Source organism: Rosa rugosa, chromosome 1, assembly GCF_958449725.1.
Source record: "Rosa rugosa chromosome 1, drRosRugo1.1, whole genome shotgun sequence".
NCBI classification, from domain to species: Eukaryota; Viridiplantae; Streptophyta; class Magnoliopsida; order Rosales; family Rosaceae; genus Rosa; species Rosa rugosa.
Window position 1 is genome coordinate 59,023,964 of NC_084820.1, and position 70,214 is coordinate 59,094,177.

The 70,214-nt window shown below is 39.5% G+C and overlaps 4 protein-coding genes and 3 long non-coding RNA genes across 15 annotated transcripts; 2 read left to right on the forward strand and 5 right to left on the reverse strand.

Annotated features, from left to right (window-relative positions):
• Positions 1-428: 428 nt before the first annotated feature.
• Positions 429-4,554, reverse strand: LOC133725749 (wall-associated receptor kinase-like 10). Of its 2 annotated transcripts, none has more exons than XM_062153119.1 (4): positions 4,278-4,554; positions 2,611-3,532; positions 2,167-2,289; positions 429-2,002 (listed from the first exon to the last, which is right to left on the reverse strand). In XM_062153119.1, exons 2-4 carry the CDS (start codon positions 3,488-3,490, stop codon positions 795-797), a joined length of 2,211 nt encoding a protein of 736 aa, XP_062009103.1. In that variant the 5' UTR covers positions 3,491-3,532; positions 4,278-4,554; the 3' UTR covers positions 429-794. The 2 variants fall into 2 exon arrangements, with proteins under 2 accessions (XP_062009103.1, XP_062009104.1); XM_062153120.1 differs by having other exon boundaries at positions 430-2,002; positions 2,611-3,210.
• A 1,717-nt stretch (positions 4,555-6,271) lies between these two features.
• LOC133725750 (uncharacterized) lies at positions 6,272-8,126 on the forward strand. The gene is made up of 4 exons (XR_009854539.1): positions 6,272-6,522; positions 6,604-6,838; positions 7,331-7,403; positions 7,899-8,126. It is a non-coding gene; the product is annotated as an uncharacterized LOC133725750 (long non-coding RNA).
• Positions 8,127-8,860: 734 nt separating this feature from the next.
• LOC133725748 (wall-associated receptor kinase-like 8) lies at positions 8,861-22,500 on the reverse strand. Of its 3 annotated transcripts, none has more exons than XM_062153117.1 (4): positions 22,365-22,500; positions 21,305-22,251; positions 20,618-20,734; positions 8,861-10,374 (listed from the first exon to the last, which is right to left on the reverse strand). In XM_062153117.1, exons 2-4 carry the CDS (start codon positions 22,200-22,202, stop codon positions 9,155-9,157), a joined length of 2,235 nt encoding a protein of 744 aa, XP_062009101.1. In that variant the 5' UTR covers positions 22,203-22,251; positions 22,365-22,500; the 3' UTR covers positions 8,861-9,154. The 3 variants fall into 3 exon arrangements, with proteins under 3 accessions (XP_062009101.1, XP_062009102.1, XP_062009100.1); XM_062153118.1 differs by having other exon boundaries at positions 21,305-22,230; positions 22,365-22,489; XM_062153116.1 differs by lacking the exon at positions 22,365-22,500 and having other exon boundaries at positions 21,305-22,308.
• On the forward strand, positions 10,369-16,949 carry LOC133725751 (uncharacterized). 2 transcript variants are annotated; one of them, XR_009854541.1, is made up of 6 exons: positions 10,369-13,329; positions 14,278-14,323; positions 14,931-15,020; positions 15,106-15,181; positions 15,365-15,435; positions 16,678-16,947. It is a non-coding gene; the product is annotated as an uncharacterized LOC133725751 (long non-coding RNA). The 2 variants fall into 2 exon arrangements; XR_009854540.1 differs by lacking the exon at positions 10,369-13,329 and having other exon boundaries at positions 13,341-14,323; positions 16,678-16,949.
• Positions 22,501-47,016: 24,516 nt separating the features above from the next.
• Positions 47,017-50,309, reverse strand: LOC133725746 (uncharacterized). 4 transcript variants are annotated; one of them, XR_009854537.1, is made up of 4 exons: positions 49,566-50,309; positions 49,145-49,356; positions 47,599-48,608; positions 47,017-47,352 (listed from the first exon to the last, which is right to left on the reverse strand). It is a non-coding gene; the product is annotated as an uncharacterized LOC133725746 (long non-coding RNA). The 4 variants fall into 4 exon arrangements; XR_009854536.1 differs by having other exon boundaries at positions 47,599-49,221; positions 49,300-49,356; positions 49,566-50,308; XR_009854535.1 differs by having other exon boundaries at positions 47,599-49,229; positions 49,300-49,356; positions 49,566-50,308.
• Positions 50,310-50,846: 537 nt separating this feature from the next.
• Positions 50,847-58,783, reverse strand: LOC133725747 (wall-associated receptor kinase-like 8). 2 transcript variants are annotated; one of them, XM_062153115.1, is made up of 5 exons: positions 58,398-58,766; positions 57,049-57,185; positions 55,599-56,398; positions 54,968-55,075; positions 50,847-52,358 (listed from the first exon to the last, which is right to left on the reverse strand). In XM_062153115.1, exons 1-5 carry the CDS (start codon positions 58,446-58,448, stop codon positions 51,124-51,126), a joined length of 2,331 nt encoding a protein of 776 aa, XP_062009099.1. In that variant the 5' UTR covers positions 58,449-58,766; the 3' UTR covers positions 50,847-51,123. The 2 variants fall into 2 exon arrangements, 1 of the variants encoding a protein (XP_062009099.1); XR_009854538.1 differs by lacking the exons at positions 50,847-52,358; positions 54,968-55,075 and having other exon boundaries at positions 56,259-56,398; positions 56,612-57,185; positions 58,355-58,783.
• Positions 58,784-59,110: 327 nt separating this feature from the next.
• On the reverse strand, positions 59,111-61,919 carry LOC133725752 (wall-associated receptor kinase-like 1). The gene is made up of 3 exons (XM_062153121.1): positions 60,874-61,919; positions 60,545-60,661; positions 59,111-60,401 (listed from the first exon to the last, which is right to left on the reverse strand). Exons 1-3 carry the CDS (start codon positions 61,754-61,756, stop codon positions 59,179-59,181), a joined length of 2,223 nt encoding a protein of 740 aa, XP_062009105.1. The 5' UTR covers positions 61,757-61,919; the 3' UTR covers positions 59,111-59,178.
• Between the last annotated feature and the right edge of the window lie 8,295 nt (positions 61,920-70,214).

Consider the following 70,214-nt stretch of genomic DNA (forward strand, 5'->3'; position numbering starts at 1 on the left):
TTTGTTCAGTTTGTCCACACAAAAAAAGAAAAGAAAGAGACTTGATATTTGTTCAGTGGAACTTGAAAGGCAAAGGTGGGTTGTGCATCTATAATGAGGAAGAAGCTTATCCCACTAGATTTTCCAAATTACAAGATCGTCTTGATGTTGATGTTAATATAAGAAGGGAACCACAATTAGGCAGGTTTAATTTGTAGAAACTCAAAAGATTCTAATTTGTGTAGAATTTCAAAATATTATAGCTAAGCTGCAAGCAGAGTTGGAAACCTTCCAGTACTGTTTTGAAATGACAGAGTTAATGGGCAATAGACTTGCCTATTCCCAGTCAGTGGACAGGGATAAAACAAGTGGTTACACAATTGGAAGGGGAGGAGAACAACTTTATTTATTTATTTTTTTGGATTCAAGGAGAACAACATATATTTCCCACTGTATTTAGGAATAAGGAGAGATTCTTCCGTGGAACACCCGCACCACGTGATTTAGGGCTGACCAATGAGGGACTTAGCAGGGGGTATTTTAGATATTTTACTTTAAAAAGCAGGGACAATTTTGAAAAAAGAATAAAAAATTTTAATTTTTGATTGGTCAGTCCTAAAGCCACGTGGTGTGGCTGCCCCTTATGCAAGAATTTCTCTAGGAATAAGAGTTGGTTCACATATATAGTTTGTGAAAATATTGCAAGTAATATTCTACCATCTGGCTACAACTAAAAATCCTTAATCTATATCGAATTTCATCTATTTGACTCCACCAGAAATATGAATGTATGAAAAAAAAAAATTCACTCATACTTAAAAGGACAGCAGAGGTTGTGCATCTAATGAAGAACCTGTAGTACCATCCATACATGATAACCCTGTTGATGTAGAACGAACATCCCAAGCCTCGGTCATTCCATTAGTTCGATCATACCCAATCTCTGAGAAGTTTTGTTGAGCATCAGAATGAGCTTTAACCGACAATTGGATTCCCTCCAACTCCACAGCAACTTCTTTCATAGTAGGTCGTTTTCTCCCGTTCAAATTTAAGCATCTCTTTGCAAGGTTAGCAACTGCCACAATTTCTTCTTCCCGACCATCACTTCTAACTCGAGTATCGAGAATATCGAACAGGCAATTTCCTTCCATTGAAAGAATGAAATGGTTTGCTAGGCTTCTCCATTCATCTGAGGTTGTCGGAGAAATTGGTTTTTGTCCTGTCAAGAGCTCAGCAAGGACCACTCCAAAGCTATAAACATCACTCTTGTCAGTAAATTGACTGGATTGGAAATATTCTGGGTCTAGATAACCAAATGTTCCTTGTACTCGTGTAGTAAGGTGTGTCTTATCAATGGCAATAGATCTTGATGTTCCAAAGTCTGCTACTTTGGCTCTATACTTATCATCCAATAGAATGTTAGAAGACTTGATGTCTCTGTGGTATATAGGCATGGAAGCAGATGAATGTAAGTACGAAATAGCTCCTGCAATTTCCTTCGACACCCGTAAGCGCATTTCCCAAGTGAGAGGAAACTCCTCATTATGGTGATGAATATACTGAGAAAGTGTTCCATTAAGTATGAATTCATAAACCAAAAGAGGAACTTCCGTCTCTAAACAGCACCCCAATAACTTGACCACATTCCTATGGTTAATTTGTGAAAGAATGACAATTTCATTAATGAAATTTCCAACTTCACCTCCAACAAGTTTTTTAGACTGCTTTACAGCAACAATTCTTCCATCTTCCAGCATTCCTTTGTAAACCGTACCTTGGCCTCCTTGGCCAAGAATTCTGTCCACATTAAAGTGGTCAGTAGCTTTGTCTAACTCCTTCGAATTGAACAACTTAATTTTGTCGACATTTACTTCACCAGATAATAGTTGTTGCTCCAACAATAAACCACCATTTTGTTTAAAAAACTTCTCCTTCTGCTTTATGTTCTTCCTTTTCTTTATGGCTTTGTGCAACCACCAAGCAACACCGAGTAGAAACAGTAGTCCAAGAACGCTACCGATAACTGAGTAGCACAGATAAGGATAATTTGGTCAGTGAGAAGCTGTCCTTGTGATTTTGTAAAGAATACGAGCTACCACCAATTTTACAATTATGTAAAAACAATTTTTTTTTTTTTTTTAGAAAGATAAGTTATTGATCCAAGTAAAGAAAAAGCTTTAGCCATACCTATAAAGGCCAGTTTAACTGCGGACTTTCTCTTTGGATAGTAGCATTCGGCATATCCAGGATGATTCTTACAAGCATAGTCCACAGGACACTGCCGGTTTGGAGCCAAGCATTCATTTATATCTGGGTATATATTGATATTCGCCGCACAAAACAGGGAAGAAAAAAAGTAAAATAAAGATGGTATAGTTTCTTGATCATAAAATAAATAAATTAACAAGTTTATTGCAGGCTAGAATAAAATCAAATCCTCATATCACAAATGAAAACTCAGCAGTTTGTTTCTTAGAATTACAAATGATCTATGCCACTCACATAAAGGAGTATATACATTGTTCATGAATTTTCTTTTCTTCTCATCTCATCCATTCAGAATCAGAGGATAATGTGCAGTTCTCATGTTATATCTTATTTTAAGCATGCATTATGGTAGTAGAGGTTTACCTTGACATCCTTCAATGAGATAGGGGTTTCCTTCAAATCCCGTTGCACAGAAACATTCCAGCCTTGAGGAACTATTTGTTGAAGAGGTGTCATTGTATTCCAGGCAGTTAACAGATCTATCAGAAGCGATTGAAGAGGTTCCAAATACATCGAGGATCGAATGATATAAGCCCCATTCCAACACGGCAGGCACATAATCCATATCACTAATTCTGGCAGAGATATTAGTTAAATTGTTGGTAAACGACTGAAACCAGTCCTGGTCTGCCAAGAATGCATAATTGCATGGATTTGTTGTAGATATGAAACTGGTATCGAAGGTAGAGAGAAAGGAAGGGATAGAGACCTGGCTGCAATCCAAACCACCATTGCAGGTAGTGCTTGCATTGGAGGCAATTTCACACTGGGACAAGCACGTAGCTGAGATAGTCAAGCCATCTGAGCTAGAATTCAGCCCAGCCATAACACCACAACCAACTACTGTGAATCTGTTCTTTTGTGAGAACACAAAAGGGCTTCCCCACAAGTAGGCTGCTTGCCGAATTGGCTTATCACTGCAATTATTAGAGACCGTAATCGGGTTTCTGACTTTTAGTGTTCCTGCAATAGAAATTTCCAGTACCTCAAGATTCAGAGTGGTGCGGTTCAAGAAAGGTTTGGGTGGGCTGACTGACTCATTACACAGTATTTCGAACCAGTTATCTGCGTAACAACCTGGTCCAATTCCAAAAGGATATGGGATTGAAATGTTTCCACAATGTGATGGACAATTAGGCTTTGCTATTAAGATTTGTTGTGGTGCTGCTGCTACTGTAGCAGTATTAATACTGACACACCACAAGAACAGAGTAATATGAAGTAAAAGCTGCACAACATCCATTCTTCTACCTCTTCCTCCTCCTCTCTTCTAATTACCTATCTTCTGTCAAGTTCAAGGGTTGGAACTAGCTACGCAATTGATTCTTAAAGTATCAATCTAAACCCTATATAAGAGAAATGTAAAGTGGGGAATTGTGCTTACTATATATATATACAGTGTTGAAGGATAGTTCCTTGCACGACTTTCCCACTGCTTATCCTTTTTTTTAAGTTCTAAACAAATCAAGCCATAAAAAGTGAAAGAAAGAGTCAATCAAGATGAGCACCGTGTGTGACTGTGTGGTGCTTTTTGCTGATGAACATTCTAGCAGCCATACTTGACAGACTCTACATGCAAGAATGGAGGATTCACCATGTTAGAGTCAACATGGTAAAAAGACGCGATTTCTTGCTCTGTAGCCGCATATATTTTAAATAAACAAAACAATCTAGCTGGACTATTCAACCACTTAGGCATGATAGTCTAACAAGTACAGATTAATACAAAAGAAAACAATCATATATATGTTTACTGTGACTTGATCAAAGACCAAGAGTAGTTGACTGGCAAAACATTCATGTAACTGAGAAGCTCAACTAGTACCCATCAAGAATCTGGTTTTTACCTGACCCATAAGACTTGAAACCTACTGGTGTATCCAGAAATCTGGGACTGACCGCATTTGTACGTAATTTCATTTATTTGTTTGGAAAAGGTAATTAATTAACATAGCTCAGTATCCTCCGGACTTGATCAACATGAGATTAAGCAAAATTAATCAACTTCAAACCAGCAAGCAAACACGCACCTGAAGAAATAGCCTTCACAGCATGTGATTGAGGTCCACTCGATGCCCCACGAAGCACAGCACAAATGTACAATCATCCAAAGCAACCCTCTTTCTGAAGCTCAGGCCCTTCTGAGTCTGATCCAAAACAAGCCCCAACATCGTGGAGCTCCATTTTCATTTCGACGGCGAGGTCTTGGTTGGGGTGAGCCCTAATTGCTTCCATTTTTGAACCAAAGATTGGTAGTAAAAACCAATTTAGGGATTTTGATAAAACCTAAATTGACGCGCAATGGCGGGTCGCATGAGAAAGACGGCAGCATTTGAGCGATTTAAATTACTTATTTAGCCTGCAAAACGGGGAACTGCCACGTGTAGTCGTGTATGAAGGGATTCAGAAAAGCGTAAATTGCACTTTACACCCCTAAGATAGGGAGATTCTACGAATTGGCCAAACTATCAACCGTAAGGTAGTGAAACAACTGAGCACCGAGAAAACAGGAGAGAAACCTAGGTTCTCGAAAGAGAGAATGAGAGTTTGCTGCTCGTCCGGCGGCGCCTCCGCGTCGACCGTGGCTTCCCCCCTCAGCGACGAGTGGCAGGTGTTGCCGGATTGGAGATGGGGGTCTTAGGACTCTAGGTTTTGTCTTCATTTCGTTGGTCTGGGTTGTGCACGTTTCTTCTCTACTCTCAGGTAGAGGTCCAGGTGTGGATGGGGAAATCGGCGGCGGCGCAGGCTTGGTGCAAGGGGCCAGAGGCCAGATTATGGTTGCGCAATGCCATGGATCGTATGGCGCTAGTCTCTGTTCGGAGGTGGGTCGCTCGGCGATGGTTGCAGAGGTGGGTTCGGGCTCCTAGGCGGATGGACACAGATGGGTGGACCTATTTCATTCCGAGGTGGAAGGGCACGGTGATTCCCTTCCTGCTTCTCGATGGTTTGGATTGGAATGGATCTGTTACTAGGTCTGGATCCGGCCGACAACAGGCAGGTGAATCAGTGTGGCTTGTGGTATTGGTTGGGTATCTCCGGGGAGATGAGCTCAAAGGGAAAGATTTGCGGCGGTGGTCTGCTGGCGGGGACATTGGGGAGAGGGAAGATGACTGTAATGGCTTTGTTTTGGCCTTGTTTAGAGTTTTATTTTGGGTTAGGCTTTTGGTTAGTTTCTTCTGGTCATTAGTATGTCCCTACTCTTTTGAGATAGGGTTGGGTCAAATTGAGGTGCCATGGATTTGGTGTCATTCCTGGGGACGAGTTGGTTTAGTTTCGGTTTTATCTTATGGTCAATGTGTTGACAAATGATCCTTGCACGTGGTCTGGTATCATTGGGACACGGTGTGGAAGAGAGCTTTGGTTTTTACGGCGGTTGTCTATGAAGTTGTATAGAGATTCTCGGGATTCTCTGTAGCCCGAGAGGTTGGGCGATATAGGTAATTAGGGGTTGGGCCCTTTCGGCTCAAGGAGGTCATTCTGGATGACGGACCCGTAACTGGTTTAGGCTTTAGGGAGGAGAGTGGGGTGTTCTTGTCCACCACCGGTTATTCCCATGTTATGTAATTTGGTTATCATCAATAAAGGTTTCTTATTCTCAAAAAAAAAAAAAAAAACCGTAAGGTAGAATAACGTTTCTAGGATTCACTTGTGTGAGACCCGGAAAAATGTATCGAGCTTAGTTGATAGTGCGAGGAATTGTTTAATGATCTCGATAATCATCTAAGTGCTCGAGAAATATTTTCAGAAATTTTCATAAAGTGAAATCCTCGATTTAAGAGTTGGACGATAAAGTACACGACACGACGAGTTTGTGGAAATTTTCGGGGAATTTTCCGGGTACCTGAGCTATTTATAGCTATTTACCGAAGTTGTAGAATTTTAGAAATTAAATCAACAAATAGAAAATAGGTGGAGCAATCCCAGCCATCCATCATTCCATCGATTGATCACAACCGTTGGATATTAAGAAGAGGAGGCTTATATAGCTGCTGGACCAGATTAGGTGATCTAGAAAACACGAGAGAGAGAGAGAGAGAGAGCTGGGAGCTCTGACCCGGAAGCCACCGCGACCCGAGAAGGAAACCCGACCAGAGGGACGCCGTCTGGCCACCCCACGACGGAGCGTGGCTACCAACAGCTTCGTCTCGTCTTCGCCGTCACGCCTGTGGCCTTTGATCGCCCATGCACCGGACGAGGAGGGAGACTCGACTGTGAGAAGCAGCGACTGCGCCGGCGAGTTTCTGCAATTTTCGGCCACCGCTTGGGCCGCATTCGGTATGGAAGTTCCTTCTCTCGCCTTCCCCTACACGTTTATGTAACTAGTTTTTAAATTGGATCACGTTTTGACGATTTTAGATTTTGGGTGATTTCGGCTCCGCCGTGTTCTTCGACTCCGGCGACGTTTCCGGCACTTCTGCGCTTGGCTTCTGGCTTGAATGCTTCTGTAGGCGAGGGCTGACCTTGGTTTGGGAGTAAAGTCTGGAAATTTTTGGGTGGTGATCGAACTGGGAAGTTTGGGCTTGCTGTGTTCGTGGTCGGACGCAGACCTGCAAAATTTGGAGTTCTGATCTTGATCAAGTTTGATTACATGGTGAGTTGAAATCTATTTGAAAATTCTGGGATTTGCCTTGTATAGTTAACTTTTGGAATGGGTTGCCATGCTTGTATACGTACTGTGAATTCAAGTTGATGCTTAATGTAAATTGTGTTATGAGAATGAGGAATTGGACTTGGTTTCATTCTTGAATGATAGTTATAAAATGCAGAATTGAGAAACTGATTTGTTGTTATGACTTTGAGAAGCACAGGTAAGGGAATGTTGTACTGATTGGAATAAAACCAACTAAATTGGTATTGAAAAGGGAAAGAAAAGTAGAGAAGAAGGTTATTGGGTGCCCGTAGTAAATTTCGGTGCACTTTGATATAATTAGTTGATATCTTAATTTCAAGTAAAGTATCCGATAATTGGGATTTTTGTGAAACTAGTCAATATTGGTCAAACTGGAAAAATTGGTCGGACGACGAAATTGAGCCTTTATTTCCTTAAGGGAAAGTTATTAATATTATTTATGTCGGAATCTAGGACTCCAGTTACCCAAGGAACGGAAGGTTTGTGAATTCCGGATAACGTGGATTGGTAAAGCTTCGGAATCCAGGTAGGGGACTCGGGACTCATTCGGTTAGTTGTTTTCCGTTTTGAATTAAATGTTTATGCATATTTGAGTTGCATGGTTTGGTTATTGATGGCTTGAGAGTGAGTGGAACATAGTGATTCCTTGGGCTTCGATCCCCTAAACCTCCGAAGGGGCCATATGGACGGAATGGTGTCTGACATCCTCTGAGGTGTGGCACTATTTCTAGGTGATATGGCGTAAGTGGACACTCTCACTACGCTTACCTGGTGATGATTTTATTTTAGGTAAGGCCGTGTAGTTGGTCCATGGGACTGGCCATCAGGTATTATGCATTTCTTTGAGTTTCGTGCATTGGATTTTGAGTCTGAAAGATATTTAAAGTTTGTCGTTTTTTAAAGAAATGGTTTAACTTTTTCATACTGGGATCCCAAATTATTATTTTATGTGTCGGTTTTCAAACCTAGTCGGGTGAAGCCCCTATTGAGTAGCAAGGACGAAAGCTCACCCCTACAACAGTGTGGTTGCAGGTACTGTGCACTGGGAACGGGATTGGAGCGGACGAAGCTGGGTGTGCAGATTTCAATAGAAGTCAGGTTCTGGGTTCCAATCTTATTCCTGTTCCTTAAAATTGTATTTTTGGAACTGGTCCTTTATTCCTCGGTTGTTTGCAACGTTAAGTCCTGGACGAACATTTGAATTTAAAGTTTTAGAAAGGTTTTCACCTCAAAAGAATTTAAAAGCTTCCGTTGCGAATTTTTGACAAAATTTATTTCGAACAAATGCCTAGTGAATTTCTAGATTGTAAATCGAATTTTCGGTTTATGTTTTAGAGGCTCGCGGCACTGTAACGTACTCAAACTGGTGAGGTGCGGTTTGGGGCGTTACAACTTGCCCCTTATAATAACTTGCCCCTTATAATCTTTTTAAAATGGCTTGCAAATTTTCAATTAGGTATGCAGGATTTATTATAGTTATTGTGTCATAAATTTTCATTCATCAATAACTGTGAAACGGTGATGAAGAGAGAACAAGAATTGGACCGTCATCGCCTACGGTAAATGCAAATTAAAACATCATTTTCAATTTTGATAGCATGAAATCTTAATTACAAGATGTTGGGCTCTCCACTCTTTATCAAAATACCAAGTGTTTTTGGATTAAGCTCTAATTTCTACACAAAATTTCAAAAATAGTAACTAATAACGCCATTTTATGATATTCTTTCTTTCCTTTTTTCCCCACTTGAACACTTGCTTTTACTTGGGATGGAATTTTTATTTTTTGTATTTACTGTATTGTTCCCATTTTTTTTCACGAAATCTTACTACATTGTAATAAAATGTTTGATTTTCAATCTCTTCAAGCCTTCAGGTATGACGAATCCCATTTAGGTACCGCTACAAATTAAAATCTAATACATTTAGCTTTTGGTGCCTAAATTATAAGTTGCGATGTTAGGCACACAAAAACTACTCCCAAATTACAGCACTATATTAAGTAGCAAACAAAATGTTATTTCTATTTTTCCGATACAAAAAAGAAACATTACAAGGAACTATCCCTAGTACAATCTATTCCCAAATTGTCAAACAAAAGAGCATTACAAGCAGATAAAGGTGGAGAATTTCCCCAAACTCTAGCGGTAGGATGATGTCCTGTAGTTTAAAAGATTATTTCTATTTGATGTCTATAACATACATAACACAATTAGAATATTATTGCAACTAAGAAACATATTTTCTTGTTTTGGCAAAAACTAAGAAAAATTTAGCTCACCTTGACTTGAAAGATAATAGGGGGATTTCATGGAATGATGAAACCCGACCAACATCCAAAGCTGATCCTGTTCCTGTTGAACTTGAAGCAATATCCCATGGCTCGACTGATTCAGTTTTGACAAATTCAACCTCTTCATAGTTTTGTTCACCACTAGAAGTCTTTTCTGTCATTTGAATCACTTCTAGCTCAGCTGTGACCTCTCTCATTGTAGGGCGCTTCCTTCCATTCAAATTCAGACATCTTCTTGCAAGGTTTGCCACTATTATGATATCTTCTTTCGATCCTTCCTTCAAAACTTGAGCATCAACAATTTCAAATAGACGATCTTTGTGCATGGAAATAATGAAATATGTGGCAAGACTTCTGCCTTCATCCTCTGACCTTAGAAAAGAAATTGGTTTTTGTCCTGTTAAGAGCTCAACAAGAACAACCCCAAAGCTATACACATCACTTTTCTCTGTAAATTGGCTTGACTGAAAGTATTCAGGGTCCAAGTAACCGAATGTGCCATGTACAAGTGATGTGGTCAGGTGAGTTTGGTCAATAGCAATTGATCTCGAAGTTCCAAAGTCAGCAATTTTTGCTCTGTATTTATCATCTAAAAGTATGTTTGTAGACTTGATATCTCTATGATAAATTGGAAAGGAAGCTGCATAATGTAAGTACGAGAGAGCTCCTGCAATTTCTGTGGCAATTCGTAAGCGCATTTTCCATGTGAGTGGAAAGTCTTCAACCTGCTCTGTAATATACTTGGAAAGGGTTCCATTTGGTATAAATTCATAAACCAAAAGAGGAACTTCTGTCTCTAAACAACAACCCAAAAGTTGAACCACATTTCTATGGTTAATTTGGGAAAGAATGACAACCTCATTGATGAATTCTGAAAGTTGGTTTTCATCAACTATTTTAGACTTCTTCACAGCAACAATTCTCCCGTCCTCCAACATGCCTTTGTATACAGTACCTTGACCTCCTTGGCCAAGAATTCTATCCACATTAAAATTATCGGTAGACTTCTCTAACTCTTGTGATTTGAACAATTTAATTTTTTCGACATTAACTTCACCTGACGATAATTGTTGTTCTAATAATAAACCACCATTTCGCTTGAAGAACATCTTTTTTCGTTTTATCTCATTCTTTTTCTTCAGGAGTTTGTATCCAAACCATACACCAATAAGCAACAATAATAGTCCAAGGCTCGAGCTCAAACCTGCATAACTCGGCCACCAAAACGTGCAAAGTCAGATTCAAAGACATATTATTGGATTGAAACTCCAAAAATATATTATCTTGATAAGACACTTGAGTGTTTTCCACAAAACAAATTTAAAAGGATCTTTCAAAGAGAGGGAAAAAAGAAGAAAAAAAAAAAGGTAAAATTTTTCTATGGTACCTGATGTATTGCTACTTAAATAATTTGGTACCTGGTCAATGAAAGCAGACCATTTCGTACTTGGATTTATTCTTCGTCAGACAATTTGGTACTTCACATCCATTTTTTACTTTACAAGTAAGGGCATGATTGTCATTTCAACCTTATTTTCAGAAGAAAAAGAAGAAGAAAAACAAATTTAAAAAATAAAATTCTAGCAATCGACCAGCTATTATAACTCTTTCGAGTATTTATCATTTTTTGGGTAGTATAGAGTATTAATATAAGGGTAGTTCTAGTTGGACCACCAAATTTGATATTTGGACCCCCCCTCCTACTTATTAGAACTCCAATTCACATTTTTAAATACTTAAAAAACTAAGTACACCTCCTTAATTGTACCATAACACCGTTGAACAATTAAATCTCTATCTTTAACAATTTATTGTTTTTTTTTATCTCTATCAATTCAACCACGAATAATTTTGCGAAAGAGTTACCTACACTTTTGGTGTACTTTCATCTAGTGGCAGAACCAAAAATTGATTCTTGGAATGGCCGAATGAGTAGACAATTATAAAGATTTTTTTGTTAATCCAAATAATAGTTTTTTTTTTTTTAATATGAATGGTTTTAAAAAAAAAACTTTGGTTCTCAAATAAATAATATATATTGATTATTTCAAAAAAACAATTTGATTAAATCTAATTAAAAAGAGTTAACCTTTGATCTTAATTTGTAATAATTACACCAAGTAATAATTACACCAAAATATTCAATGAATTTCGTTTAAGGAAATTTCAAATTAAATTGTTTTAAATTTAGTTTTCTATCAAATGAGGGGGCCATATTTTTTTGAAATGGACTGGTGCGGCTGCCCTCAAGCCTTGATTAATGAAATTGCAGAATACAAGGGAGGGACGTAGAGCCTGAACCCCAGATTACAATAAGCATAAAGAGAATATCCTGAAATAATACCAAGACTCTCTACAAAATCTATGTATTCTAACAAGCACTAAATAGCAAAGAGTGCACGAATGATTACTCCATTTGCTTTGACATAGCGGTGACATACCGAAAAGATAACTCTATCACGAAGAAGCATCATTACAAATAGTACAGCTTTCCCATTATGCTGCCGCACGGAAATCAATCAAGCGACACGCAATTTCATTTTGCCACTAGGAGGTTGCGTCCATTTGATCAAGCAAATAGGTCGCCGCCTCACTAGGCTAGACAAGGCACACTGGGTGCGCATACCGGGACCAAGCCCACGTCGCCCTATCGTAAAGTGATAGGGACTTATTACCGGCATAAAGCCACATCTAATTAAATATAACATACGATAAAATATAAAAATATAACATACGATAATATATAAAAATAAAACATTTTAGGACCTGAGCCCAAACCCAGACCCAGGCCCAAAATCCATCCAGCCCAAGCAACAAAGCCCGGGCCCAAAGAACCAAGGCAGTCAGCCTCCATCCCTCTCGCCCACCCCAACGTCGCGCCTGCACCATCATGCCACCTCGCTCACACTACACCAAAAACGTTAACACACAACACTTTTTGCACAACGGAAAAAAAAAAGTGTTGTGTGATGAAGAAAAGTTAATCACACAACATGTTTAGTAAACTTACGTTGTATATGGTGGTTAAAATTCTGAAGTTTTTGTTTAGAAAGTCATTGCACAACGGTTACAAGAATAATCTGTTGTGTGAATCAAAAAAAAAATTTGCGGCAGATTTCCCTCCTAGATGGACTCAAATTTGGCTCCAAATTGTACAACAGTTTAGTTATTTGTGTTGTAGGAGTATACTTGCAAATCATCATACAATGGTTTTTAATGTGCCGTTGTGCAAGTAAGTGGCAGAATTTGGAGAAGTCTCCAAAATGACATTCATTCCCCCTCAAAACAAGCAAATTTGGCTTCAATGGTTTGTCATGCTTGCAACTTCCTACAACATAATGAACTATTTCTGTTGTGTGAATCAGAAATGCCTAACGTGAGCGCCAAAACTGGCATTTTAATTGCACAAGCGGGAAATTTTCATGTTTTGTTCCCTCAGCTATGTAGCAATTCAGACAACGTAAATGTATCTATACGTTGTCTGAGTAACTTAAAAAAAAAAAAAAAAAAAAAGCTATTGCTTAATGCCTTAGACAACTGAGGGCACATTTAAACAAAGTTGCTTGGCTATTTTTCATAGCCTCTCGATCTCTTCTCTCAGGACGCCCAACACTCACAGCTCTCCATCTCTCTCGCGAAATCTCTGTCCTCCTCATCGTTGAACTCTCACGTTCTACTCTCTCTCTCTCTCTCTCTCTCTCTTCAGATTGCTCCTCTCCTTATCTCACTCTTAGTCTTCTCTCGCTCACTTCTTCATCCAACTCTCTTCTTTACCCAGAAATCATAGTCTTCCTCTCTCTTTCATTCTGAAATCCCAAATAGGGAAACCCCAATCTTAGATTCCCCGAAATCAACCAAATCTCTATTGGTCGAACCCTCAATCTGAAACCCAAATTTCATTGACCTAACTCTCGTCTCCACAATTAGCCGGATTTACACTGGACAACCATGGGCCAGGAACTTGATGAAGAACAAGCAGCGCCGCTGGTCATCCTCCGATGGCAAGATTTGGGCGAGTTGCCAGAAAAACGAGCTGATTATTAAGGCTCCCGAAAAGGCGAGAACGGGGGGTGGAAGAATACCCGATATCCATTGCTAGTTCCAGGTGAACTCTCTGCGAGATTGCACAATTTCAAGAACTCCCACTGCTTATTTCTGGGTATGATTCTTTTTCATGTTCTTCCTAGCGATAATTGGCAATTTTTGTTCTTTTTCAATTTCGTCAAATCTCTTGGTTTGATAAGCCTTAGTAATCTAATTCTGTTTTACGAATCTCATCGATATAGATCTATTTTTCTACACTTGGTGGAAAAAAAAAGGTCAAGAATTTAAGTAGAATATACAGCAAGGCTTCTTGACAAATAACAATGGCAACTTTGTTGTTCAAGATGCATGTGATGTAATATGGCAGAGTTTTTAACTGATGCATGTGATGTAGTATGGCAGTTCCAATACATTGAATATTGGAACTGGGTTAACGAGATGATTACTTTGTGGCAATTTGATCTTTGATTGTTGAGAAGAAAAAGGTGATTACTTTGTGGAAGTTGATGTGTGTGTGAAAATGGGGAGGTAAGTTATTCTGTTACTTAGGTTGGACTTGCAAGGATAGGTGTTTATTATATGTCAGAATGGTCACTCAATTCAGCAATTTTTTACATGCCAATGAGCAGAATTAAAAAGTTTCTTTGGCTTCTGTAGAAAACAGGGAAGGGTAGGAGACTGGGAAATGGAGGATTTCAAACATTTTTACCTAAACACTTGGTGATTTAATTCTGCTCCGCTGTTCAAGCCATTCTTTTGCATATATCAACAGAGGGAAAAGGGTTTTTCTTAGTGTTATTTGATTTGAATTTTTTTTTTTTGAATTATAAAACACAATTATGACATGATTACTGTCATGTCAAAAGGGTGAACTCATTGTTAAGGTGGTTGAATTTCCATAGAGACAGCTCTACGATACTCAATATGTGATACTCTATAATTTTCGTTTGGTGCAGAACGTCTTCAGTTTTGCTTTTGGGCCTAGAGTTAATTCAATTAAAATTATATCTTCTTCTGTTTTAGAATGTTTCATAATAATCACTTTGATTTGTGTTTTGTCTAGAATCTCTTCTTTCTTGCTTCTGGGGCCTTCTTATTTGCTGATCTCGGTGAGTTGTTTGTGTTTTATTTTCTATTGAGAATGGTATTTTTTTGTTTTGATTATGCTAAATTCAGGTCTAATCAATTATTTTTTATATTTTGTTTCTGGTTTTGCTATTCATTCTCTTTCTGCTGCTGTTGCTGCTATCCGATTTGTTGTTCCCCCTGCATGCATAAATTGCTCTTCCTTGCCTATTTCGGCGAGTTGCTTTTTATGTTGTCTGTTTTTTTTCTTGGTCTTCATATTTTTGGTTTGAATCCTTTTGAGTTTGCTTATTTGCATAAGGAGTTTGTGTTATATGCATATGGTGTATATTTGAGCCGAGAATAAATTAGTTAGTTGATGCATATGGTGCAGAAATCTCAAACTGCAGAATGTCTATTTGAAATTGCAGAATGGTTGAATCATTCATAGCAAAGTCATTGAAAAGCTATATATTTCTTGGTCTAAAGGTAGCTAGATGTCTATAAATGAGTTACTGGAAAAAACAATATTGGAATTTCTTTTGCGATGCTGTCATTTAATTTGTATTATGTTCATAATGTTTTTCATTTCTCATCTTTTTTTGCTAAGAAATTCTAATTACCTATGTGATTTGTTTTATGACTTTGCAGCATTGTTCTTTTACATGGAATTCCAGGGACTAGAAAAACCGCTTTATGTAAAGCATTAGCTCAAAAACTATCCATCTGATTTAACTCCAGGTTCGTGGATGTATCACTTTTCTCTCCATTAAGTCATGTGTTTGTATATTTGTAGAATGCCCGACTCATGGTTTATGATTTACAGATACCTACAGTCCCAATTGCTTCAAATTAATGCACATTCTCTATTCAACAAATGATACTCTGAAAATGGCAAGCTGGTATGTAGTCGACACTATCACTGAATATGACTGCTCTTTGTAAACTAAAGTTGGATTTGGACCATGTGCTCTTTGTAAACCAATCTGATAGTGATTTGATAGTTGTTTTGATTGGTGAAATTTACTGTTACTGTGATTTTGTTTTTTCATCTGGCTTGACTATAAATGTATGATGATATGCAGATGAAGTTGAAAGTCTCGCTGCTATTAAAAAATTTGCTTGATCGAGTTTGGAACCTTCAGATTCTATTCAGGTACCATGCTCTCCCCTTTTCCTTTTGCAGGCTATTTTCTAAGCTTTTTCATCAGATGTAATACAAAAGATCAAAATTAACATTTTGCATTCAGTTGAGGGTATTCAAGCTTTTCCTAATTCCCTTCAACCATGGCATGTGCCCACAAGCCCTTGACTTGGAGTTACAGGACAGTAGTAAACTAGTAATGGTAGGTATCATAATGAAAATAAAGTAGAGGAGTAGTAATGAGCTAGATCCCTAAGGATTCATAGAGTCCTTCCAAACTGTACCATTGAAAATAAGATGAGACAAAAAGAACAAATATAGCACTATCAAAACTGAGATTTGAGGATGGCATTGTCAAGCTATAATTCATGTTATTTCTTATCCTTCATTTGGTTTGGAAGACCTCCATCAATACTATGTTGTCCCTCACCTTTGGTTACATTCACCAAATTGTATAAAGTGGTGAATGAGGCCGACAGATGTATGAGTTTAATTTTTGTTGCTAGAATGAGGCAAGATTAATTAGACTACAGAATACCATTTTGATTAAAGAAGCAACTGAATGTGCAGATGGACAGAAAATATGCAATAATGTCATTGTATAAGTTTCATTCTTTAGAGTATTGTTTTTGGCCATTTAGCTTTCTTTCTTATTTTGTTCAGGAAATTACTAAGGCCCTTTATGTAGTTATCTTGCTTCGATTTTTTTTTTCTCTCCCTACTTGACCAGCTTGACTTACTAAACCTAATGCTAACTATAATACTAAACAATATCTGTTTCACCGGACTGAGATTATAGATGAATAGAGGAGAAGAGAGATGCAGGTATTACCTATGGATTACTGATGTAGAGATTAGTTATCAGCTTTATCTGATTCGGAGAATTTTTGGTGGTAGTATATATCAATTAGTTATCAGTTTTAAAAATCATATCGAATCTCATCGATATACTCATGCATTTCACTTTTGTTTCATACATAAATGATCACTATATCGATTCGAAGTTTGTAAGTAACATTGGTTGGTATATATTAGCATGTATCAATCAAATCATATTAAGAGTGTAGCAAATGACTAATATACAGCTCAGAGATGTATATGACTTCTATTTGGACAACTTGACTTGCAACTTTCAATATTTAAATCATAAGCATAACAATTGGATATATGCACTTTTGGATGGCATGCAGAAGGTTGTGTTCAGATGGATAGAGAGTAATTTCAACTTTCTGAAGCTTATTTGTTTGTATATAGGTTCTGGACTGGCTTTTTTGGCTGAGGTGTCTTTGGTTGGACATTTGGACAGAAATTGCAAACCACTCGCTTCAACTTTAAAGGTTTGACACCATGGCTGCACAGATTAAGTTCCTGGAATAGTGGGAAGACAAGAGTTTGTATCAATATGTTGGCTATTGAAACCAAGTTCCTGCACAAACTCTATATGTGGCATGTTTTACGTAGTTGTATCAGCTTTTGGGAAATGCTTTTAACATTAAGAGATATATGGAATAGGTTTGATTACTCATTTGAGCATTTGCAATGTGTTTTGTTTCCAATTGATCAACAATCTAGACGTTCCATTATTTACGTAATAATGGAGCATTAATTTTTCCTAATTCTGATCACACAATGATCAGGTAACAAAAATGGGACAAAAATACATTGTAATCAATCATATCACACATCGGTTTTTAACGAATCAGTGTCTTCTGATTTACACTCAGACAACAGAATTAATTGAACTCTGTTGTCCTACAAGTTAATCACACAACAGAAGCAATTGAACCATGTTGTCCTAAAGTTAATCACACAACAGATATAGTCTAAGAACTGAAGTTTGAAGAGCAATCAGACAACAGACAAACTAAAAAAATGTTGTCTGACATGCTTAACATACAACGGTTGCAAACTGGCACTGTTGTCTGAAGACGCCCCTCAACTGCTGCGCAGCTGCGCTGGGCATCTGCCGAGCCATCTGCCGAGCTATCACACAACGGTTATAACACATACCTGTTGTCTGTGTGTTTATCACACAACTGTGTTCCACCGTTGTCTGATTTTTCATCAGACAACGGCTCACTCTACAACGGTGGGTCTTCAAATCACACAACGGTTTTCTACCGTTGTCTGATAACAAAATTGGTGTAGTGTCACCACTCCTCCATCGATGTCGGGCCTCCAACACAGCCGCTCTGTCGTCGCCGTCGGACCACTATAGGAGGACGTCATCCAACTCCACAATCCCAACCCCACACAGCCTGGATTCGGATCGTGAATCCAGACCCAAGAGGACGACTGCCCGAACACCACCCCACTCCATTGCTTCACCTACCCATGGTGGCTCCGCCGCCTGACCCATCGCAGCACCATGGGTCCGCCCAACATCGATCCCACCCCTCAACGACAAAGCATACCTAGGTGCAGCCGGACACGAGAGGAGATGAGGATAGAGACCTCCACGCCTCAGCCTCTGAGCATCGAACCTGTCCATGGGCAATAGAACCCGTCCGACCGCACACACAGTGCACTGACAAGGCCGGAGGCCAGAGCCAGTGCCGAGGCGCAATCCTATCCGGCGTTCTCTAGGTTTTTCTCTCTCACTGACTAAGCGGTTTTTTTTTTCTTTTTGTTGATAATGCTATGAGGGGGCCATGTAGAATTAGGAAGTGTAGAGAAATAATGGGAAGTTATAGAGAGATTTTTAGAGTGATGTAGCGCATCCTCTTCCAGTTGTGATGCGGCGCATCCTCTTCCAGTTTTTATCAAACCCTAGCCGCCAAGGCTGGGGATCTAAGCAACGCCAGTTGGTGCAAACAACAAGCAGAGTCTCTCTCTCTGCTTTTCAATGTATCTCGAGGTAATCCAACCTTGACTTCGTTTGATGGGCTCTCAACCAAACTTTCTCTCTATAATCTTTGGAACGAAAGATGGATTTGCAGATGCCAGAGTTTTGCAATGGAGGTTCATAACAAGGGAAACCTCCATCTAGGATCTAGGTCGAATCCGACCAAGCAGAGCATGACTCGAGGTTGGTGAGGATCTGGAATTGCTGGCGTGGACGAATTCTAATTGGGCGAGGGTGAATGATCTACCAGTGGCCCGATCACGGCAGGGGAAAGTGCCCCGTGCCCAATGGGCGGTGGTGACGGGATTTGCGACTGCTAAACAAAGCTTTGTAATCCACGAAGGAATGGCCGGAGCTTTACGGAGACTCCAACCTGTAAGAGAGTCCCTCCGTCTGATGTGTCGAAGATTTGATGAACGACATGCGTGCGGCGGTGGCGGTGGTGATCGATGCAGGAGAAGGTGGACCAACTAGAATTGCAGTTGGGTGCCCAGATCACTTGTATGGCCTAAGTTACTTGGGTGGCCCAAATCCAGCTGGGTACTGAAATTGAATGGGCTTTGGGGACCCAAAACAAATAATAATACCTTTTGGACTTGGGCCTTTATTTGGACCAAACTGTTGGGATCTAATTCTATGGGGTTTCATATTTGGGATCCAGGAGGATGGACTCGGCCAAACCTCCTAGCCCTAGTTTGGATGACAATGAGAGAATTTAGTTTTTTTTTATTGAACTATGCCTATTTACTGTGTCCTAGTTTTGTCATAGTTATAGGCTTGCTTATAATAAGTGAGCACTAATTGTCTAATGCGTCCTAAACTTGCCCTAGAGTTGGCAAGAGAAGGTATGTATCCGTGCCATTTTGGCTTGAGATGAATGAAATTGAATACTTTGATTCAAAAAAAAGAGGGGACCATGTATAGAAATGAATTGTTTTTACTTAATTATTTTAGGTAATTTATATTAAAGGGGAGGTAAGAAGAGTATTTGTTTTTTTTTCTTTTTTCTTTTTCTCTTTTTGTCTTTATTTGGCTTTTCATATGAATCCAGTAGAGAAAAGATGGAGGTCCAAATATCAAATTTGGAGGTCCAACTAGAACCACTCTTAATATAAACTTTATTTAATATTAGTTCATATTCAACAAGAATTGATTAAATTTTATTGTTTTTTTATAGAAGTTAATTTTTATTTAATAATATGAAAAACATTTCTATTGAATAAAATGAGTTGAAATCAAGAGAACATTTTTGTGGACCATAAAACCAAAAGACCTGGTACGAAAATCTTGAATGAGACTTCATAAAATATTTTGATTAATATAAAAAACAATTTTGTTTCATTATTTATACATATTCTTTTTTCTAAAACCTGGAGCGCGGTAGCTAGTAGTGACCTGTTGTGGTGGCAGGGAGGCAGGGGTTGTTGGGCTGGGCTTGTGGACCAGGTCCAAATAAACCCTAGGCTCCTTTGTCTGGGCCAATTGAAATGGGAAGGGGAGGGGATTGGGCTATGGGCTTTTGGGCCTATTGTCTAGTTTCTTTTTCTTGTTATTTAGTTGGGTTTTTTCATTAGTAATTTTATTTTCTTTTGTTCATAATTGACATAATATTTGTTTTTGTTTTTTGTTTTTTTTTTTAAAGGAGAATGACTCACTCATATTAATGAATCAACTGCAACGGTCGAAATAGTACATCAACCAAAACAGACATAAACATAGGCCTATGCTTAAAATGGTACACATACTACTTCATGGACAATAAAGCACAAAGTCTAACTAACAAAAGAACCTTCACCTTCAAAGGAACATATATGTTGCTATCTACCTCTCATCGAGCATGCAATTGTGATACAAAAAATAAATAACATTTTAAAGAAGTCACAAAGAAGATCTTCAACTAGGCTAGACTAAACTCCTTAGCTTAAGTAAACAGGACGGATCACCTTCCCCCAATTAACATAATATTTGTTGTTTCTTTATTCCAAAAAAAAAAAAAAAATTGTTGTTTCTTTTTTTTTTTTTTTTTTTGAAAGGGAAAATTGTTGTTTCTTAATTAAGCTTCAAATCGTTGAAAATTAATCTTAATTAATTGTTATATGATTAATAGATACTGATTAGTGTTAAGTTACACATCATTTGCATCAAGTATAATCAACAAGACTGAACTACTCTTTCAATTAATCTTCTTTTTACGTTCTGATATGTTTACCATGTATGTTGGAGGTGAAGATTCAAATGGAGGACATGAAGTGTATGGACAAATGAATTTACATGACCACCAAAACTACAAACGCAAGACTACTATTTGCATTAACATTTTGTAATATATTTATGAATTATATTCTCTACCTGTGGCAAGGATCAATTTAGCCTTTCTCCCGTCGTCCTCACATCGGAATGAACCATACTCGTTCACGCACTTGCTGTTGCGACAGGGTGGGTGAGAACCTTGGCATTCATCAATGTCTGAAATAATGGAGGGGACAAAAAAGAAAATAATTACGGATAATTATTAGGATGAGACTTTTTTGGCAACTTAACTTAACTCACAAACAAAACAATAATTAGTTCATTCTGACAAAAAAAAAATAATAATAATGTTTTCCACAAACACTTAATTTTGGTGGTGCAATTTTATTTTATTTTATCAAAATAAAAAATACAACGTTTTGTTAGAATGAAAATATATTGATCATTAAACCTATATAATTACTAATTTGATATTTTGGTTACATTGAAAAATGTTGGATTCATCATTTTCTTCAACTCAAGCATCTGTTCCACTTTGAGATTGATAACGATCTAGCTTGCTTGTGAAAAAAAAATTTGTACGTTTTTCAACTTTAAAAACGCAGTACCAAATTTCAAATATGCTGACACATGTCATACAAAAAATAAAAAATAAAAAAAATGCAAACACATGACCAAAATTGCAATATTAAAACAGGACGAAAATTATAGTTTTGTTAAAACACAAGGACTGAAAATTGCATTTGAACATTAAAAAAAAAAAAGAACTGTAAAATTTTGAATTACCATGACAAGAATATGGCCCGAGATACGGATTTCCCTCGTAGCCCAAGGGGCAGTAACAAAAAAGTGTTGACCAATTGAATGCGCCAGAAGCCCAAGCATAGCAATTCGGGTTGGCATCCACATCTCGATACTCTCGATGCCGATTAAACCCATTAAGGTCAGTGGACCCGTTAACAAAAACAATGGACGTGTCAAAATCAAATGGCCCAGTGTGGTTGTTTATGCTCCAGAATAGTGTCACAGGAACCTTGCGCATCCTCTGCATCTGAGAAATTGTTGGTGTTGAATTGAATGTGTACTGAAACCAATCTTTGTCAACCAGGAAGGAAAACCTATTGCAATCTGTAGTATTCTCTAAGGTAAGATTATTAACAGTGTAGTGTGGAGGAATACTACTCTGACAACAGTTAATACCGATATCGCAACCCATGTATTCATTTTCTTGATTACACAGTGACCTGCATCCGCCAACAACAAAGTCTGCGGAACTAAACGTGGCAAAGGAATTGCAACTCGCTGCAGTGAATATGCTGTACCTCCGAGAGTAGACGAAAGGGCTGTCGGTTAAATCCGTAGCTTGGCTTCTATTGTTTCCCTCGCAGAAGAATGTAACGGGGCTGTACACCTGAAGCGTTTGATTTCTTTCGAATTCGGTCGATATATTCAGCACCTCCAATTTGGTACGCCTCAAGAAAGGCTTCCCCTCGTTGCAGTCGATTTGAAACCATTCGTCATAGTAACAACTTTCATTAGGTCCAATCCCGAAAGGGTACCGGATGATAACATTTCCACACTTCTCTGGGCAATCACGCTTTGCCATCTGAGGTGAAGCGGTACTTGCGTGGCATATGGATAACAGCAAAATGAATATCATTTGATGAACTAGAATTTCCATCATCACTAATTTGTCTGATCGAAGATGTACTCTGGAAGAAGTATGATAGAAGCTGTAAAGCAAATTGACGATAATTGGCGAACTTTATAAAGAAAAAATTATGAGAATTTTCAATTCAACAATACGTACGATTCAATAAAATTAAATTGAGATATTTCTTAGCACCTGCATGCTTCAATTTGATCGAGAAAAGGGAAGAAGCTATTGATTCCAACTTGCCGTAATTGACTAAGCTAAGAGCATATTTATGGTCGAGATCTAATTGAATGAAGATTTTTCTCTCATGAGAAATTTCAAACAACAAATGGTGATGTCCACTTGTTCACTTCATGAGTTGGTTGATGGTGCAACAAATACGTTGAGAGTATGGATCTCACATGGGGAAATGAGGACTCCACGTGTGAATGTTTCGCACGTGTACAATATTGGGTGATGTAGAGCCCGTGTGGCCACGAGGTCTTCACACGTTGGAGTAACCCAATTTGATATCTTAATAAAGTAATCTGAGTTTCAAATCCAAAACCAATTGGCAACTGATGAAGTGACCCGAATCTTTATAAACTCATATGCAAAGTCTTATTTTTTTCCATGTGAAATCTATACTCTCAATAGAAGAAACTTTAGAGTGATCTAGTAGTCACTTTTTTTATTTTTTTTCTTCTTCTTTTAATATTAAAATAAAATAAATAAGCAAATAACGACAAACTGATATATAAATCAGAGGACACAAATAAAGAAAAAAGCATGAAGCAAGGCAAATGCATGCGAAGACCATATGTACTCGGTCAGCGAATTAGAAGCTTCGTACTATGGATTTTTGGCCAAAATTTCTTCCAGCAGATTCTGATACTTGGACAATGCGAAGAAGAAATTATCCCTTTTCCGTGCAACACATGGCTTTAGATGCGTGGGGCAATAGTTATTCTCAAGCAATTCTTTCTCATCCTGCAGATTATATAGAGCTAATGATCAGAGACCAGTTTCTAGGTACCCATTCTAACTCTTAACTTCTACATCTTTAATATGTGAAACGATAATATACATGGACATTTAGAGGGGTGTATTGTATATGGAATTAGTGGAACTTTTAAAGAAATCTATGGAATTTAAAAGTCTGGGTGTATTCAATATAGACTTTTAACAGTCCATGAAAGTCTTGAGGTATTCAATTAGGATTTTTAAAGACTTCATGAATTCCACCAAAATCTAGGGGTATTCAATTAGGACTTTTAAAAATAAATAAAAGTACAGACGTATTCAAAATATCATTCATACTTATGGAATTAGAAAATTATGGATAATCATGGACTTTGTAGTGTTAACTATACATACCAAACTCCAATAATTTTCCAGCCTCCAAACCAAAGATTTGAAAAAGTCTATCAAAGTTTCCTCTTAAAAAAAAAAAAAAAAAGGTCTATCAAAGTTCTTCTCTCTACGCACGAAGAAGTTGGTCATTCATCATCTCTCTTTCTTAATTTTTTGTTTTTTCTCTAATCTTTTATGATATCAACGTTTTTTGATACCCAACATGTTCATTGTAGTTATTGAATGTGATTTTTGTTTTTTTTTTTCAATTGTGATACTTCGAATCCTAATAGCAATAAAAATGATTTATGAAACTCTAAAACCCAAATATTGTGGTCTACCCCTAAGACCTTGAATAGTGTTGCTATGGCATACTAAATTTTATCTTATTAATTAATTATTCTCATTAATTTGAATTTATATAATGGTTCAAAGAAAGGTTGAACAATTGAATTTCAATTGATTGATTATAGATCAAGACATTGACCAATATTTGCTACAATATATGTTAATCGGTGAAAACAAAATTGATGAGAATAATTAACCATAAACATCAAGTGATCTATATTGCATATTTACGTTGTTGGGAGATTAGGAATGAGAACAAACTCGCTAGACAGACTAACGATCATTCATTTGAGTCAATTTCTATTAGAAGATACTTGAGCATTGAAGAGACAACGAGTTATTATCTTGTTTTGTGTTTGGGCTGCATTTGTTTTGTTTTTTTGTTTTTATATTTTGTACATGCTAGGAAATCTGTAGAAGTCATTCATAATAAAGTATATAGATTTTCATGAATCAATAAAAGTCTGTTGCTAAAATCAATGGTTTTAAGAAATCCATAACAGTCTATCAACTTTTTAAAGAGTCTGTGGACTTTTAAAAAAGTCTGCACAAATCCAAATACAATACACCCCCCTTAAAAGCAATCTCCAAGAGGTCTAGGGGGTTGCCCATCTACATGATAAGTCTTTAATCGCTTTCACTTTGAATTCCATAACGCAGCCCTACTACATATCATCATCAGGAAACCACAGCCTTCAACCTTACAAATGGTGTTATGACCCTGCAGCTAGATTCTATGTCTTTAGTCTTTTAGCTAGCTAGTCTTCAATTTCTTGTCATCTTGTAATAGATTAATTCCTTCCCCACTATTCATCCCCTTGTATACGGCTAATTGACTTATTTGTAAACACACATGTCACAGCTAGTCAAAGATCTGACCAAAAGAAATTACTACATTATATAACGGTTCTGACTGGTTGGATATGGAAACAATAGCTAATGATTTTCACTGAATGAGATATCATGTAAACTTGTTCAAGTAACAGAAGAAACCCATCTAAACCCAAGAAAGATTCAATATGTTAATGCTCAAGGTCTGGCGGTAGCCAAACCTTCGTTTAACGCGGGTCCGGTGGGCGGACCGCTACTCTGTGGATTCAGTGATCTTCGCTAGCTGTCAAACGAAAGACAGGGCGTCAGAGGGAGACCGTGTTGGGCGGTCTTCACTTCTCCGATGCCTAAGTCAGTCAATGCATATAGACAGCATAACAATAAATGAGTAGTAAATGCGTAATTAATGAGGAGAGAGGAGAGAACCTTTTATAGGTGAGGAGGAGGCTGATCTTCTCCTTGTTTTCGATGTGGGATTGATGTGATTCAGTCCCCAGCTTTAGGAGCTTCTGATGCTATCTTGGCACGGCGCGTGGCGGCGCGTCGGCGGTGATCGGGGGGCGATCCGAAGCTCAGGCTGTAGCCCGCCTGGCTGTGTATCTGTATGTTATTCCTTTGGCGGGAATTAGTACCTCTGGCGGTACAATGAGCGTAGCCCATTATAGCTAATTATGCTTGTGAATGTACATGTATGTACAAGTCCCCCAAGTCCCCAGTCAGGGAGGGCAATCTTGGTTGGGGAGTTGTTCGGCGGTTTGAAGCGTTATCTTCCGCTAGACTTGCAACAGCATAATTAGCGTCAGTGCGTTGTCAACCATGGATTTACTGAGCAAACGCTTTATACCCTTTCGGGTGGGCCCCTGCTAGGCCCCCCAGTGAGTCCCCCACTCCCCGGCTAAGATAGACCTCCGGATGGTCGGCAAATTGTTTGTTGAGGGGGAGCTGCACGGAGCAGAGGGTGTTGGGTAGCAAGCCCAATCTTTAGTACCTAAGTGACGGGGGTCAACGTGTCTGATCAGGGCCGTCGTAGACTGTTGACAAGTCCCCGTGTCCCGTAGGGACGGTCTGACCGTAACGCCGCGTGGCGGTCGTTGTCAGAGTGAGGCTTGGCCTCGGGATCAGCCGCTGGCGGATATCCCCCCGCTGACTGTACCAGGAAGCAGCGTCCAATGGACGTGCTTGGCGGTATTTTATTGAGCGATATTGCGCTGAACAAAGTACGCAGCTTGCAAGCTGAAAAGGGGGTTCCGCTAGAGTGTGTAGCGGAAGACGCCCCACTTTCAAGATGACAAGGGAGAAGTTCCGCTGGCGGAGTTTCGCACAGCGGAGACTTCGTCACTTGGAAGGTGACAAGGGAGAAGTTCCGCTGGCGGGGTTTCGCCCAGCGGAGACTTCGTCACTTGTAAGATGACAAGGGAGAAGTTCCGCTGGTGGGGTTTCGCCCAGCGGAGACTTCGTCACTTGGAAGGTGATAAGGGAGAAGTTCCGCTGGCGGGGTTTCGCTCAGCGGAGACTTCTGACGGTTGGAGATTTCTTCCCAAGTGGTTACTTCCATTAGACGCTTCGTCTGATGGTGGTCGACACGTGGCCACCTCCCAGAGGATTAGCGTCTGGAGGCGTGTCTCCTAAGCCTGGCCGTCTTCTCGCCATTAATGCGAGTAATTATGGATTCCGTAACCGAGGCGACGTCTCGGTTAATCCGGAGAGTAAGTGGAGACGTGGGACACGTGTACGGCTGGTGTGCGATGTCGTTTTTCAGTGGACGGTTTAGACTTCGTTGATGTTGACATAAAAGGGGGGGAACTCAGCGAGATTTGACACTTTGCTAAGGCTTCAAACTCTACTCATCGTCTTCACGCTTTTCTCGTCCGAGACTCAAGAAAGAGGCTTCTGGAATTTGGTGGAGATATCGTGGCCGGAGAAACGAAGATTCTTCCCACTGAAGACTATTGCTCGCCATCACACCGGAGTTTTTGCCACAAAGGTTGGTATTTTGATTCTCTTCCCTGTTCCATTGGATCTGTTGGTTTCTGGGTTTTGTTGATTCTGTTTTTGGTGTGTTATCTGTTCCTCTCTGGTGTGTTTTGAGGGTGTAGAGTGAGGTTTGGGGGTGGGTGATGGTGTTTGGCAGGGAGTTGATGTTTAGGGATTTGCTAGATGGTCGAATCTGGGTTGAGTGTGCTTGTTCTTGTTTTGGCATTTTCTGGGTAACTGTTCTTGATGTTCTTGGCTATAACTGATATAGGCATAGGCTAGATCGTGTTTGAGCTAACTGATTTGGGTTTTAGGGTTTGGGATGGCTAACGTCGTAGAGATTTCGAGCAGTGAGGATTCCGGGTCTGACGTGTCGTTCAGCGTGGCGGATAGAATATTTATTGACTCGTTGCGTCCGTCTGCCCATGCATGAACCTCACTGCCAGAACCGCTAGAGGTTGAGCCGCTACAAACCATACCTTGGGAAGTAGCCATGGGTCGTACCTCGCGTCCAGAGAGTTCTAGGGCAGGGGAGGCCGCCGCTGCCAAAAATAGGCGTGACAAGCGGTTGGCAAGTAACAGCACTGCCAGTGGCTCGGCTGGCGGGGGAGAGATGGCGGGGGAGGATGCTGAGTCAGCGTGGGTCCTCCAGGACGGCACCCCCTTTGACGAGGCAGGAGGGCGGATGAACGTTGCCGCCGTCAATCGGGTGAAGCGGATGTTCCGGTTGCCAGGTACGGTGAAGCTGCGTCCGCCGACGGTGGACGAGAAAGCATCGATTCTTCCAGAGGGGTTTGCCGCCGTGCAAGAGGCGATATTCCGCCAAGGAGTGACACTCCCGCTGGTGCCCAATCTTCAAATTTTGGTGTGCGAGTTTGGCCTTGCTTTTGTGCAAATTTGTCCCAATATGTGGCGGTTAATGCTGGCGCTGAACTCCCTATGGCGGCTGTCCGGTTGTGAGGGGCCAACCGTGGCGGAAGTGTTGCACTTCTACGAGCTGGTGTACGTGAAGCGCCAAGGTTGCAGAGGGCAGGTGAACTTCAGCCGCCGCCAGGGGGCGCCCAAACTGATCGAGAACTTGAGGGATTCCATGTCCTACTGGCGGGGGACCTTCTGTGTTGCCACGGCGGGGTGGGAATAACAAGCTGGGTCCAACGAGGGGGAGCCGACGTTTAGGATTAAGTCGGAGTTTCAACATATCCGAGGTTGTTTACCGGTCTCCGCTGAACATAGCTGGCGGTTTCTCTTATGCATAGCGTTGTATTTCTACTAATGATTACTGTTTGTTTGTGCAGCGGGCTTGCGCTACAACCTGACTCGTGAAGAAGAGTGTCGCGTGGCACGCATCAGAGGCTGTTGGCGGAATCGCAAATTGCTGGACTTTCGCCTTCGTACCGGTTGGGAGTTGTTGGTCGATCAACGACTGACTCGTGCCGTTGGTAAGAAATCTCCGCCAGATTGTACTTATGATCAGAGTGCCTCAGGCTGACTGATTTGTTGTTGTTGTTTTTTTTTTTTTTTTTTTTTTTTAGAAACTCCGCTAGGTAACAAAGCGAGCCGCGACGCTTTTGATAAGGCAATGGACCGCGCAGAGATTGACAATTTCTTGGAGACCATGTATGCGTCGGGGCTGGCGGCCCAGCAAACGATCGTGAACCCGGAGACGCTGGCACTGAGCCCGTCCGAGGTTCCAGTAGTGCTACCTATGCCGCACCACTCCCACCATGGTGGTGACGGCCTGCCAGTCGTTCAGGCGAGGGCCAACGTGGATGGTGGGAAGAAGGGGTCTGCCACCGCCGCGCCGCAGAAGGAGAGGGTGCTTGCCAACAGGCGCGGCCCTCATAAGGAGAAAACGGTGCCGCCGGTGGAGACCGTCACCGTAGCAAGGGAGCCGCCGCCGACGAGGGGATCGAGGCCTGCTGCTGGGAACACAAGGGTGCTCTAGCGAAGGCGCCGACAGAATGACTCCCCTGATGAGGAAGAGGGGGATGATGTGGAGTCCATCGGGGCCCGCCAGCAGAAGAGGGCTCGACAAGCTCCGCCCAAGGTTCCCGTGGTCGAGGAGAGAGAGGCGGCCGCGAGCGACCTGGACTCGTTCGCCGCGTACGGAGAGTTCATGACCGACGGTGAGCGGGGATTTCTTTATCACCTCTTCGAGCGGCTGGGGTTTGGCGGCCTGGCGGGGATTTCGCGCCCAACGGCAATTGACCAGTCGCCCTTTAGCTCGGCCTTTGGTCACTTGTCGGTTGGGCTGCATGAAATGTTCGTGGCGGCGTCGAAGCAGCCCCGGGTTGAGCGGGAGCTCAGAGAGGAGGTCCAGGGTCTTCAAATAGAGCTGGCGGAGGTGGAACGGCGCCTGACCAAGGCGGATTGTGATGCCGCAGACGCCCGCGGCAAGCTGGAGGTGGCCGTCAAGCGGGACTTGGAGCGGAATGATCATGTCTCCAAGCTGGAGCAAGACATGTCCCTGCTGCAGGAACGGGTGGCCGCCAAAAAAGATTGATATCCTGCAGCTGGAGTCCGCCGCCATACATGCCGAGGTGAAGAAGCTGGAGGGTGAGGTTGCCCGCCTGAGAGCTGAAGGGAACCGCGCAACGGCGGCCGCTGTTGAGGAATTCAAACAGTCGGCGGAATACAAAAAGGCAATGACTGAGTCGGCGAAGGCTGGGGCCCTAGCCAATGTGGAGATGCTGACACAGAAGGGTGCCATCGACTGGGTGAAGGCGTCCCAGCCCAATGCTCCGTCGGCCGAGAATGCCCCGCCGGCGAAAGGTGTTGTCCCCGCTCCAGCCGAAGGCGCTCGCTCGGGAAGCGGAGAGAGTGGCGCACGCTCCCAGCGGACTCCTCCTCCTACCCAGTCGGAGGTGTCCCGTGCTGGTTTCCTGGTGGCTCATACTCGGGCGGATCGTACCATAGAGACTCCAAGTCCTACCGCCCGAGGGTCTGACCAAACAAGCCGCGCACACCCGCCGCCGCATGCTGAAGGTGAAGAAACTGGGGCCAACCCCTGAGAGATGTTGGAATTCCTTTTTGTAGCCGCTGAGGCGTAAACCTTTTTTTTTTTTTTTTTTTTTTTTTTTTTTGTTTTGTAATGAACACTTTTGGGTGGGGAGTCCCAGCCCTTTATATGGAATGAAGTTTTGAATTTTGGTGTTTGTCATGATATGCTTGTACCGCTAGAGTTTTGACTTAGAATTTTCTTTTGTCAATCAATGAAACATTAAAGGAATTAAGATTGGTCCAAGTGCACAACGTAGCGGACGTGGTCGGCTGACGATTGCTGGCGTTGCCAGTTGCCCTCTGTGCTAGACTTGGTAACAATGGTTTGAATAATTCCTCGTTTCATTGATGGCTGATTGATCAGCGTTTACAAAAGTGGGGTAGTACCCGTTGGGTAGCTTCCCTTAGCTAAATATTGAACAAAAATTTAGCTAAGTCAAGATGCTCCTGGGTAGCGGCATGACTATTTGTAGTAATACCGAAGGTGTTCGGTATTCCAAGGGTGGGTCGTTGTGACGCCATCCTTGCCCATTAAGTAGAAGGTGCCTGGGCTAACGACTTCCACAATTTTGTATGGACCTTCCCAAGTTGGGCGGAGTTTTGTTGGCGGTGGAATGACTTTCTTCATTACCCAGTCCCCCAATTGGAGGTTCCGGGCTTTGACCCTGGCGTTGTAGAAACGCGATACCCGCTGCTTGTTTTGCAAGTTGTGCAAATGGGCCTTTTGTCGCTTTTCCTCTAGGAGGTCCTTGTCAAGGTTGACACCGTCGCTGTTGGTCTCTGGGCAGTAGCCTTCGACCCTAGCGGTAGGTTGAGTGACCTCAATAGGTAGGACAGCCTCTGTTCTGAACATCATACAGAAAGGGGTTTCGCCGGTGGCGGAAGTTTGAGTTGTCCTGATGGCCCACACAACTTCTGGAAGCCTCTCCGCCCACAAACCCTTGGCAGTGTCGAGTTTCTTTTTCAGCAGCTTCTTGATTATCTTGTTTGCTGCTTCGACCTGGCCGTTGGTTTGGGGGTGAGCGACAGACACAAAACTGATCTTGGTGCCAAGGTTGGCGGTGAAAGATATGAGTTCTTTGTTGTTGAACTGTGTGCTGTTGTCTGTAATGATTGTATGTGGGATACCATAGCGGCAGTAGATGTTCTTCCAGAGGAAGTGAATTACCTTGGCGGTAGTTATTGCCGTCAGTGGCTCTGCCTCTATCCACTTGTTGTTGTAGTCGATAGCAACTATGATGTATTTGAACTGGCCCTTGGCGGTTTGGAATTTTCCCATCAAGTCGAGGCCCCACGTAGAGTGAACCCATGGGCCGATGATGATTGACAGCGGCTCAGCCGGTGCATGTGGGAGGTCAGCATACTGTTGGCATTTGTGGCAAGATCTCGATATCCGCCGGGAGTCATCACCAAGTGTGGGCCAAAAGTAGCCTTGTCACATTGTGCGATTGGCCAAGGATCTGGCGCCCGAGTGGTTTCCGCACTCTCCGCCGTGGATCCTTTCCAGCACGACCTTTCCCTCTTCTGGGGTTAAACAGCGGAGGTTGGGGTGGGTGAACCCCTGGCGGTAGAGCTTGCCATTCTGGATGTTGTAGCGGGTTGCTCTCCGCTTGAGCTGTCGCGCCTTGACTTTGTCTTCCGGCAATGTCCCGTTGCGCTTGTATTCGATAATCTCGTCCATCCAGCTGGGATTGACTTCAATGTTGAAGATCTCCGCCAGGGTCTTTGTGATACTTGGCTTGTCAAGGCACTCCACTCTTGTGTCCGCTGGACTCTGATGTGGCTGGGCGGTTGCCAGTCTCGCCAGTGAATCAGCCTTGGCGTTCTTTTCCCTGGGGATTTGTGTGATGGTGTGAAATTTGAATTTTTTGAGCAGTGTCTTGACGTACCCCAAATATGCTGCTAACTGTTGGTCCTTGGCTTGGAAGCTGTCGTTGACCTGGTTAACGACTAACTGAGAGTCGCTGAAGATGTTGACGCTGTCAGCACCTGAGTCGATGGCGAGGAGTAGGCCGGCGATGAGTGCTTCGTACTCCGCCATATTGTTTGAAGCTTTGAAGTTGAATTTCAACGCGTATTCCGCGTTCAGTCCCCCGGGTCCTGTTAAGATGACTCCGGCGCCGCTGGCCTTGGCGCTAGCGGAGCCGTCCACATGCAGGTTCCAGTCTGACATGAGGGGAGCTGACTCTTCAGCGGTTACCATTTCCGTTCCGGGCTCTGTTTCCGCGCCGGGTTCTGGTTGACGCTCGGTGAGTTCAGCAATGAAGTCCGCCACTGCCTGGCCCTTCATGGCGGTTCTTGGTTTGTAATCAATGTCGAACTCGCTGAGCTCAATGACCCACTTGCTGAGGCGCTGATAGGAGCGTAAAATGCGACGTTTATAATGTTTAAACCCTATATTTTGCTAAGTTATTTCCTTTATCTTGATCAATTTAACTTAGTTAGTATTTTACAGGTAAAATGGAGTCTCAAGTTCCAAAAATGGCTAAGGAGAGCAGAATATATACACCTTCCATCAAACAATTTTCCATCTTCTTCCTCTATCCATTTTCTCTCCATTCTCTAGTTCATCTTCTGCGTTTCAAGAAAGGCAAGGAAGAAGGAAGAAGAACCGTAAGCATCCCTCCATCATCCACCTTGAAGCCGTGAGTTTTGAAGCTTGCTTCCAATATTCAAGAGTTTAAACGTTCAAGTTCTTCATCACCATCTCCATTCACGGTGTATTTCAACCTCTTCCTTTGTAATCACTTTTGATTTTTCCTTGCTTGATTTCGTTGGTTATGTCTAGTTAACAATAACATTGAGGCAAAGTTTTAGCCTAATTCTTATGATTGAATAAAAGTTTTTGATTCCTATATTTGTGATTCCAAAGTTGCTTATGTGAGATTGTTCAATTAAATTTGCTTGATTGATATCCTTTATGTGTTTATCTTATGTGGTTCGAAACATCTAGGGTTTACATATGATTGTTGCTAGATTTAAGAACATGATTCACCTAATTGTTTTGTGAACTTGAATCAAAAGTAGTAAAGGCTTTGGACAAGAGTCGAATTTAATTGAAAAGGATTGCAATTAGATGAACTTATTCATACTAAGTTGTACACTTAAGTTGATAACCTTTCTCTTTGTTCTTCATGCGTTAAACATGTTTTGATGATCTAGCTTTCTAGAATTTGATTGCATGTTTGATAGGATTGATCTTTGTGCTTTCACTTAGGTTAATTACTGATGAAAAGTAAAATATGGGAAATCATTTGCTTTGAATGTTTCACATGATCAACTTCTTTCTCATGACTTAGATGAACAATTATAGGGTTGAATCGAATTTGATTATGGAATTGGTTTTGATCTTTGTTTCATATGTTCCATTCTTGTATTTGTGTTTATATATTTTCTTTACTTTGTTTCTTTTAATTTTTGAAAAACCTAAATCAACCCCCCCCCCCCCCCCCCCAAAACCTTTCTTTGATTTTGTGATATGTGTTCTTGTATATAAGTTTCAGTTTTTAGTTTTTTGTACTTGTAAATATTTCAAATATAATCTGAAAATACCTTAAAAGAATTAGTGAACTTTGTTTAGTTTTTAGGTTTAAAGTTTCAGTTCATGTGTGTTTTTCTAGTTAGTCTTGTGTTAGAATTAGTTTTTATTTAGATTTTGTGTTTGTGCTATATTTATTTGTATTTACTTTTATATTCCTGTTCTTTGTTTCAACTTTGTAAATAATACTTTATATTTATACATAATTCTTTATTTGTTTATGAAATTACAGGAGTACCCTCAATCCCCGGATAGAATGATCCCTATTTACCATATACTAACGATGACATTTTATAGGGTTAAATTGACACTCATTTTGAGCGTATTAATTTTTGGCGCCGTTGCCGGGGATTGAAAAATCTCCATACATTTAAAGTGTCATTAATTTTGTTGTTTATATAGAATGCATGCTAAATTTTTGTACTACACTTGTGGAATGGTGACAAATTGCAATTTATGTTAGGCCAAGCTATAATTGTGATTTAGTTTAAGTTTTATGAGTGTTACGCAATTAAACATGTCTTTTATAATTGTTGTGCATTTTGTAGATTTTTTTTTTAGCATGTTGTAAATTGTTTGTGTTTCACTTAGATTAATATACTTAGGTTGTTATGAATTTCGTTAAATACCTAATTATTGTAAGTGTGTAAAATCGTATGAGTAGACAAGGGCCCTTTTATTAATATTGGTCTTAACCCTTCATTAGTACCTTGCTAAGGTCTCTTGAGGTTGAGGGCGACCTTTATTAGCACTTGGAAAACGATCTAACACATAAGTGAATTTCCGAGCTGAGTAAGGGGCGCATACGGATGGTGTCTTAGATTGGGACCCTGGGTGATGGGTTCAATTGGATCTCAGAGATATTATAGAATGAGCGTAAACCACTATGTGGGAGTAGCCGATAGGGGCCTAAACCTCAATGAGGGAGTAGCCTCCGTAGTATCACCAAAATGAGTCCTCCCTCTCGCTTACCTCTTAATCTGGCCATCTAGCCTTCTGAAACAAAGGAAAAAGACTTATGTCTAGGCGACTATCCCTATATCGTATCTCACCAATAGTAGTGGTTTCTATTGGGCTCGACTTACAACTTGGAATCAATTGAGTTATTAACTATGTTTATAATAAAATAAAATAATAATAAAAAAAAACTTTACTTATTACACTTGTAAAAATACTTTTCTTGTTTTATACTCAAAGTGTGTCTTATGTACAATATACTTGTAGTTTGTAATTATACTTGTTTATAAACTTTGTTTTTCTTTGTTAATTATAAATACTAATTTTTTTTAATGTTGTTCAGGATTTTCATGAATGTCTGAGCTTTCTAAGATCCCTAGTGCACGACAGATTGAAAGAAGGCTTGCACATTTGCAGAATCCTCCACAACCTGAATTCAGAATACCTTCTCCTTTGCAATTCAAGCCATACACATTTAACGAGCAAGGGAAGAGGATCTTTCAGTCTTCTGAGGAATCCACATCACCTACCCCAACTCCATCTCCACTATCACTTACGCCATCACCTTTGGTTTCGTCCAACTCACTCTCATCTCAGATCACACCACCTCTTTCACCATCACCACCTCCTGAAGAAGAAGAAGACGAGGAAATGGGCTTAAATGAAAATCAATCCATTAGGGAACTGTCCTCATTAGTGGATCAAGGAGGACTCCCTACAAGCATTGTGTATCCTGCAGCTGCAGAAGGAAGAACTGAAAATTTTGAGCTTAAGAGTGGATTATTGCATAAGCTACCTATGTTCCATGGCCTAAGGATGGAGGACGCTAACAAGCATCTCCGAGAATTCCAGACTGTGTGTATAACCATGCAACCACAAGGAGCTGATGAAAATATCCTAAAGATGAAGGCCTTCCCTTTCTCCCTAGCTGACAGAGCCAAAGATTGGTTATATGAGCTTCCTCCTAGACATATCACATCATGGGAAGCCATGATGAAGGGTTTCCTAGAAAAATACTTCCCAGCATCAAAAATCATTACGCTCAGAAAGAAGATTAGTGGTATTGAGCAGGCCCATGATGAGTCCTACGCTGCTTACTATGAGAGGTTCAAGTCCCTACTTGCACAATGTCCTCAACATCAAATGAAGGACGAGAACCTACTCACATGCTTCTATGAAGGACTCCTGCCTTTGGAACGACAAATGCTTGATGCTGCAGCTGGAGGAGCCTTTGTGGACAAATCACCTGCTGCTGGGAAGGAGTTGATTGCTAATCGTGCCCTAAATGCCCAACAGTATGAGGGTGTGGGACACACAACTCGTACGGTAAATGAGGTAAGCATTAATTCTGCTATTGAGGATAAACTGAATAAACTTACCCTTCTTGTGAATCAGGTTGTGAGCACCAAAGGACCAGGTGCGATGCTAGCTTGTGGAGTGTGCTCTATGCAAGGGCACATGACTGACCAATGCCCCCAATTAATAGACAATGGAGGATGGGAATCTCTAAATTCCATAGGAGGATACCAAGGGGGTCCTCAACGTCCAAGGTACGACCCTTATTCGAATACATACAACCCTGGATGGAGGGACCATCCCAACTTCAAGTGGACCAACAACGAGAACGTTCAGAATCCTCTTGGTGGAAACTTCCAACGTCCTCAAGGGCCAGCTTTTCCAAGGCCCTATCTACCTCCTCAACAAGCCTCAGGTAGTTCGAATTCTAATCATGATAAAATGTTTGAGGCACTAACCAGTTCTACGCAGGCCTTGATCCAAGGACAACAGACCCATACGAAGGACATTGCAGACCTTAAGAAACAAATGGGCCAGGTTGTGGACTTTATGAGCAAGATTCATGAGACTGGAAAGCTCCCTTGTAACACAATACCCAACCCAAAAGGTAATGTGGAGAATGCATCAGTTGTTACTACTAGGAATAGAAAAGTCTTTGTGGATCAACCTAAGCAATCCAAGGAAGCCCACGTGGACATTGAAGTTGAGGAAGAGCAAGAGCCCACCAAGTTGGGACTTGAGAAAGACCCTGCAATGTCTAGGGTAGAGGCAAGGACGTCCCCACTTTCTAATGCAATTCCGAAGAATAAAGGTAACAACTCTAATTCTTCCAATTCGGTTATTGCTAACCCTTCTTCTTCTTGCATGCCCTTCCCAGGTAGATTTGCCAAATCAAAGAAGGATGAGAGTGACCAAGCTATCTTGGAAACTTTCAAGAAGGTGCAAGTGAACCTACCCCTCCTGGAGGCCATCAAGCAAGTGCCCAAATACGCAAAGTTCCTAAAGGAGCTTTGCACCACAAGGAGGATAAACCGTGAGAAGGAAGTGGTAAAGGTAAGTGAGAACGTCTCTGCCCTCATTCAGAGAAAGCTGCCTCCCAAATGTAAGGATCCTAGAAGCTTCACCATTCCCTGCACTATTGGTAACTCCAATTTTAAGAATGCCATGTTAGACCTAGGAGCATCTGTTAATGTTATGCCCTATTCTATGTATGAAACCCTAGGTCTAGGGGAGCTTAAATCTGACAATATTATCATACAGTTAGCTGATAGGTCCAATGCATACCCTAGAGGTTTGTTGGAAGATGTGCTTGTGCAGGTTAACCATCTTATCTTTCCAGCTGACTTCTACGTGTTGGAAATGGAGGACTCTCCTGTGAGTTCGACACCATTACTTTTGGGCCGCCCTTTCTTAAGGACAGCTAGGACAAAGATAGACGTGTATGCTGGATCTCTCACCATGGAATTTGATGGTGATGTTATTGGTTTCAACATTTTGAAGCCATGAGGTATCCTCTTGATGTTCATAATTGTTTTTCTATTGATATCTTGGATGATCTTGCGCAGAAAATGTTCGACATCATGAACGAGGACACTTTAGTCACTACACTCGAGCAAGGAGTGGGCTACACCAAGACTGGCGTCACTATTCCAGAGGACAAGCTGAGGAACACTTGTGAGGACAAAATCATTGAAAACGTGTCCTTCCTTGAGGCATCACCCTTCGTAGGTAAGTCTAGTCCACCCTTGTCTATTCTGTTATTTGCTAATAAAACTTTACCTTCAGTGGTCCAGGCCCCAAAACTTGAGCTAAAACCTCTTCCAGACAACTTGAAATATGTCTACTTAGGGGACAAGGAAACTTTACCAGTGATTGTGTCCTCCGCACTTACGTCTTCACAAGAGGATAGATTGGTGGAGATGCTTAAGCAAGACAAGACCGCCATAGGATGGACATTGGCGGATATCAAGGGAATCAGTCCTACAACTTGCGTCCATAGGATACTTCTTGAGGAGGGGTCTAAACCCACTAGAGAGGCTCAATGTCGTCTTAACCCTCCAATGATGGAAGTTGTGAAGAAAGAGGTCATCAAACTCCTAGATTGTGGCGTGATCTACCCCATCTCAGATTCAAAATGGGTGTCCCCAGTTCAAGTTGTGCCCAAGAAGTCCGGAGTGACTGTTGTAAAGAATGCTGAGAACGAGCTGGTGCCTCAGAGAACAGTTACAGGCCACAGAGTTTGTATTGACTACAGGAAGCTCAATGCCACCACAAGGAAGGACCACTTTCCCCTTCCATTCATTGACCAGATGCTTGACCGACTAGCTGGACATGATTACTACTGCTTCTTGGATGGCTACTCAGGCTACAATCAGATTACCATAGCCAATGAGGATCAAGAGAAGACGATGTTCACCTGCCCTTTTGGGACATTTGCCTACCGTCGCATGCCTTTTGGACTCTGCAACGCACCAGGTACCTTTCAGAGGTGTATGGTAAGTATTTTTTCAGATTATATTGAGAAAATCATAGAGGTATTCATGGATGATTTTTCTGTTTTTGGACAAAGCTTTGATGATTGTCTTAATAATCTGGAATTAATTCTGAAACGTTGCATGGAAACTAACCTTGTGCTAAACTGGGAAAAATGTCATTTTATGGTTAGGCAAGGGATAGTTTTAGGACATATTGTCTCTTCTAGGGGTATAGAGGTTGACAAAGCTAAAGTAGACCTTATACGTTACTTACCCTCTCCCACTTCTGTGAGAGAGGTTCGCTCTTTCCTTGGTCATGCAGGGTTCTACAGGAGGTTTATCAAGGACTTTTCAAGGATTTCAAGACCTCTATGCTGCTTACTCCAGAAAGATGTGACGTTTGACTTTGACAAGGAGTGCCAGGAAGCTTTTGACAAGCTTAAGGAGTTTTTGACGTCCGCCCCCATCATGTTACCTCCAGATTGGTCCTTGCCCTTTGAGTTGATGTGTGATGCCTCTGACTACGCAGTTGGAGCTGTTTTAGGGCAACGAAAGGACAAGAGACCCTATGCCATTTACTACGCCTCAAGAACTCTTAATGATGCACAATTGAATTATTCAACTACTGAAAAAGAGCTTCTTGCAGTTGTTTTTGCACTTGAGAAATTTCGTTCTTACTTACTTGGTACTAAAGTAATTATTTATACTGATCATGCAGCTCTCAAGTACTTAATGTCCAAAAAGGAGGCGAAACCAAGGCTTATCAGATGAGTCCTACTCTTACAAGAATTCGATGTGGAGATCAAGGATAAGAAGGGTAGTGAGAATGTGGTATTGAATAAAGGGCTGGTGCAGCTGCTCTCAAGCCTTGATTAATGAAACTGTCGAATACAAGGGGGGGACATTGAGCCTAAACCCCTGATTACAATAAGCATCTAGAATATTTTCCGAAATAATATCAGAAATCTCTACAGAAGACTTGTATTCTAACAAGCACCAACTAGCAAAGAGCGCACAAATAGCGACTCCATTTGCTTTAACATAGCAGTGACATAGCGAAAAGATAACTCGATATGTACCCCGAGTACAACATAGCATAATTACCAGCTTTAGCATAGCTTTCCTCTTATGTTGCCGCCGAAAAGTAAATCCGACGACACTTAGTCTCACCCTGCCACTTGGCGGTAGCACCCATTTGATGAAGCAAAAAGGTCGCCACCGACTTAGAGCAGACAAGGCACGTAGAGTGCATACCCAGGCACGTAGCCCGACTAGGCCTACACAATACATGTAGGATGTTATTGGTCGCATAAAGCGTATCCAACCTAGACAACTTAACAAAATAAGAATTATTAAAAATAAAACAGCTTGGGCCGGACCCAAACAGCAATAAAATATAAATATAACAGTAAATAAAATTAAATCCAGAGCCCAAGCCCAGGCCCAAGAAGCACCAGGCCCAACAAGGAATATGCAGGGTTCCAGCCCAAACCAGCTACACCACAGCCATACCAACACTGCCGCCACCACAACGCCACCATCACCGCGCCTCTGCCGTGACCCGATCTCCGTCCAGAGCCCAGCCACCATAACGGTCAGATCGTCGCCCAATCTGACCCCCAGAAACCGAAGCACCGGTGAAGACAACGAACCACCAGAGCCACAAAACGACACCATGGCCACAACGACGCAAATCCTCCACCTCATCCCTCCAATCCGCCTGTCCCATCCCCTGCCAAGCCATGCTTCCTATTCCATCATCCAACACACTCAACCCCAGTTCAGAACAGATCTGATTGGGATCGAGTGGATCCATCTCCTCGACAACGGCCAACACTCGGTCAGCCCCATCCTCACCATCTGAGAGAATCATTGCTCCGAAGGCTAGAGCCCGTCCGGCTGCACGCTCCACACACCGACGAGGGTGCGCCACCGGACGAGAGAACGTGGTAGCGAGGAGAAACCTAGCGTTTTATGTTTATGTTAATGAGGTTAGAGAAAACAAGGTGTAGAATTTTAGGGGTTTAGCTTAGACCTAAAAGTCAATTTTTAAGTCTAGTGGTTTTATTTACACATGTCTATCTTCTTAACGCACATATCTTATTTTTGGATATTTATTTAATGAGTTTTATCGTGGATAGGATCTGAACTATTTGACAATGCTCTTCTATGGTGCTCTGTTATTAACACAACAATTTAAGATAAAGATTTGGGAATGGTGAATCTGTGCTCTTTGGACTTGACAATTGACTTAAATCATGAATGTGGCCCTCTTCTTAAATTTGCTGTACTTTTATATTCGGCATGAGCAAATATGTCTGCTAGTTCAAATTTCTCGCTTAAGTCTGCATATTTATCTGTATATCGATCAGTCTGGTGCTGAAAGGAAATGGGAGTTCAATTTCAGATTGACGTCTCCTGGACTTAATAGTACCTAAACTTTAAAAACGATCAAATTGGTACCTGAACTCTAAAAACCAAATCAGAAAGATACCACTATCAAAATTCTGTCTATTCCTCGTTAAATAGGGAAAAATATACAAACAGTACCCAACCTAAAGCCCACTCCGAATTTCTATACCCAAATTTCCGAAACTATCCCAATGGTACCTGGAATTTCCAACCCGACCCAACATTCATACCTGCCGTCCATGACGGCGACAAGTGGCATGCCAGGTGGCGTATTTTAAGGGATATTTTGGTCACTTCATTAACTTAAACTTTTTTTAATATTTTTTTCTTTCCTCTCTCAATTTTTTTTCTTCTGGTGATTTCACCAGACCTATCCTCTCTCTTTTGGGTCCCTATGCTCAGCTCTCAAACCTTGAGCACCACTGCCATCAGTTGGAGGAACACCTTCCTCCATGCCACCACCCATACGGCCATACTGATGTCAGGAGCAGCGCCCCCCATACATCTTGGCAATGATGGGATTGTAAATGTTTTCGAGCTCATTCACCTTGTAGCCTCAGCGAGCTGATTGCCATCTAGACATTGGATAGCCTACTCGATTGCATCTTCAATCTTCTTCTGGTCTTCTGCATTGAGCATGGAAGCAATCTTCTCATCTTTAATGGCGTTCCTCACTTGAATCTTTGGAATCAGGACCTTCTGGTGTTTGCAATTGAGGCTGGAATCGGCGCCTCCCAAGCTTCCACATTTAAACTTATCAAAACTCAAAATTTCCCACAACCCACTTCATATCTCCCCTAAAATGAACTGACCCAAAAACGATTAGCCCCAAATCAAACAATTAGAGCTAATAAAAACACTACCTTCTGCAGATTTATTCTTGTAAACCTTTTTTTACACGCAACGGCGAAAACAAGAGCAGAAAACAAAAAGGGATTAAGTGTGAAGAAAGTGATTGTGAGAAAAATTAGAGGAAAATAGAAAAGAGGTTGTCGAGGTCTCTTGATCGGCTCTGTTGGAGCTTAAACTCCACCATTGCTGATTGCTACTTCTCTTGGGTGTCAGAAAGTGATTTTTGCTATTAATTCACCATTTCACCATCGTTAATGGGTTTATGGGTAGACTCCACCATTGTTGATGGCATGATTCCTCCACCATTGTTGATTGTTTCTGGGTTTGCTGGATTTGAATGGGACGTGAGAGACAGAGAGAGAGAGAGAGAGAGAGAGAACATGGGTTATCTGGGTTTGAATTGGGACGAAAGAGAGAGATAACAATATATATTTTTTTTAATTTCTCTCTTCATTAATTATTAATATTATTAATACTAATTTAAAAAACATAACCACTTGGTCAGATTTACCCCTAAAAATACGCCACGTGGCATACGGGTTAACACCGTTATGGACGATAGGTACATATGTTGGGTCGGGCAAGGTATTTGGGGTACCATTGTGATAGTTTCAGAAACTTAGGTATCGAAATTCGGAGTGGGTCTTAGGTTGGGTACTGTTTGTAATTTTTTCCCTCGTTAAATATGAAGGCAAGTAAGACATTTCACATGAAAATTTCTTTCCTCTCTCTCTCTCTCTCTCTCTCTCTCTCTCTCTCTCTCTCTCTCTCTCTCTCTCTCTCTCTCTCTCTCTCTCTCTCTCTCTCTCTCTCTCTCTCTCTCTCTCTCTCTCTCTCTCTCTCTCTCTCTCTCTCTCTCTCTCTCTCTCTCTCTGGGTCTTGGTCAGATCTCGTTCTTACTTTTTTTTCCCGAATCATGGTTATGGGAACTTGGATAAAGGAGAAGCAACCAACAAGATTTCCATCTAATTGGAGGGATTAAAGACGGTGTTCAAGATATATAATTTGATTCAAACTATAACATATGACAAAACATATCCTAATCGATCCTATCATCATTGTCTTTCAGTCTTTCTCATTGAACACCACTATTATAATTCCAAACATGTTCTCTATGTTCTTCGTCAAACCTTCATCTTTACTTAAAATTACAGCAAATCAAGAGTAAGGTATTATTCAAATTACTATGAATCTCACTAATAAGAGTATAAGACTTTTGGTGTACTATTGTTCAGTATAAATTACATGGCAATTTGGCGAGGTAGCATGCGTAGGAATTTCGACTTCAATTACGCCATTGAAGCTAGAAGGAAAGGAATTTTTTTAATTTTTTTTATTTCAAAATGAGGGTTTCAGATTTCAGATTTAGAGAGGTTGAAACTATGCAAACATGCAGTTGCTAGTTTTGAGTTCAATTCATAAATTTGATCAATTATTCAATTTGGATAACTCAGGCAGATGGGATTGATATTAGGGCTGTCAATTCCGACACGACTCGATAACAGGACTCGAAACCTGCACGAAATAAAGCGGGTTGAACCCGCACGATTAAAAAGCGGGTCGGCCGCGGGTCGGCCCGCCATGACCCATTTAATAAACGGGTTAGCCACGGGTCAACCCGCCAACACGAAATGAACCCATATAACCCGATTATGCTATACTTCTTCTTGAAATTTTGGACATTGGGAGTATTTGATCCTACGATTGGACAATTTGAAATATTTTACTTCATCATTATTTGATTTAATTATTTATGAATTATATATAATTATTTATAGGATTAAATTATGTTTAGTCCCTGTACTATGACCCTTTTTTCGTTTCAGTCCTTGACATTCTCAATTAATCTGAAAAGTCCCTAACGTCAAAATTTCCGTCTGATTGGTCCCTCCCGCGTCAAATTAGGAGTTGGCTTTAGGTGAAATATCCAATATACCCCTCTGTTATTTCTTTTTCCTTTTTAATTTCTTTTTCTCCTTTTTTTTAATTTTTTCTTTTTAATTTCTTTTTCTCCTTTTTTTTCCTTTTTTCTTTTTAATTTCTTTGTTTCCTTTTTTTCTTTTTTCTTTTTAATATCTTTTTTGCTTTTTCTTCTTTTTTTCTTGTTCCTTTTTAATTTTTTTTGCCTTTTTAATTTCTTTTTTGCTTTTTCTTCTTTTTTTTCTTGTTCCTTTTTAATTTCTTTTTTTCCTTTTTTTTTTCTTTTCATTTTGCCTACTTTCTCCTTCCTCAACCCACCAATCCCATTCCGATCAAACTCCACAACCCATCTATTTCTCTCCCCAAATTGAAACTAAACCCAGCAAAGACCTAGCTTGGCGGTGCAGAGATGGACATCGAGCAAAAACAAGAGGCTAGGAGCTGATCGATCACTTCTTCACCTTCTCTGAAGCCATCTCCCTCTGTTGGGATCCGCCCTCGCCTCCATCATCGCCGACGCCATCTCCCAAACACAAGCAGATCCCAATCAGCTCGGAAATTCGCCGCTAAACCACTCCCCTCTTGTTTTCACAGCCTACTTCTCTCTCTCCCACTCAAATCTCACTTTCTCTCTCCACATCAAGCCTCAATTTGGAAACTTTTCACTGAAAACTACCATTTTTTCAGACCCTGAGGTTTTTGGGTCTTGCTCAAAATGGTGATTTGGATTTTGGGTCTGGTTGAAATGATGGTTTTTGATGGCCAAGTTGACCAAAAACAGAAGTGAAGAAGAAGAATACTGATGGAAAAGGAAAATGGCCGCCGGCGTGGAGAATAATAATTGGGGTTTCGGGTCGATCTGGATTGGTTCGCCGACGTGGCGCTACCGATGCAGCAGGATACGACGGTCATTAAAAAGGAAAAAGAAAAGAAAAAGGAAAAAAGAAATTAAAAAGGAAAAAAGAAAAACAAAAAAAGGAAAAGGAAAAAAGAAATTAAAAAGGAAAAAGAAAAAAAAAAAAAAGGGCCGCCGGCATGGAGAACAAGAATTGGGGTTTCGGGTCGATCTGGATTGGTTCGCCGACGTGGCGCTACCAATGCAGCAGGATACGATGGTCATTAAAAAGGAAAAAGAAAAAAGGATAAAAAAAAGAAATAAAAAAGAAAAATAAAAAATAAAAAACCAAAAAAGAAATTAAAAAGGAAAAAGAAAAAAGAAAAAAAGGAAAAAAAGAAATTAAAAAGGAAAAAGAAAAAAAAGGAGAAAAAGAAATTAAAAAGGAAAAAGAAATAACAGAGGGGTATATTGGACATTTCACCTAAGGTCAACTCCTAATTTGACGCGGGAGGGACCAATCAGATGAAAATTTTGACGTTAGAGACTTTTCAGATTAATTGAGAATGTCAGGGATTGAAACGAAAAAATGGTCATAGTACAGGGACTAAACAGAATTTAATCCTTATTTATATTCTTCGTCTTGTGGAGTTTTTAGTGAATTTAATGAATTTATGCATTTTTTTTTAGTTTATGGGTCGCAATGTATCCTTAAATGAGTCATTTGATCCAACATGACACGACCTATTTATTAAATGGGTTAAGCGGGTTGGAAACGGGTAACCCGTTTAGTAAATAGGTTGGGTTTGAGTTTAAATTTTGACACGATTATTAAATGGGTTGGATTTGGGTTTGTCTCTTATGACACGACAAATACCTCAACCCGACACGAACTCAACCCAACACAACCCATTGACAGCCCTAATTGACATCCAGATATAAGAAGAAAATAATTCTGTCGAGGTGCACAGGTGAGTTATTTTTGTGGAGAAAAGGAAATGAACAGAAGGAAAAGACAGTGTAACCCCTGGATATTGGGTCACATGCATGTCACATGATTGTATTTAATGGAGGACTAACAGAATTTTAACGGATGTACCTTATTGATTTGATTTTTGGAGTTTAGGTACCTATTTGATCTTTTTTAAATTTTAGGTACTTTTGAGTCCGGTGCTAAATAATTCATATCCTACGTACGATAGAAACCTTTTTTTAATACATTTTTACCCCTTCAGCCGACACTAACTCCTTTCATATTACTTGAATTTGGGTGAATGACATTTTTGCATGTTGTGTTCTTCTCTATTCACTCCAAGTAGGACACATTCACAACTATAAGTGTGAGCTTAAGCTTTTGTAAAACCAAACGCAAAGCTACTATTAAGGGAATTACTTGCATCATTCGGAATCACGGGGCCGTGACCACTTACCCAATTTTAGACTAAAAATTGCTTACTTACTCCACTAAGAGTTTTTTAACCCCATTTACCCAATCCAGCAGTGTTTGACAGTATTGCCCTCATTTTAATTTATAAATTACACTCATATCTCTCTCTCTCTCATCCCTCCAATCTGCGTTTTCTCCCTCTCTCATCCTCCGATTCCGATATGCTCGGTCCTCTCTCTCTCTCAGCCATGGCAGCTCCGGCGGAGGGTCCGATGGAGGAGATGAAGCCGTGTAGGGCAGCGGCGGACGAGAGTGAGTTCCTGGATCGGGTCTTCTTCTTTCTCATTCACAACGTCGTCGTCGTAGTTGAAGGAGAAGATCGGGTCTTCTTCTTTCTCGTTCACAGCACCGTCGCCCTTCTCGTTCACCAACAGATTGGGTCTTCTTCTTTCTCGTTCACAGCACCGTCGCTGTTCTCCAACGCCGCCGGTGTCATCGTCCTCGGTTGATCCGATCTGGTGCCCATAGCACTTTTTTTTTTGTTCGTCAGAGGTCCGGGAAGCTCAAAGCTCCACGCCGAAATCGGGTCTGGGCTTCGCTGGCAAGGCTCGGACGACGTCACTCTGTTGGACGGCGTCGTTCTGTTTTTTTTTTTTTTTTGGTAAATTTGGCAGAAGGCTTATAAGGAAAGAAGAAAGAAGAACGAAAAAAAAAGTTTTATTGAGTAGTTATACATGTCTATTGCGGGGCAATAATATGATTATTGGGAGGCAATAATATAAGTATTGGGGGCAATAATATGCATATAAATTGATCAATTGTGCCTGTAGTGTATTCATTTTGGTTTTGAGAGTTTATGCAATTCACTGAAGGGCAATAATATGATTATTGGGAGGCAATAATATGAGTATTGGGGGGCAATAATATGATTACTGGGGGACAATATTATGGTTACTGGGTATTATTAGGGGGCAATAAATTCAGACGCCGGAATCCGGTCACCAGTCCAATAGCCGGATTCTGGATTCCGGTGACCGGTCGCCGGATTCCGGTCACCGGTAGCCGGAGTCCGGTCACCAGTCGCCGGAGTCAAGCAATATCTCCAATGACTTCTTTCTCTAAGTGACAAAGAAGGAGAGGGCAAAATTGTCCCAAAAATAAATAAAAATGAATTAAAAAATACTTAATTGGGTATTAGGGAAATAATCTCTTAGAGTGTTTGGGTAAGTGGACAATTTTTAAGCTAAAATTAGGTAAATGATCATTTCCCCTTTCCTTAATTAACTACAATCCCACCAATTATATGACGTAATATTGCTGGGGCATTAAATATTTGATCCGAAGCTTATAAAAGCTTTTTATTCAATCACATTAACAAAGATTCAACACCTATGGAGAACCCCCTAGGCCCAGCAAACCACGACTGTCTCTTGGTTTTCCCAACGTCACTGGAGAGTACCGCAGCGCAGCCAGAGAAGCTTGGTATTTTGTAACCGTCGTGCCTATTGTATACATACAACAATTCTTTTGAGCCATCTGTAGTCTCTTTGCAATTTAACAAGTCGGTTCTTATTTTGTAATTGCTGTGCATATTTTATTATATGACAGTTCTTTTGATAGAAAGTGGTGTGAAGACTGAAAATTAAATATATATGTGTTGCAATATCAAATTAACTCAAATCTCATGCATCAAAACTAGGTCTCTTTTATTAAACATAAAGCATAGCCGTACATTGGTAAAAGCTAGAACACATATGACAAACAAAGGTAAAAGAAATACAAAGCTCTCCCAAATTACCCACTCCGTATCAACAGTTACCATTCCAGGTATTTACATGACCTTTGTTGCATCATTCAACACCATATAAACCTTAATCTCTCTCCCTGAAATGCTAATAGTTCTTTCATCAAATTAAATGAGTGAATCTGCCTCTGAAATTAAAGAAAGGCAGCTAAGCATTTCACCGCATTCCAACTCTTGCAACAGCTACCAAAGGAGACTCATAACCTACAGAAAAGTCCTGCATCATTTGTCACAAGAAACAATTAAAACACATAAGCACAAATTTTGACCAAGCTTGGTATGACATGTGAGCTACCAATTATCAGATTAGAACATCAATACAAATAGTGCCTACTGCCTACTAGAAGAAACAAGTGACCAGCCAAGAGAGAGTTAAAAGCATTTGATATCACTACAAAATGTAAGAAAAGGCCAATAGAGGATCAATCAAGCATTTAATTAACATCATAAGGTAACAACTGACCGAGGGTTTCATCGTCATAAGGGAATCTCCCCTTGACAAGTGTATCCACAAACAAAGCAGCTAACTCTGCCCCACATGTAACCTGAAATTTGTTTTCACACATACAGCATCAATAACCAGGATTTGATATATGAAAATTCATGATATGTTTTCTGCATGTAATGTCGTAATGATGAGCTTTATTTTTTGTGAGTTAGGGGATACAATTTATCGTTTTCTTCCCTTAAGGTTTTCCACATCTGGGACACAAAAATATGTAGGTAATTAACTCCCTACAAGATTACAGCTAAATGGCTTGGGACAGAATAGAAGAGAGAAATGAAACCGTTACTGGTGAGATTAGTAGGCTTTTAGGATTCACTGTAGATATGGAAGAGTTATATTGTTTATAAGAGATGGATGATTTGCCACATATTCCTTCAACTCTTCTTGATCAATTTTTCCATCTCCTTTTAAATCTGCCTCCATCATTGTCTATATGAAAACATGAAGCTAATTAGGTTGGATAACGAGTAAAATACAACATATATCAAAGACCAGAATGATCAAAAACTTGTCAACGATTGATTCAATAACATCATCAGTAAGTGCCAGCTCTGATTCCCTCAAAAGGGCTAGCACTATCTCCTTTACCTGCCACAATAATATTATGGACAACATGCATAGAGGCAAAAAATCAGATCGCTTAAATTAAAAGACGAACAAGAGATGTGGAAATATATATATAAATGACGGGATATAGCTAATTAGATTATAAGTTCTTTGGAATCACAATTTACTATGCACAAAATGTTCACAAACACTGATAGTGCTATTTATCTGAATGTAATAAGATAGATGGCTTCATATGTATTTATCGTTTACAAGTAGCAATGTAAGAGTAGGAAACTAGCACAATAACTAATGTTGCGCTTCATTACCTACAATCAAGAGAAGAAAACAGCAGAAGATTCTCACCTCATCATGCTCAATGTAGCCCGTATGTCATAGATCGTACAATCTAAATGCAACTGAAATATGGTGGTAGAATAATGACTAATAGAAAAAACTCTTTTCTTGTGTTACAGTCACATTGCAAAAGATCAATTCACAGTATTCATCTGACCATAAAATGGGGCAGGCCATAAACATCGAAAATCATATATTCAGTTTACAGATTATGACAGGGAACAGCATAACTTATATATGCTCTACAAAATACGGAACATTGATGATTATCAGGCCCAATTCAAAAGTCACAGGCATGTACATCTCAGTTCATTCATCTTGTGCAGAAAGCCCTAGTTAGGATTTTAGCTTATAACACATCTACCAAAAAGAACAAATAGATGCTGCAGAAGATCTTCAAAATGACTATATTAAATGCTCATGTAAGATGTAGAGCTCACATAGGTCTCGAGGCTTGACCAATTTGTCATTCAATTAGAAATCAAAGACTGATGTTTAGATAACCAAGAAATCATTATAGTCAACCAAAGCCCTATAGACATATGCTTATGTTTATCCTTCTTAAATGTGAACAAGAATATAAGCAAAAAAAAACTACCAATTGACAAACTGTCAGATACATAGAGAAATCCATCTTGCTGCATCTTTTTTTGAAAAGAAGAAGTTTGCGACAATCTTTAAAACTACCAACAAACTATCAGATAAAGAAACTTACAGTTAAAAACATAAAACTTCAACAAATCAATTACATACCTTGTTTACACGGATTGACTTTCCATAAAGCTTGATAATATTAAGCACCTTGATTGCCTGCATAGCAATCAAAATAAAAACCAAGTCAGAAACATAAAACTTTAGCAGAGAATGGGAAGCTATAGAATAACTTGAGAAAATAAAACTTTCATAATCAGAGAAATCTAAAGCTAAAGCTATAGATCATAATCCAATCGAATTTCATTAATAGACAGGATGCAGAGAAATCTAAATGAATAAAGGAAGCTTTTCAATCAGATACATACCAACAAGACCGGCTGCTCAATTCTTAAAGAAAGCAATTCTTCAAAAACCTGAAAAGCAATCAAACATTAAAATAAAAAAAATACTAGCATAGAAAACAAGTCGAACAATCTCAATCCCAAAACCGTAGCTGCTCAATTCTACAACTAACCAAGTCAAAGCAATCGAACATAAAAAATCAAAAACTAGCATACAAAACAAGTTGAACAAACTCGAAGCTAAGATTAATGCCAAAACCCTGATTGAAGAACCCAATCGAACAATCCAGTGAAGAACCAATTGAAAAATTGAACAACACAACACAAGAACCCAGATCGAATCAAGTCGGATCCCCTTCTGTTTCCCTAAACCCTAATCCCAGAATCTCTGCTCTGCTATGTTCTTCAGTTTCCCAATCCATCACCATCGAATAACTATGGTCCGGATTCCAATCGAAGCCACCAACCACCACTGAAAGCTACAACCACCGTCGAAAGATCTGAAGAAGGGGGAATGGGCTCATTTAAGTTTTGTTTATTATTTTCTCCAAGTGTATAGGGCAGCCCTCATTTAGGGCATGGGCTCTATTTCGACAAGCCTTCGTACAACAGAATTTCTTATAGATGTGGTCTAAATGCCCAAATTTTAAATCTGAGTTTGCCTCCTATAAATTCAATTCCCTCTTGAACTGTTTAGGCGCAATAGCTAAGAAGCGGGAATGTTTCTTTCTGGCAAATATATTGATTCAGACCACAATTTTAGATTATCATTATCTGTCGTATTACCAATACATGTTGGGGAAATATTTGGGCTTTGGGGAGAAATTTTGCACCACTTAAATGGTGGGAAACCTGCAGCTCAATTTTTTTCTAACGTCACATCACGCTTCAATCTATAAACGTCTTCTGAACTAATTCATAAGTTCAGCAGAAAAAACAGCCGTTCGTTGAATTTATATTAGAAGACGGATATTTTTAAAACATCGTCAAAAAAAAAAATCAAAATCATTCAGAATACGGAAAAAAGTGTGGCGTCGTATGACTGGTGTCGTGTGTTTCATTTTCTGTAGTAGTACGTGCTTGAACGCTTGCTTTTGCTTGAGATGGAACCTTTATTTTTTGTATTTATTGTATTGCTGCCATTTTTTCACGAAATCTTACTGCATTATAATAAAATGTTTGATTTTCAATCTCTTCAAGCCTTCAAGTATGACGAATCCCATATAAGTACCGCTACAAATTAAAATCTAATACATTTAGCTTTAGGTACCTAAATTATAAGTTGCGATGTTAGGCAAACAAAACTACTCCCAAATTAGAACACTACTTTATTAAGTAGCAAACAAAAGGTTATTTCTATTTTTCCAATACAAAAAAGAAAAATTGCAAGGAACTATCCCTAGCCTAAATTGTCAAATAAAAGAGCATTACAAGCAGATAAAGGTAGACAAATCCTCCAAACTCGAGCAGTAAGATGATTTCTTGTAATCTAAAAGATTATTTCTATTTAATGTCTACAACATACAGAACACAATTAGATATTACTGCAACTAAGAAACATATTTTCTGGTTTAGGCAAAAACTAAGAAACATTTTTCACACCTTGACTTGAAAGATAATAGTGGGATTTCATGGATGATGAAACCCGACCAACATCCAAAGTTGATCCTGTTCCCGTTGAACTCGAAGCAATATCCCATGGCTCGACTGATTCAGTTCTGATAAATTCAACCTCTTCATAGTTTTGTTCGCCATTAGAAGTCTTTTCTGTCATTTGAATCCCTTCTAGCTCTGATGTGACCTCTCTCATTGTAGGGCGCTTCCTTCCGTTCAAATTCAGACATCTTCTTGCAAGGTTTGCCACTATTAGAATATCTGCTTTCGATCCTTCCCTCAAAACTTGAGCATCAACAATTTCAAATAAACAATCTTTGTGCATGGAAATAATGAAATATGTGGCAAGACTTTTGCCTTCATCCTCTGACCTTAGAAAAGAAATTGGTTTTTGTCCTGTTAAGAGCTCAACAAGAACAACCCCAAAGCTATACACATCACTTTTCTCCGTAAATTGGCTTGACTGAAAGTATTCAGGGTCCAAGTAACCGAATGTGCCATGTACAAGTGATGTGGTCAGGTGAGTTTGGTCAATAGCAATTGATCTCGAAGTTCCAAAGTCAGCAATTTTTGCTCTGTATTTATCATCTAAGAGTATGTTTGTAGACTTGATATCTCTATGATAAATTGGAAAGGAAGCTGCATAGTGCAAGTACGAGAGAGCTCCTGCAATTTCTGTGGCAATTCGTAAGCGCATTTTCCATGTGAGTGGAAAGTCTTCAACCTGCTCTGTGATATACTTGGAAAGGGTTCCATTTGGTATAAATTCATAAACCAAAAGAGGAACTTCTGTCTCTAAACAACAACCCAATAGTTGAACCACATTTCTATGGTTAATTTGGGAAAGAATGACAACCTCATTGATGAATACTGAAAGTTGGCTTTCATCAACTATTTTAGACTTCTTCACAGCAACAATTTTCCCGTCCTCCAACATGCCTTTGTACACAGTGCCTTGACCTCCTTGGCCAAGAATTCTATCCACATTAAAATTATCGGTAGACTTCTCTAACTCTTGTGATTTGAACAATTTAATTTTCTCGACATTAACTTCACCTGACGATAATTGTTGTTCTAATAATAATCCACCATTTCGCTTGAAGAACATCTTTTTTCGTTTTATCTCATTCTTTTTCTTCAGGAGTTTGTATCCAAACCATACACCAATAAGCAATAATAAGAGTCCAAGGCTCGAGCTCAAACCTACATATATAACTCAGCCACCAAAACGTGCAAAGTCAGATTCAAAGACATATTTTTTTATTGAAACTCCAAAAATATATTATATATCTTGACAAGACACTTGAGTGTTTGCCACAAAACAAATTTAAAAGGGCCTTTCAAAGAGAGAGAGGGAAAAAAAAAAAAGTAAAATTCTTCTATGGTACCTGACGTATTGCTACTTCAACAATATACCTAGTAGTCAATGAAAGCAGACCATTTGGTACTTGGATTTATTCTTTGTTAGACAATTTGGTACTTCATATCCATTTTTTTCTTTACAAGTAAGGGCATGATTGTCATTTCAACCTTATTTTTATCAGAAGAAGAAGAAGAAAATTAAATTTTTTTTTTAAATTTCGGGCAATCGACCAGATATTATAGCTCTTTCGAGCATTTATCATTTGTTGGGTAGTATATAATTTTATTTAATATTAGTTCATATTTAACAAGAATTGATTAATTTTTTTTTATAGAAGTTAATTTTTATTTAAGGACTAAATATTGTTTAGTCCTTGAGCTTTTGACCATAAAACACTTCAGTCCCTGACCTTCTAATTTCACACGTTTAGTCCCTGTACTTCAAAATTTCAAACCAATAGGTCCTTGCCGTCTAAAACTTCCGTTAAGTGGCAGCGAAATGTCTATTATGTCCTCAGTTCTTTTTTTTTTTAAATAAATTTATTCCTTTCTTTTTTTTATTTTTTATTTTTTATTCTTTATTTTATTCTTTATTTTCTTTATTCAGAGAGAGAGGGATCCGAGGAAGGAGGAATCGAATACATGAAGAAACAAATAGAAAGAAAGAAAGGGAAAAAAAATTCCTTTTCCAAAAAAAAAAAAATAATTAATTAATTAAAAAAAAAGAACTGAGGGCATAATAGACATTTCGCCACGACTTAACAGAGGTTTTAGACGGCAAGGACCTATTGGTCCGAAATTTTGAAGTACAGGGACTAAACGTGTAAAATTAGAAGGTTAGGGACTGAAGTGTTTTATGGTCAAAAGCTCAAGGACTAAACAGTATTTAGTTCTTTATTTAATAATATAAAAAACGCTTCTATTCAATAAAATGAGTTGAAATAAAAATAACATTTTTCTAGACCATAAAACCAAAAGATCTGGTACAAAAATCTTGAATGATTTTGTCATTAATATAAAAAAAAAAAATTGTCTCATTATTTATACATTTAGAATCCAGGAGAGCGGTGGCTGGTGGTGCCCTTTGTGGTGGCAGTGAGGCAAGGGGCTTTGGATCAGGTCCAATTCAACCCTAGGGCTGGCTCCTTTGTCTGGCCCAATTGAAATAGGAAGGGGAGGGTGGTTGGGCTATGGGCTTTTGGCTCTAGTTTCTTTTCTTGCTATTTAGTTGGGTTTTTTCTTTAGTAATTTTATGTTTTTTTATTTTTTATTTTTTATTATAGTTAGTAATTTTCTTTAGTTCTTAATTGACATAATATATATATATATATATATATATTTTTTTTTTTTTTTTTTTGAAAAGGAGAATGACTCACTCATATTAATGAATCAACCGCAACGGTCGAAATAGTACATCCACCAAAACAGACATAAACATAAACCAATGCGTAAAATGGTACACATACTACTTCATGGACGATAAAGTACAAAGTCTTAACTAACAAAAGAACCTTCACCTTCAAAGGAACATATAGGCTGCTATCTACCTCTCATTGAGCACGTAATTGTGGTACAAAAAAAATAAATAACACTTCTAAGAAGTAGATCTTCGATCAACTAGGCTAGACTAAACTCCTTGGCTTAACTAAACAGGACGGATCACCTTCCCCTAATTAACATAATATTTGTTGTTTATTAATTAAGCTTCAAATTATTGAATTATATGCTTAATAGATACTGATTAGTATTAATTTGCATCAAGTATAATTAACAAGATTAGATTACTCTTTCAATTAATCTTCTTTTTACGTTTTGATATGTTTACTACATATGTTGGAGGTGAAGATTCAAAATGGAGGACATGAAGTGTATGGACAAATGAATTTGCATGACCACCAAAATTACAAACGCAAGACTGTAAGAATTAATGTGGACTTATCAATGTTCAATAAGGACCACAACAATTTAGCTACCTTATTTGCAGAATAAGTAATTAGACAGTGCTTGAATTATTTGAGTCCATGACCTCTTTATCTATAATCAGTACTGAATACGGTATATATTGTTGATTACTTAATTATAGAGTAATCCTAAATGTACATGAAATAGTTTGATAAAGGCCTACATCAATTAGGACTAAGAATCCTTTATGGGAGGTACCTAGTCCGTGATGCCTATAAAAGTCTTAGATCCCTGCTCTATCAATCACCACGCTATTCATAAGCTTTGCCCCATAAAAGGTTGCATACAAGATTGGATAGAGGAGAATATCTATCATGACTAATTCAAGTTGGTATATATGATTTATATTTTGTTCATCTTAATATTAAGCTTATGTTAATCTTAATTATATTTTGTGTTCTTAGATTGAGTACAATCTTATTTTAGTTTTACAAAGACTACTATTTGCATTAACAATTTGTAACATATTTATGAATTATATTCTCTACCTGCGGCAAGGCCTCTCTTGTCGTCCTCACATCGGTAGGAACCATACTCGTTCACGCACCTGCTGTTGCCAAAGCATAGGCGGCGACCATCTTGACATTCATTAATATCTGAAATAATGGAGCGGACAAAAAAGAAAACAATTACGGACAATTTTTAGGATGAGACTTTTTCGGGAACTTAACTCAGACCAAAAACAATTAGTTCACTCTGAAAAAAAAAAAAAAAAAATCATGTTTTCAAAGAACACTTAATTTTGGTGGTGCAATTTTATTTTATTTTATCAAAGTAGAAAATACAATGTTTTGTTAGAATGAAAATGTATCGATCATTAAACCTATATAATTACTAATTTGATATTTTGGTTACTTTGAAAATTGTTGGATTCATCATCTTCTTCAACTCAAGTATCTATTGCTTGCTTGTGAGAAAAAATTTTGTTTTTCAACTTTAATAACGCGGTACCAAATTTCAAATATGCAGACACATGTCTGACCAACAAATAAAAAATATTCAAACACATGACCAAAATTGCAATATTAAAACAGGACCACAATTATAGTTTTGTTAAAACACAGGGACTGAAAAATGCATTTGATCATTAAAAAAAAAAACTGTAAAATTTTTAATTACCTACATCACAAGATTTTTCCCCGAGATAGGGATTTCCTTCGAACCCCTTGCGGCATGAACAATAAATTTCCGACCGTTTGACTGCGAGATAAGTGCTAATAGAGCAAGCCGGGTCGACCTGAAGCGTTGAAAAATTGAACTGGTTAAATAATTCAAATGACCTAGTGTCGTTCATAATCCTCCATCTTAGTGACACAGAAACCTTGCCCATCCTCTTCAAGACAGCTGTAAGGCCCGAAATTGTTGATAAATTGATGGTTCTCTCCGCCCAATCTTTGGCAACCAGGAAGGCAAGCTTGGTGCAATCTGTAGTAGTCTCATTCTCATTTAAGGTAGTATTAATAACACTGAGGTATGGAGGAATACTAATCTGACAACAGTTAATACCGATATCGCAAGTCAGGTCTCCAGATTGATCACACACTGACCTGCATCCGCCAACAACAGAGTCTGCGGAACTCAACAGGGCAGAGGAATCGCAACTCACTGCAGTGAATATGTTGTATCTTCGAGAGTAGAAGAAAGGGCTGTCCCTTAAATCCGCCAGTTGGCTACTATTATTTCCCTCGCAGAAGAATGTAACGGGGCTGTACACCTGAACCCATCCTTCGGTAGATATATTCACCACCTCCAATTTGGTACGCCTCAAGAAAGGCTTCTCCTCGTTGCAGGCGATTTGAAACCATTCGTCATAGTAACAACTTGGATTAGGTCCAATCCCGAAAGGGTACGGGATGATAACATTTCCACACTTCGTTGGGCAATCACCTATTGCCATCCGTGGTGCAGCAGTACTTGCGCTGCATATGGATAACAGCAAAATGAATATCATATGATGAACTAGAATTTCCATCATCACTAATTTGTCTGATCGAAGATGTACTCTAGAAGAAGTATGATAGAAGCTGTAAAGCAAATTGACGATCATTGGCGAGCGAACTTTATAAAGAAAAAATTAGGAGAATTTTCAATTCAACAATAGGTACCACATACGTTGAGAGTGTGGGTCTTACATGGAAAAATGAGGACTCCACGTGTGAATGTCTCGCAAGTGTACAATATTGGGTGATGTAGAGCCCGTGTGGCCACGAGGCCTTCACACGTTGGGGTAACCCAATTTGATATCTTAATAAAGTAATCTGAGTTTCAAATCCAAAACCAATTGGTAACTGATGAAGTGACCCAAATATTTATAAACTCATATGCAAAGTCTCATTTTTTCCATGTGAAATCTATACTCTCAACAGAAGAAACTTCAGAGTGATCTAGTAGTCACTTTTTTTATTTTTTTTCTTCTTCTTTTAATATTAAAATAAAATAAATAAGCAAATAACGACAAACCGATATATAAATCAGAGGACACAAATAAAGAAAAAAGCAAGAAGCAAGGCAAATGCATGCGAAGACCATATGTACTTGGTCATCGAATTAGAAGCTTCCTAGTTCCTACTATGGATTTTTGGCCAAAGTTTCTTCCAGCAGATTCTGATACTTGGACAATGCGAAGAAGAAATTATCCCTTTTCCGTGCAACACATGGCTTTAGATGCGTGGGGCAACAGTTATTCTCAAGCAATTCTTTCTCATCCTGCAGATTATATAGGGCTAATGATCAGAGACCAGTTTCTAGGTACCCATTCTAACTCTTAACTTCTACACCTTTAATACGTGAAACAATAATATACATGGACATTTAAAAGCAATCTCCAAGAGGTCTAGGGGGTTGCCCATCTACATGATAAGTCTTTAATCGCTTTCACTTTGAATTCCATTACGCAGCCCTACTACATATCATCATCAGGAAACCACAGCCTTCAACCCTACAAATGGTGTTATGACCCTGCAGCTAGATTCTATGTCTTTAGTCTTTAGCTAGACTAGTCTTCAATTTCTTGTCTATTCTTCTTAAAATACCGTCATCTTGTAATAGATTAATTCCTTCCCCACTATTCATGCCCCTTGTATACGGCTAATTGACTTACTTGTAAACATACATGTCTAGTCAAAGATCTGACCAAAAGAAATGACTACATTATATAACACTACTACATATCATCATCAGGAAACCACAGCCTTCAACTCTACAAATGGTGTTATGACCCTGCAGCTAGATTCTATGTCTTTAGTGAGTTTAGTCTTTTAGCTAGCTAGTCTTCAATTTCTTGTCATCTTGTAATAGATTAATTCCTTCCCCACTATTCATCCTCTTGTGTACGGCTAATTGACTTACTTGTAAACACACATGTCACAGCTAGTCAAAGATCTGACCAAAAGAAATGACTACATTATATAACGGTTCTGACTGGTTGGATCTGGAAACAATAGCTAATGATTTTCACTGAATGAGATATCGTGTAAACTTGTTCAAGTAACAGAAGAAACCCATCTAAACCCAAGAAAGATTCAATATAAATAGTGGAGAATCTGGGGAAGAAAAAGTCATTACAGATTCCCAGTTCATCAAAAACCAAAATCCAACAACTATATAAAGCCAAATTTATAAAACTCAAATTAACATTCAACCAAAAGAACTCCTTCACAATTAAAGAACATGCAAATAATCCATCAAATGAAAGAAATACAACCCAGTAGGCCAGTCAGATCAAATTGGATAACAAAATCATATACACAGATGAAGAATTATCAAGTCTACTAGTCCTAATCATGGATTGATCAAATTAGAGATTGAAAGATCCAAAACTCAACGATCAAATCCTAGAATACAAAGAGAAACGAAGGCCAAGGTGGAGATCAAACCTGGAGATGAGCGATGCAGGAAGAAGAAAGAGCGAAAAATCACCGTTCTGTAGACGTAGTTCTTCGCCGTCTGTGGAATTTCAGAATTCCACATCTTGAGGCGGCACTCAAAGGAGGAACTTGCCTCAATATATGTCCCATCTAATAATCCTATCTCAAAATCCCAGATAATTTAAGTCCCTCTCTGTTTTTTTTGCCAAACAAGGGATTTTCCAAGTGGGATTTTTAATCCCATCTAAAAGTCATCTCCCTTCTCAAAATAAATTCTCCAAACACTACCCAAACCACTAGCTCGCCCTACCCAACCCGCCCTGGGGAGCATGATTGTGAGATTGCTGTTAATAAATGAGTCAGGTAGGTTTTTATGAAGAGCACGCAAATTTGCTAGGTACAAAAATGAGAGTATTATGGGGATCGATCGAAGTTAGCTAGAAATAATTCGAAATATTTAAAAGTATTTATAAATACTCTTCCATTTTAAATTTGTATGGATTAAGAGTTTTATGGGTGTATTAAGAGTTTTTCTGCTTGCATTTAGAAACACTCGTTCCTTAAACACATCAACAGCAATAAACCTGCTAGTTTAACAAAGTTACAAGTACGATAAATATAGCCGCCAAGTGTTTTTTTTTTTTATTTGAAAAGAGGGGACCGAGTTTTATAACTGCAAATATTTACAACTTTACTATTTCTTAGTAACATATTTACATAAGACTACTATTGAAAAGGACACATGTATATGATGTTTACACAATATTATATGTAAATTATCATTCATTACACTATGAAGATATTCAGGAATTAAGTTTGTACATAGTGATCGACTAGAGAGATAACAGTGCAATTCCTTGCGATGGTGATGAAGGCGGACCAGCAGCAACACCTGACCTTGTTCCTGTTACGGTTCCTGTTGAAGTTGAAGCAACATCCCATGGCTCAATTGAATCATACCTGACAATATCAACCTCTTCATAATTTTGCTCACCATTAGTTGTTTTTTGTGACATTTGAATCCCCTCCAGCTCTGCTGTTACCTCTCTCATTGTGGGGCGGTTCCTACCATTCAAATGCAAACATCTTCTTGCAAGGTTGGCAACTAGTAAGATATCTTCTTTAGAGGCTTCATTCAAAACTCGAGCATCAACAACTTCAAATAGCCGATCATCCTGCATCAAAATAATGAAATGTGTTGCAAGACTCCGACCTTCTTCTTGTGATCTTGTCACAGAGATTGGTTTTTGTCCACTCAAGAGTTCAACAAGAACCACTCCAAAGCTATACACATCACTTTTATCCGTAAATTGGCTCGACTGGAAGTATTCTGGGTCCAAGTAACCAAATGTCCCATATACAAGTGTGGTCAAGTGAGTTTGGTCTATGGCAACTGATCTAGAAGTTCCAAAGTCGGCAATTTTTGCTCTGTATTTTTCATCTAGCAATATATTTGTCGACTTGATGTCTCTATGAAATATGGGAATTGAAGCTGCACCGTGTAAGTAGGAAAGAGCTCCTGCAATTTCCGTGGCAATCCTTAAGCGCAATTCCCACGTAAGTGGAAAATCCTCGTGCTGCTCATGGATATATTGGGAAAGGGATCCATTCGGAATAAACTCATAGACCAAAAGAGGAACCTCTGTCTCTAAACAACAACCCAATAGTTTAACCACATTCCTGTGGTTGATTTGTGAAAGAATAACAACCTCATTTATAAACTGTGAAAGTCTACCTTCGTCCACTTTTGTAGACCTTTTTACTGCAACGATTCTTCCATCTGTTAGCATACCTTTGTAGACAGTCCCTTGGCCACCTTTGCCAAGGATTCTATCAACATGAAAATTATCAGTGGACTTCTCCAACTCTTTTGATTTGAACAACTTAATTTTCTCAAGATTAACTTCACCAGATGATAATTGTCTTTCTAACAACAAACCTCCGTTTCTTTTGAATGACATTTCCTTGCGTTTAATGCTTTTCCTTTTCTTCACCAGTTTGTGTACCCACCATGCAGCAATAAGTAATAATAACAGTCCAAGACTCGAGCCAAGACCTACAGAAATCAGTAAAAAGATAAATGATGAATACTGCACTGTGAATAGTTAGTTGTTGCATTCATGATTTTCGAATCAAATTCAAGACATATACTCTTTCATTTTTAATTTGTATGGATTTTCATAGGAATTAGGCTTATACCTGCAAGTGCCAATTTAATTGTATCCTTTTCGTCCTCGCATTTGAACGAACCAGGAAGGTTCATGCACTTGCTGCCGGGCCAGCATCGTTTAGTACCATCTATGCACTCATCAATGTCTGAAATTAAAATGACAAATGATAAATTAATGAAAAGTATATCTGGTTGGCTTCTTTTTTGCTAGATAGGGGAGGGGAACTAAGTTATTCATACAAATCAATTGCATATATGTATCAAAATCAAAATTCAATCACATAGATCCAGTTTAACAGGAATTACAGGATATGATCATTACTATTCAAAAATGAAAACATAATTTTCAATTTATTACCTTGACAAGGTTGGAGAAGATAGGGATTTCCATCAAACCCTTGTGGGCAGCGGCAAGAAAGCACTGACCGATTAAATGCCAAAGAAGTGTCAAAATCGCATTTCTTATTTCCTTGAAATGCAAACGACGAACTAGTGTCATTGATTACACTCCATTCTAGTGCCACAGGAACATGGAGCATATTCCTAACGGCGCTATAATTTGATGCAGTCTCAAACCAATCTTTATCAACCAGGAATGCATAGTCACTGCAATCCGGCTTTCCACTGTCATTTCGGCCGGTCATGTTGGCTGGTCCATCCACCATTACGCTAGCAGTGACAACCCTGAGATACGGAGGAATACTCGTCTGGCAACAATTAGTACCAATATCACAGCCATCAGAGTATCTACCGGTATTCTGCTTATCACAAATTGACCTGCACCCACCAACCACCGATTGATCTGAGCTCACCAAGGAGACAAATCCGCAAGTCGCTGCGGTGAATCTGTTTTGTCTCTGAGAGTACACGAAAGGGCTTCCGGTCAGATTTGCGGGCTGGCTACTTCCTGTTACGTTGCAGAAGAAAGTAACGGGGCTGTTCACCTGAAGCGTGCCGTCTTTGATAGAAATGCTCAGCACCTCCTGTTGTGTAAGCCTCAAGAAAGGCTTGTGCCTAGTAGACTGGTTGCAGTCTATTTCAAACCACTCTTCAAGGTAGCAATCTTTATCAGGCCCGATTCCGAAAGGGTACGGGATGCTGACATTTCCGCATTTCTCTTGGCAATTCGGCTTTGCTATCGGCAGCGCTGTTCCTGATTCTGCTGCTACTGCTGGTCTAGTACTCAAGCTCCATAAACATAAAACCATAATAGATATCATATGATGAACTAGGGATTTCATTCTATGTATCCTTCTTCCTCCACAATCTCATATCTGTTAGGTTGTTGCGTACTTATCTATATAGGTAATTACGCAGAGAAAAGTGAAACAGAAAAGTAAACTAAAACTAAAGAGTACCCAAGTGGACGTGTGTTACTTAATTTAGTCCTTTCCTTTTGAAATTACTTTCATGGATCTCAATTTCTAGCCGCAGAAAATTAGATTTTCAATTGAATGGATAATGTGCATGCATTTACGTATTCGAACGACTCCATGACAAAAATTAAAGAACTTCACCAAACTCGACTGGTGATGCTGATCATGTCATTACTGTTTCATTGCTGACGTATAAATAGCTTCATTTATTAACGGGGCTCTATGGTTCATGAACACAGAACGCTAGCCTTGAGAGAGATAATGAGATTAGTATTAATTAAGTTGCTTTCTCTTCCAGATCCATGTGCAAATATTGCACAACGTCCACATTAATGGAGATAGCTAGAGACGACAGCGATTGTGCAGACTAGCGTCCCAACTCCCAGGTTTTCTGCTTCATCCTGCATCTGCTTTTCCTCACATGATTCATCTCTTTTGGCCCACTTGTCCTTCCATTGTCAATTCTATTGTTTCAACTCCTGCTTTTTAAAGCTATATTTCGCTGTAATGCTAAAGGACTTGTTTCGTAAAAACGTGTTTGAAATTAATTCAAGGAAAATGATCGAGTGGAAAAGAAAGAAAAAGATTTTCTTTTTGTGACAACAAAAATTCATCCGTTGACCTAAGAAAAAAAAAAGTTGAAAAATCTTTTTTTTTTTTGTTTTCCGTGATTAAGGAGTGAAAAATATGTATTATCTTTCTTCTTTGTCTCCTCGTTTTTTTTGTTTTGTTTTTTTTTTTTCTAAACAACATAATGATGCAAAATGGAAAAATGTCAAAGAGAAAGTACAACATTAAACGTAGACGGCATGGCCATACATTTAGTGTTCAGAGTGGTGGTGCAGTGGCACACGTAAGACCATATATTTAGTTTTCAGGACCACAAATAATGTTAGTTGTACTTTAATTCTCTTATACAGATCTTTTAGTGGAGTAAGTGGGCATTTGTTGGGCCAAATTTGAGAATTTGGTCAAGAGCCCTATTTTTAATTTATATCATTTGCTGTCAACTACTAGATCATCGTCCCTTAATCGCACTCAACTATAATTCGTACACGTCTATATATAGTTTCCTGTTGCTTCTTTTAATTTAATTGCTAGCAAATTTCTTCCTTTTTGGACAATGTAGTTTTATTTATTTTTTTTCCTTTTATTCTCAATTTCTAGACATCAAATTGTTTTATTTGCTAATCATTTTTTAGTCAAATTTTGAACAAAGTAGGGAAAAAGTCATTTTAGCTAGCCATTTTAGAAATATATCTGCATCAATTCTCTCTATTGTAGCTATATTTGAATTTATGTTATTTATTGAATGAAGAAAAAATAATTTAAATGTATTTATAAATTACTTTTTTTTTTTTTTTTTTAAAAAACCCCACCCCATTCCCACCCTTGATGGGGCTCGAACTCCTGACCTCTTATATATGAGACCAAAGCCTTACCACCCCACCAAACACACACACCCGTATTTATAAATTACATAGAATAACTTAAAAGAAATGTCATAAATTAACAAAAATAGAGAGCCTTATCTCTCTATATGTATGAGCAAGATAGCTAAAATTTAAAGTAGAGAGCCACTTAAGAGTCTGGTGCAATTGCTAAAATTGATAAAAAGCTAAGTATGCTCTTTAAAATAGCTAAGAGCATCTTTAGCAATGATAGCCATTTTTTTAGTCAAATTTTAGTCATAGTAGCTAAAAAGTCATTTTGATTAGCCACTTTAGAAATACATCTGCATCAGTGCTCTCTATATTAGCTAATTTTGAATTTATATTATTTTTTAAATGAAGACTAAATAGTTTAAATGTATTTACAAATTACATAATATAACTCAAAATGAATGTTTTAAATTATTTTTGAAGGGAGGAATGTTATAAATTATAGAGAGCCTCATCTCGCTCGCTATATTTAGGAGCGAGATGGCTAAAATATTAATAAGGAGCCATTTAGAAGTCTGGTGCAGCTGCTAAAATATATAAAAAGCTAAACATGCTCTCCAAAATAACTAATGAGCCGGATTGGCTTCTTCCCATTCTAGTTGATGAGTCTTTTTAATCGATGTCAAAAATGGAGTGTGGTACTCTTCCCAACCGGTTGTGGTGGGTTTAATGAGGTCATTATATACTCCTTGATATATGTAGTCTTATTTGATGATTGAATCACTTTTCAATAAAAAACGAAGAAGCTAATGAGCCAAAATAGAGAGTCTGTTAAATATGCTCTACGTACATAAAATTACAATTAAATAAATAAAAACAGTTCGTCAGAAGTAAGAATCAAACATAAAAATCAATGCAATTGAAACAAAACTAACTGACACCAAAAAGTAACCACTGCAAGTGGCCTAGTGGTTCTTGCCTAGTTGGGTGTGCTTCCCAACCTAGGTTCGAACCTTGAAGCTATCAAAGTGGTCAGGCACTGTACTGCAATGCACAGTTGGAGCATTTCACATGAGCTGAAGGGGTTTATCTTGGGCCTAGGAAGCATTTGGATTCCCCTTGACAAAGTCAAAAAAAAAAAAAAAAAAAAAAAACTGACACCCAAAAGTCAATTAATTGAAGGTCATTTCTCAAAATTTTAACAGATTTCGATTTTAAAATAAAAATCGATGTTATCAATTCGATTAATGGTTAGTACCGGAAAGAAGAAAAAAAATTCTATGGAACCGCGCAATTCTAGCACTATTACATAATAAATTAGGGAATATGTTCATTGACCCAAATTTGAGCTACACTAACCCCATTTACCCAAACATCTACACTTACCCAATAAATTACATATTTTTTTTGCCCTAATACCCAATTAAGTTATTTTTTGTTTATTTTTGGGACAATTTGCCCTCTCTCCTTTTGTCACTTAGAGAGAGAGACTTCGCCGGACTCCGGTCACCGGTCGCCAGACCGGCCGCGGGAATCCGATCACTGGTGATGAGAGTCAGGCGTCTAGTTTTATTGCCCCCTAATAATACCCAATAAACTTTTTATTGCCCCTAATAAAAATGCAATAAAAATTTATTAGGGGGTAATAAAAGTCTCCGACGACCTCTTTGTGAACTTCTGGCAACCTCCGGGCCGGTGACCGAAGTCTGGCTTTTCTGTTTTATTGCCCCCCAATAAAAATTTATTGGGGGTGATAAAAGTCTCTAGCGACCTCTTTGGGAACCTCCAGCCGGTGATCGGAGTCCGGCGAAGTCTCTAATGACTTTTTAATTATTTGAAGGGTAAACTTTTTTTTTTACATTAAAATTGGGTAAATGGGCACACAAATCTTTTAGTGAAGTAAGTGAATATTTATTTGGCCCAAATTAGGTAAATGGTCAAGAGCCCAATAGATTACAGGGAGCAGACTCCCATTATGCAGACCAGGTGCGGACTTTTAATTTAAGCTGTTCGATCAAAGCGACGGCTCGCTCCAGATTCTCCAAGTTTCTGACTCGATGAGCAGGCTCTCTCTCTCGTCCCCCACCATCTCTGGTTTTCTCAATCCATCTTGCAGATTTCTATGCTTATGGACCATATAGAAATCAAATCAGCTTCTTTTTATGGTTATTTATATAACATCATCTTAAAAAGTACCAGAAAAACTCGAAGCCATGTTAATCAGTTTTTTGTGTTGATGGCTAAATACCCAGATACAATTTAATCCCAGAATCCTACTTTAATGGAGTATGAAAATTGGCCTATTCGTACGCTTATAGCAGGATAGGCCAATTTGGTTTCGGGCATGAGCTTATTTTGATTTGCACAAAAGCTACAGCTCCAAGATTTGGTTCTTGGATATTTGAGAGTTGGAACCTGGCGATCATCTCAATCATTCGAAACACCAAGATCATCTCAGACTTTTTTATAGCAATGATTCTTCCATCTGTAAGCATACCTTTATAAACAGTACCTTGACCTCCTCGGCCAATTAACAACTCTATCAATAAAATTGTTGGTGGCCTTCTCTAGCTCCTTGAATTTGAACAACTTGATTTTCTCAATATTAACATCACTTGACGATAATTGTTGTTACAGCAATAAACCACCATTTCGTTTGAAAAACATTGCCTTGCATTTAATGTTGTTTCTGATCTCTCTGACTTGCAATAGACAACATACACCAATGAGTAGTAAGAACAGTCCAAGACCTCCATAACTCAATGAAATGAATCATCTCAATAAATAGTTATGTTTTCATGCAGGTGGCATTTGAATAAATAATATAGGGAAAATGGTAGAGCAAGTTCACTTGTTGGGTCACTGGGTTAGAGCCACTAGTCACTGGGTTAGACATTGTTCACTGCTTTTTTATGTTTGTTTCCACCGGTTGAGTCTAGGTCACTGAATCAGTTTGGAAACTGACTTGGATCACTCTGAGTTAGTTTGTAGGTCAGAAAACTGACCTAGAGAGTGACTCAGAGTGACCCAGGTCAGTTTGGAAACTGACTTAGACCCAACGGGTGGAAACAAACATAAAAAAACAGTGAACAGTATTTGACCCAATGACCCAATGAATGAACTTGCTCATAGTACATAGAATCGCATACTAGTTGTTTGCTAGCTGATAAGTACTGCCCAAATTTCATAGACTAAGAAGCATTCCAAAACTTTAATGAACTCTGGAAGGTAAAGGCGCATACCAGAAATGATAGGCTTAAATATTCTAGAGGTCTGAGACTTTCTACTTTTGTTTGAGTAGCACAAGAAACCACCACTTGCAAAATACTTGCATACATAACCCGTTACATTTGAGTAGCATTCATAACCCCCAACAAAATTCTGACATTTAGCGTCCAGAGATTCCCATATACCAATATATAGGGACCTTTACACTGATCAGGATCCTGCCATTCATCAATATCTGAAATATGATATTGTAAGAGAGAGACACCAAAGTTTGATTGAATAAATAAAAGATAGAGGCCAAATGGACATGATCGATGGTGAATGGTGATGCTCTGCTACGTTACTTTATTTTTTGTCAATACATATTTTGCACTATTATTAGTTTCGCAACATTAGCCTTTAATAAAATTTGGTAATAATGTCTATCAATCAGAGACGATGTACGTTAGGAGTGCAAAATATTAAGAGAATTCTTGACAAGGACCGAAGCTTTACCCTGACAAGGTTGGAGAAGATAAGGATTTCCTTGAAAGCCAGACGGACAGAAACATTGAAGCCTTGACATGTTATTTGCTGAAGAAGGGCTGGCGTCATATTTTATGCAATAGGGTGTTGAGCCTTACTCGTCTACTGAGGAAAGTGCCGCCCAATCCATAATGGATGCTGAGACGTTAAGACTGATGATCGGTTTAGTGTTGGCAATGAATCGTTCAAATGTTTTGAAAGATGAATTGTCTAGGACGAAGCTCCAATCTAGCATCACTGGGACGCTGTCCACATCATGTATAGCTCTTGTTTGATGCGGAAACCAGTTGGCCTGCAAACTGTCTCTTTTGAGCGTGTGATTGCGCGGGCGTGCCAGCACCGTGGGGTGCAGTCGTCGGGGGAATCCCTTGACCTGACTTCTTCTTCAAACGTTGTGGATGAGGAGAGCACCAACCTCGTCACAAGGCTCTTTTCTATGCCTTCCGAGAAAGGACTTCTTGCCTTACGGATAAGGGCTTTGGTTGTGATCTCTTCGCGACACTGAATCGATACTTAGTGTTGTAGCTAAGCAGAGCAATCACTGGGAAGTTTGGAGAAAGCACAGGGTTTGCTAAAGCGTGACTTTAGCTTCGCTGGGTTGCGAGGGCGTTACCCTTGCTTCGCTGGTAGTATCGGTGGCAGTAGCACTTAACAGTCGGCTCTTGGAGAGACTAGGACTGGAAGCACGGTCGCCGGGTTTCAACAAGGTTGAAGGTTTGCTCCTGAGAGGCTTGATAATCCGAGGGATTGATTGATTTGAGAGTTGTCTTTTGATTCGTCCTTGAAACCTGGTATTTATACCTAGGGTTTCGACTGTTCCTTGCCATAGAAGGATTATTGATTGAAGTTTCCTATTCAATCTCTGCTACTTGATTCCAATAAGGTTTCGTTTTCCCTATGGATCACGGAATGGGCGAAGCTGTAACCCAATCCCAAGTAGGCTTATTTTTGGGCCGCAGGTATCGGCCCGCTGTGCTAAATCCATTAAAGGATCTTGCCAAAACTACTTTTGGGCTCAAACAGCTCTGAAGCTCGACAAATTATTTGAGAACGATTCTTGCTCGATCAGGAATGCATACTTGTCACCGGTGGATATTTCATCATATTGTATGATCTCAGTAGAAATTGCAGTGAGATATGGGGGAAGTATCACCTGGCAACAGTTAATACCGATGCAGCCAAAAGTTGTGTGATCATTACATGTTGACATGCACCCACCAACTGCATGCCCATCAGAGTTGATAACAGAGGCAAAGAAGCCGCAACTCACTGCAATGAATCTGTTGGCGGAGTGAGAGTACACGAAAGGGCTTCCATTCAAATTTGGCAATCGGCGATTCTCCTTTTCGTTGAGGTCGTAGAAAGTAACAGGGCTATTAACACGAAGCGTGCCATGGATAGAATCATAGAAATGCTCAGCACCTCCAGTCCGGTAAGCCGCAAGACAGGCTTGTATCTTGTAAACTGGTCGCAGTCTATTTGAAACCAGCTGTTGAAGTAACAGTCTTTCTGGGGTCCGATCCCAAAAGGGTATGGGATGCTAACATCTCCGCAAAACTGTTGGCAATTAGGCTTTACCATCGGTGTAAATTGATCTGATAATTCTGCTGCTTCACTTATGTCTAATAGAAAGGCAATCGCCATATATATGAACGAGAAATTGCATATTGCACTCATTACTTCTTCTCCCTTCGTACGTACTCTATCTGAACCAAGTTGTTTAGTGAGAAGTGTTTGGCTCCAATTTTGCTGCAGCTGGTCAACAGTCTCTTTTCTTGCGCGGGCGTGCCAGCACCGTTCGGGTGCGGTCGTCGGGGGTGTCCCTTGACCTGACTTCTTTTCAAGCGATTGTAGACGAGGAGAGCACCAACCTCGTCATGGGGATTCTTTCTGCCTCGTGGTGAGGACTTTGCTGAAGTTTCTTCTTGTTAACACAATCGATACTCAATATTGTAGATCGAGCAGAGCGACATCACCGGGAAATGTTGAGATCTTGCTAAAGCGTGACTTTAGCTTGGCTGGGTTGCTAGGGCGTTACCCTTGCTTGGCTGGTTCTGTAACCGTTGTGGTCGCGGCACTACCGTCGGCTCCCGAGGAGACTAGGACCGAAGCATGTTGACAGAGGGTTTGGTGGCACTGAAAGTCGGCTTCAGAGAAGACTAGGACTAGGAGTGTGATCACCGGTAAGAGAAAGAGAAAGAGAGGGAGAGGAGTTGCTCTTAGAGAGGTTTGCTCTAGAGAGAACTTAGATCATCTTAGAGATGTTTTGATGTTGTGTTGTGAATGTGTTTGTGTTTGGTCGTGGTACTACAATCGGCTCTCGAGGAGACTAGGACCGAAGCACGTTGACAGAGGGTTTGGTGGCACTGAAAGTCGGCTTCTGAGAATACTAGGACTAGGAGTGTGATCACCGGTAAGAGAAAGAGAAAGAGAGGGAGAGGAGTTGCTCTTAGAGAGGTTTGCTCTAGAGAGAACTTAGATCATCTTAGAGATGTTGTTGTTGAATGTGAATGTGTGTTGTGTGTTTTTGCTAGGGCGTTACCCTTGCTTGGCTGGTTCTGTAACCGTTGTGGTCGCGGCACTACCGTCGGCTCCCGAGGAGACTAGGACCGAAGCACGTTGACAGAGGGTTTGGTGGCACTGAAAGTCGGCTTCTGAGAAGACTAGGACTAGGAGTGTGATCACCGCTAAGAGAAAGAGAAGGAGAGGAGTTGCTCTTAGAGAGGTTTGCTCTAGAGAGAACTTAGATCATCTTAGAGATGTTGTTGTTGTATGTGAATGGGTTCTCTTAGAATGAGAGGAGAAGGTGTTTATATAGGGAAGAAAAAGAAGAGTGAAATGATGAGTGGAAGAAAAATAATGAAAGTAGATCTAAGTTCACTTGTAAAATATGGAAAAGATAGAGAAAAGATGAAATGAAAGCAAAGCATGAAGGTCCAGCAACATGGAAGTGGTGATGATCTATTAAAGAGATTGTAGAAGAAAAATATATCCAAGGAAAAAGAGAAAAGCATCTAGTTTTCTTCATGTGGGTAGGAAACATGAACATGTGAATATTGAGCTGGTTTTAGGTCAGTTTCTGCCCCTTTATTCCTTCAATTATTTCTCCAACAAGACTTCATTATATGCCTTCGACTTCTTCATATGAAATGTTCCACTATGAGTGTAGATCATCCTGACAAATTTTC

Coding starts and splice junctions, on each gene's coding strand:
- LOC133725749 (XM_062153119.1), bottom strand. CDS start 3,490: ATGGATGTTGTGCAGCTTTTACTTCATATTACTCTGTTCTTGTGGTGT. Junction 2,290..2,610: donor TCTCATTGAAGGATGTCAAG/GTAAACCTCTAC, acceptor ATATATACCCAG/ATATAAATGAATGCTTGGCT. Junction 2,003..2,166: donor AGTTAAACTGGCCTTTATAG/GTATGGCTAAAG, acceptor TGTGCTACTCAG/TTATCGGTAGCGTTCTTGGA.
- LOC133725748 (XM_062153117.1), bottom strand. CDS start 22,202: ATGATGGAAATTCTAGTTCATCAAATGATATTCATTTTGCTGTTATCC. Junction 20,735..21,304: donor CGGGCCATATTCTTGTCATG/GTAATTCAAAAT, acceptor CCATTATTTCAG/ACATTGATGAATGCCAAGGT. Junction 10,375..20,617: donor TAAATTGATCCTTGCCACAG/GTAGAGAATATA, acceptor CGAGTTATGCAG/GTTTGAGCTCGAGCCTTGGA.
- LOC133725747 (XM_062153115.1), bottom strand. CDS start 58,448: ATGTGGAATTCTGAAATTCCACAGACGGCGAAGAACTACGTCTACAGA. Junction 57,186..58,397: donor AGAACTACGTCTACAGAACG/GTGATTTTTCGC, acceptor TATAATCTGCAG/GATGAGAAAGAATTGCTTGA. Junction 52,359..54,967: donor CAAGAGAGGCCTTGCCGCAG/GTAGAGAATATA, acceptor TTATATATGTAG/GTTTGAGCTCGAGCCTTGGA.
- LOC133725752 (XM_062153121.1), bottom strand. CDS start 61,756: ATGAAATCCCTAGTTCATCATATGATATCTATTATGGTTTTATGTTTA. Junction 60,662..60,873: donor TCTTCTCCAACCTTGTCAAG/GTAATAAATTGA, acceptor TTTTAATTTCAG/ACATTGATGAGTGCATAGAT. Junction 60,402..60,544: donor AATTAAATTGGCACTTGCAG/GTATAAGCCTAA, acceptor TGATTTCTGTAG/GTCTTGGCTCGAGTCTTGGA.